The sequence below is a fragment of the Excalfactoria chinensis genome, chromosome Z (assembly GCF_039878825.1).
Source record: "Excalfactoria chinensis isolate bCotChi1 chromosome Z, bCotChi1.hap2, whole genome shotgun sequence".
Lineage (NCBI taxonomy): Eukaryota > Metazoa > Chordata > Aves > Galliformes > Phasianidae > Excalfactoria > Excalfactoria chinensis.
Window position 1 is genome coordinate 36389037 of NC_092857.1, and position 62772 is coordinate 36451808.

The following is a 62772-nucleotide window of genomic DNA, read 5'->3' on the forward strand; positions in this document are numbered from 1 at the left end:
TCTGAACCCAAAAGCAAATCAAGGAAGCTTCAAATTCACCTTTCTCCATCTCTCCAATACAAACTCTCAGCTCCCTTCTCCAGATGAGCCAATCTCATTTGGCATCTACAAGGAGACTTGCATGAGTTTCATAATCCAAGATATAAAATACTTTGCTTTTCCAACCCTCAAAATAATTTATTTAGAAGAATGAAGAAGTTTAAGAGTTATGGTAAATGTAGTGTGAATCACACCATTATTTAATACATTAGATGTTCAGTAGTCAATTACGCATTGACTTTTTACCTTTCTACTCCATTTTTTAATGAGTCTTAAGAGCATACCTTACCCTGGACAGTTGCACAGAACATGTGTAAATGCTAGTATTAGATGTATCCATTAAACTGGATGAAACAAGAAAATATCTTAAAAAATCATAGATGTTTCATTGCTTTTACTTAAATCTGATTACTTAATATAGGTTGTAGAAGAAAAATATTGGGATGTATCTATATTGTCTGTAAAAAAGTTCCTTAATTGACATTTTGTACGTCATTTTGAAGGCCTGCTCACTATATTCAGTAAGAGACAATCGCATCTTTGAAAGGCCTCTTTACCTATTCACACCCAACAGTCAGTCATTTCTTGTATTTCACAGAATCACAGAACTGTAGGGGTTGGAAGGGACCTCTAGAGATCATCGAGTCCAACCCCCCTGCCAAAGCAGGCTCCCTACACCACGTCACACAGGTAGGCGTCCAGGCGGGTCTTGAACATCTCCAGAGAAGGAGACTCCACCACCTCCCTGGGCAGCCTGTTCCAGTGCTCTATCACCATCACCGTAAAGAAGTTCTTGCGCACATTCGTGCAGAACTTCCTATGCTCCAGCTTATGTCCATTTCCCTTTGTCCTGTCTCCATGTACCACTGAAAAGAGACTGGCCTTGCCACTATGGCCCCCACACCTCAGATATTTATAAACCTGGATCAAATCCCCTCTCAGTCGTCTTTTCTTAAGGCTAAACAGACCCAGTTCACTTAGCCTTTCTTCATAGTTGAGATGCTCCAGTCCCTTCACCACCTTTGTGGCCCTCCACTGGACTCTTTCCAAGAGGTCCCTGTCTTTTTTGTACTGGGGAGACCAGAACTGGATACAGTATTCCAGATGAGGCCTTACCAGGGTGGAGTAAAGGGGAAGGATCACCTCCCTCGACCTGCTGGACACGCTCTTTTTAATGCACCCCATTGAATTTGCACCCCATGCATTTGAACGCATACTAAATATTAGAATACTTCCAGTCTAACCTTTCATCTCCACCCACAGGACATCTGGGAATCCAGCCCAGATTAACCCTCCCACCACCAGCTTTTTTCTATTTAAAGCTGGCTGAGAGTGTGAAGATAAGGAAATAGATAAGGAATCTATTTTTTTACTGAAGATTACAATAGACCTTTACGTTACAACCACTCTGTCATGACTGTAGACTGCCACCGTTCTTCTTTCCCATTTTGAGTATATTCTGTCATTTCCATTGTTTTAAATATAGTTTTCTTTCACAAATCTGATGCCCTTTCCCCCCTTTTTGATTAACAGACCAGCTGACAGTATGTTATGGCTCTATGACATCCAGTGATAGTACATAGAAAGAAAAGTAGGTTTTTCATCAGATTAGGTAAAACAAGATGGTATCATAAACCATCACTAGGAGTCAAGCAGAGCTGCACTATATTGAGCATATTTTACTGATATTCACAAACATCCTTCCAAACCATGCTTTGCTCTTCAGCAGCTTTGGTGAACAGCCATCATATACAGTGCTTTACCAAATAACACTCTTGTGTTTGGTGTCCTGCTTCTGGCTCAGTGGTGCTGCTGAGCTTTCAGAATCACAGAGGTGATGTTCCCATTCACCTGCCCTCCATTAGCATTGCTGTCTTAATACTGAGAATAGCTAAGTAATGCTTAGTAGTAAGATCACTGATTCATTAAATAACTCCATATATTCCTTAGAATAACAAGTTTGTTCCAGAAGACATCAGGGTGTCCTCTTCTGTCTTGCAACTAACACTATTAAAAATAATAATAATAATAATAAAATAAAAAATAAAAAAGTCTATATTATTTTTATGTTAGTATTACTTTATGTAGCTTAAATCTTCTTATGCAGATTAATGTGAAATCAGTTTTCTGTTTTTACAAAAGAAAAAGAAGAAGAGGAAGGGGAATGGCAAGGGGGGGGGGGAAGGGGAAGAGGAGAGAAGGGAAGGGAAGGGAAGGGAAGGGAAGGGAAGGGAAGGGAAGGGAAGGGAAGGGAAGGGAAGGGAAGGGGAGGGGAGGGGAGGGGAGGGGAGGGGAGGGGACGGGAGGGGAGGGGAGGGGAGGGGAGGGGAGGGGAGGGAGGAAAGGGAGGAAAGGGAAGATGAGGTGAGGGGAAGAAAGGGTAGGGGAAGGGAAGAAAAAAGAGGAGAGGGGAGGAGGAGGGAAAGGGAAAGGGAAAAGGAAGGAAGGGGAAGGGAAAGGGGAAAGGAAAGGGAAAGGGAAAGGGAAAGGGAAAGGAAAAGGGAAAGGGAAAGGAAAAGGAAAAGGAAAAGGGAAAGGGAAAGGGAAAAAGGAAAGGGAAAAAGAAAAGGGAAAAAGGAAAGGGAAAAAGAAAAGGGAAAGGGATAATACTGAATCAAGGAAAGGTCTGTTAGCCATGGCATAAAATCAAAGTCATGACACTGAGATTTTATTGGCCAGTAAATTTTGTACCAACTTGAGTAATGGTCACCACAGAAGGTCTTACGCAAAGAAAGCTTTACTGTTGTTTGAGGTTTTGTCCAAATAAGGAAGATTTAACCAGCAAAGCTCAAACAGAATGATGAAGACACTAAGACTGATCAGGGAAAAATGAAACAGAAGAAACAACGTGTGGCTAATTTCCACTGGGATCCTCATTCTACCTGCCCCAGGGTAGCAAAGGAAGGGAAAGGAGTTGTAAAAAAAAAAAAAAAAAAAAAAAAGTGTCTGTGAGGAGGATAAAGGGAAGAAACCAGGACAAGTTCAACAGCAACATAATTATCTGTCTTGGGATGGGCTGTCAACTGAAGTGATAATACTCAGCTTTCTGAAAATCATAAGCTACCTTAATTCACTAAGCATCTACTAAGATGTTTTGCAGATGCTAAATAGACTACTCTGGTTGCTCTGGTTTCAATTATCGTCTAAATGCTACAAGCTGCATGAGATGGTGCATGGTTTCCTTTGTCCTACATATAGCGGGGTGATTGCATTAGACTTGTCTTTATGTCTCTCAAGGATATTTGTCATCCCCAAATCTGAGATTCTTCGTTGCCTTACTTCAGTCAGCAACTCTATGAGCTGTAATTAACCTGGGCAACACTACTGTGCAAGCTGTGCCTAATTTGTACTCTAATGACACAGTATGAGCTACTGCTTAAGTAAGCCAAAACTGCTGACTTTGGGGTATCACAAACAAAAGTATCATTAAATTACAACCACTAAAATCTTACATATTTCTTTAAATATGTATGTGTGTATACATACATTATGGTCTCTGCATCTATCTACCAAGTCTTGTTTGTATGCAGTGTTACTCCTCATGTGAGTCTCTTGGAGTCTGCACATTCAAGATTTATCCAGGTCATTCGGTCAAATATGTATCTTAGGTTTCCATATACAAAGCCATTAATCAGTATCAGTCAACATGTGATAATGTGATAATAACAACAACTTTGTATTCTCACTTTAGTAGCAACCCTTGGCTAGACATTCTGAAGCTCTTATGCAGAATGACTTATAGGGCAGCATACATAATCCATGCACAGCTAAACCTTCATGAGTAACCTTCAACAAATATTTTCAGATCCTGTATACTTTGCAATACTACTGTTTCCAGAATACAAGAAAGTACAGTAAAAGAAGTGTGTGAATTTAAGGAATATTTTATGTTCTCTTTAACTAGAAAATTCTCATGATGATTATTTGGTTTCTTATTCTTTTTTGCTTTTCTGAAGCAGCTGCAGGAAAGCCAACATTGTGTGGACCATATCTGTAAAATTAGCTATTTGCTTTTAGAATTTTTGTTTGGATATCCTTTAGACAAGAATCTAAAAGCCAAAAGCTTTTGGGCGTTTGATTCCAGTATTCGGATGAAATATATTTCTGGAGAAACAACAGGATACTATTCACAAACAAGTAATTAAATCTAATTATCAAAAAGAAACTACAAGATGTTTTTAGCTATCTCTATTCACAAGTCTGACCCCAAAATAGTTCTGAAAATGTTGACCAGATATGTCTTCATCTGCCTTCAATTATATGAGTCAGCCACTGAAGACAAAAAGAGTCAACACTCTGTAACCAGCTTTCTGCTTTCCATTATAGTGTTCTGAATTTTAAAATTAAAAAGGTCATTAATCATTTTTCAGAATCATGAGATGGAATATTTCAAAAAACAGAATCAGAGTACTCTAATTCATATTTTCAATATTTTTTTCTAGGTTACCACAAGAATAGAAAAACACATTTTTAAAATATAAGCCCAGATTCTAGTAAGGACACATCTTAAAATATGAGACTTTTAAGGAACACAAGACATCACAATGATTATGATAACATCACAAGAATTCACAGCGCTATTAAGAGCAAATTCTGTCCAGTATAACTATGGGACTAAATTCCTACCCTAAGATTGAAATTTATAGTTTTAAAAAGTCTGGAATTATGGTTTTGCTACAGCAGAAGAAAAGCAATAAGCCACCTGCAGAGAAACTGAGGCCAGCAGGAAAATATAGTGCTTCTAGAATGAATGCTGGGATTCCCTGGATTGACTGGAAAATGGTACACAGTACTAAAAATTCAGTGGAAATGTAAAGGAAAAAAAAAAAAAAAGACAATTCCATTCTTTCCTGATTTAAGAGGCCAAAATAAAACAGTAATTTCTAGTGCAGAGATGACAAAAGGGAAAGCCCAAATTAAATTATTGTTTTTTTGGAAGATTACTTATATTGTTCTTCAAATAACTGTGTCTCAGTCTGTAGGACATCTGCTTTCTTTCTCTGTCTGCTCAGACTGACTTCTGGAATAATACGAAGATATCACAAACACTTAATTCACTTGTTTGTAGCAAAAGGCCTTTAAGGAAAACAGCTCTTGGCTATGGTTGTGGTTTTTTTGTGTTGTTTTTTTTTTTCTCCCCAGCTCAGGTTTGAACGTCTAGCTTTCTAATCCAGAAAGCAGATGTTTTAGCAGTGCCTGGGAAATGATTTTTAGCATGTTTCATATGGCCTAAACATAATCCAACCAATAGAAATCGCTATTCAATGTTTAATCTATTCTGAGAGATTCTTTTCTTTAGTAGATTTAGTCTTAACACAGAACAGCTGGAAACTGTAAAATTTTTGGCACAAAAAGACAAAAACGGAAAGTTTTTTCCAGTACAGAATTGTTTGCACTCTTTGTCCTAACAGTGCCACCTGATTCCCTCTGGAAGGATTAGATTTCTCCACATCCATCATATCCAAATAGGGCAGTGTCAAGAGACCGGCAATACCCTTAGTTTGCCCATCCATGACTGACATTCAGTACATTTTTGTCTGAGTAGACCAGGAGGCTGACATATAGGTAAATTCCAGGCTAACATTTTAAGACACAAGCCTCTTTGTGTATTGACTTCTGCTCTCACTTCTAGACTCTATATAACCTCATTTGGCATTTAAAGCAGTTTCAAGTACAAGCTTGCATACTGTCACTTCAAAAAAAAATCCTGGCCCGTAACCTATATGTATTCATCTCTTGATGATGATAATAATAATAATAATAATGAAAAAATCCTGCAAGATTGCCAGATATAACAATAAACATGCCAGGATCTAAAAGTTCACAATATTGGATCATGTTGCAGTTGATGTCAAAGCTAATGCATTTTTAATCTAATAGAAGTATACTGTAATTTATCATGTCTGTCTTGCTGGTCCTAATATTTTGCTTAATCTTTTTGAATTATAAAACTAAGGTATGGATTTTAACGCTATGTAGTCTGAATTAGCCAGTAGTAAGCAAAATCCAAGACTTAGGGTGCATCGATAAGCGCAGCTGCAGGTCTTTTGAGTCTTCCAGAGTAAAAAAGTTTATGGAATGTTCTGTTGTCTAATGCCTGTGACTGTTTGTTTTCACCTGGATGTTTCATGCTGACCGTTGAATCAATCCTGATTTTATTTTGGTCAAGTTTTAAAATTTCCTACAGTGTTGTTGCTTACTTGTTACTCCTGGAAATGACACAGGATTTCAGAAGAATGTGGGTGTTCTCTGATTCTCTAAACACGTTCTTCTAATTTCAGAAGAATGTGGGCACACTCTCTCTGAGTATTCAAAAACGTAAGGCCACAAGTGTTTGCTGCACTGTTTCAGATGAAAAATGACGGCATACCAACTACACTTTTCTAAGAGAAACATCTATCAAGCAAAGCTCCTCTTTTAAACTGCAAACTGCAGTTCATTAAAAATGTAAGATTGGACTTAATTGTAGACGGACTGTACTTCCATCTTGTGCTGAGAAATGAACTACTGGCTCTGTCTAGCAGGGCAAAATAACTACTGTTCTGTCTGCAGGACCTATACAAAGAAAGGTCACTGACATGTTTTGCTGTAGTGCTGTTTGTAGCCCCACCTCAGAAGCACCATGCAGCTCATGCTTCTCAGGCTTGTTGCAGTTTGGGTTACCTGCTTTGCTGTCAGAGGCAACATCAGTCCCTGCACTGCTAGAGCACATCCTCAGCAGCATGAGCAGCTAGCACTGCTTGTAGAAAGTCAAGTCAGGTAAGCAGCAGACAATGAAATGTGGATATTCTCTAAATGTTGTGCTAGAAGCAAAAGAAATCTTTATACCTAAAGGTTTTTTTTCTTGGCCTTGTTGAAACTACTGTTTGGACACCAACTGTGAAGATACACATCAAAGCTCTTGGGCCTGTTCATCCCAGAGCAGGGCAGTTTGAGGGGCCTTATGGCAGCTGCAGCTCCTCACAGGGAGCGGAGAGGCAGCACTGAGCTCTGCTCTCTGTCAGCGCCAGGGCCGGAGGGAACGGCATGGAACTGTGTCAGGGGAGGGGCAGTGGATATTAGGGACAGGGTCTGCACCAGAGGGCAGTGGGCATGCAACGGGCTGCCCGGGGGTGTGGACATAGCACCAAGTGCTGGAGTTCAAGGAGCCTCTGGATAATGCTCTCTGACACAGGGCATGAATTTTGGGTGGTTTTGTGTGGGCTCCTTCCAATTCAGCATCTTTTATATTTCTGTGACTAAATCAGGTCTGGAAATGCGATTCTGCCTAAGAATTGACATACATAGCTTAAAAAATGAATGCAAAGGCACTGCTTCTAAATGTATTGAGTATGTACTCTCATGTGCAAGCACAGTAGCAAGCAAAACTGCAGCTTTTATTGCCCAGCTCATTTTGACTCTTTCATTCAAGTTCTCTGCAAATGTCTATCCTCAAACGGTGTTTCAACTGTTTTTCTCTAACTGTAAGGTAGGCAGTCTCTTCCAGAAAACAAACACAAAAAACAATTGTGTAATGTTTCAAAAATATTTTAAAGTAAAATATAAACATTCTTAGATGTATTGAGCTTGTTTCTATATGTAACAACCTATATTTATTTCCAAAGTAAGGAATGGCCTCTTTATTTTGTACAGTAAAATTTAGTAAAAATACTAAGTATTTCATTCCTCTAAACATTTTTTTCCCTTCACATTTTAAATCTAAATTTTCAACTCAAATATTCCTTCACCTTCTGGGGGCTCAGGCTGCTTTTGCTCAGTACAGATGTCATTTAGAATTCCCCCAATGTTGCATTTCTTAGAAGTATCAATTGCATGCTTATCCTTCTTTTAGTGGTTAATTTAGGAGTGAAGCAGTTGTTAGGTTTCATGAGAAGAAAAAAAAAAAAAAAAAAAAAAAAAGTATAAGAAACTTCATGCAGCACTTTAAAATGTTCATTTGTTTTTTCCTTACTGAGCAACTGCAGTTTTCTTTAGGACTGTGCAAATGAAGTCATTCATTTTTATTGGACATTCTGGTATAACACACAATGGAATAGGTTCACCACTACAGAACAGGCTGTGGGCTTAGGAACTTGCCATGTTGAAAAGGAAACCAAATTGTGATGATGATTGCACTTGACTGGTTGAAATATTTCATTCTCAGCACCATGTACAACAATACAAGCAGGACAGCTTCTCTGTTTCATAAAGATTCATTGTATATGTGATCATGCATTAACCAGAAAAAAAAATCCTAGCTCAGATTTGTAGTCAGTGTATATATATATATTTATTAAAAACTATATGTGGTAACTAGTAGAATAATAAGTGCATACAGTCCTCTCTAATGACCAGCATAACCTGCCTTCCTCCAGACAGGAAGGAAAAAAATGGATATATGTGCTGTTGGTATAAAGAGCTTTAAGGAGTACTTTAAACCATGCCACACATACCATGCTATGTTTCCAGGGACATACATTATTTGCTCATCAGGTATGATACACATGTGCATGTGACTTTAATGATAATGAAACCCATGCCAAGTTCAGTGAAGGGCTGTGAGCTACGCATTCAATTCAAACAGCTTCAAACAATGACATTTTAAGATACTGACTAATTTCAGCAGAGGAACCATCGAGCCATATGCATATTAATTATCTCCCTCCAACGATGTAAGGGTAACACAAGCCTCATCTTCAAAAAAGGGAACTGGGCTTTTCTATAGTTTAGTATTTGAAAATAGCAAATCATAGAATCAAAGAATCACAAGGTTGGAGAGGACCTACAAGATCATCTAGTCCAGCCATCCTCCCATCACCATTGCTACCACAAGCACTAAACCATATCTCATAGCAACTCATCCAGACGCCTCTTGAACACCACCAGGGATGGTGACTGCACCACCTCCCTGGGCAGCCATTCCAGTGCCTGACCAATCTCTGAGAGAAAAAGTTTTTCCTTATGTCTAATCTAAACCTCCTCTGGTACAACTTGTGGCCATTTCCTTGGGTCCTGTTCATTGCTTGGGAGAAGAGGCCAAATCCCTCCTTACCACAGCTTCCCTTCAGGAAGTTGTAGAGTGCAATAAGGTCTCCCCTGAGCCTCCTCTTCTCCAGACTAAAGAATCCCAGCTCCCTCAGCAGCTCCCCATAAGACTTGTGCTCCAGACCCCTCACCAGTTTCATTGCCCTTCTCTGGACACGTTCCAGGGCCTCGGTGTCTTTCTTGTAGTGAGGAGCCCAAAACTGAACACAGTACTTGAGATCCAGCTACACCAGTGCTGAAAACAGGGGAATGATTATCTCTCTGCTCCTGCTGGCCACACTATTTCTTATACAGGCCTGGATGCCATTGGCCTTCTTGGCCACCTGGGCACTCTGTTGGCTCATGTTCAGCCAACCATCAATCAACATTCCCAGCTCCCTTTCCTCTTCACAGTCATCCAGCCACTCAGCCCAAACCCTATAGCACTGTATGGGGTTATTGTGGCCAAAGTGCAGGATCTGGCACTTGGCCTTGTTGAACCTCATCCCATTCACCTCAGCCCAGCTATCCAGCTTATCTAGATCCCTCTGAAGGGCCTCCCTACCCTCAGGTAGATTGACACTACCTCCCAACTTGGTGTCATCTGCAAACTTACTGAGGAGTAGCTCTCTAGCTGTCTCTACCCGAATCACCGGAGGTATATTCTGTGTTCCAACCCAAACTTCCAGTTCAGGGTGTAAAATGCCCTGAGGATAGCTGATCTGCCTTTTAAAGAAGGTGCTGAGGATCTCAGCCTTCTCCTTATCCTCCGTGGTCACATTCCCCACTGAAATGTTGCTGTCTGACAAAAAATACCAGCATGGTGGAGTGTTCTACCTAATTAATTTTCAATTTTAACTTCATCTTTTATTGCTCTGTCCTCCCTCTATTTTCTTACTGAACTATTCACACACTAAATAAAATAACAAGAAACAGACATTAAATATTCCTAGATGATAATAATTAGAGGGTAAAAGTGACTCAATATGTCTAACATTATTCTCTGGTTGATATGAGTTATTGGTGCATTAGTCTGAAAAAGTGATGAGTCGGCAGAACATAATGCATATTTATGAAGTCATAAGTGGATTGATAAAGGTAAGCCAAGAATGACTATCCATTACTTCCCAAAATACCAGGTTTGTGAAAATATGAAGTTGTGCATATAAAACATACCTCTTGCCTACTTCTTTATACAGCATATAATTAACACATGGACCTTTCAGTCACTGTATGTGGCAAAGGCTCAAAGAATACAAACCCTTTCAAAAAGAAATTGAATGACAGTTATGGGCCACTGCAGCAGAACCACTATCCATGAAGGCTGGAGGACTGGTTCAGAATAGCATCACCCTGCACAAGCTGTGCCTCTGGCACTGCTCTCCCGAGCATTGTAGAGCTAAATGTTTCCAATACCTGGCATTATGATCTCTGTAAGAATCACCTGACAACCTGTGAAGTCCTCTTATCACAGAGCTAATGTAGTAAGTGATACTGAGTTCTCTGAAACACATTCTGGTAGTCTGATTGAGCCTGAAGAGGTTATGGTAAACAGATGTAAACTTGAGACATGCTCACTGATTGATTACATTGTGTTTCATAGCAATGGTGAGAAATCTTTGCATTCCACTGCCTGGCTCTTGATGTAGCTTAGAGCAATTTTTTATGATACTATCTAAATGGAGTGAGATTTCCAGAGTGAGCTTTGATTATGAAATGCCAGTGCAGCTGTTCCAGTTGTTCCTTCCCATGCACAGGTTGGAAGCTGGCAGTGTGGAGGTGTAAGGATCCATTGCAGTAAGTTGTATAAAAAAAGAACTTGATAAATATGTCTCAGGAGAAAAGTCTGCCTACTTAGTCCTAGAAGCTCTTACAGAAGTGAGACTGCCAAGAACACAGCTACTAAGTAGTCAGCCTTCAAAGAACTATTACAGTGCCTGGACAATATTTGTATATTTAGCCTTTTAAAATGCTCCACTACTTCTGTTTTCTTTTCCTTCTTTCACACAACCTCAGCACGCAGTTTGCAGGTAATATTTGAGACAAATTGTGAAAGTTAATAAAAGTATAGAGAATGAGAGAGCACTAAACAGCACAGAAATGAAAAATAAAGTAAAGCAGCAGCTCAAGGGGCTAACTCAAATTGATCAAACCAGAAGGATCTCATATGAAAAATTATTTAATGACTGAGCAGATGATAAATCTCTGACTTTCCTTGTGGGCTGTTCTAAGAATGTGCCATCTTTGCAAAATGTATTGTGATCTGCTTTACAGTACTGTGGCTATTCTCTGGCCTGCTAAAAATATTTCTGATCATTTCTTTCATAAGGGAATTAGACACAGGAAAATAGCAGAGAAAGCTATAAAACATAATCAGAAGTTGGTGTGTGTACTGAGGCCCTTAGGATATTATGATCAAAGTACTGAAATAGTTGCATTTGCTATTTCCCTGGGGCCTAGTATCTATATAATAGTCTCTACCATTTTTACTAGGCAATAACTCATTGTCAACTGAACACCAAAACTTCACTGACAATAGTTGAGACTCATGTTATACTTTTGAAGGTGTGAATCCTTTGAGTGGTGACTCCTCCGCAACATGGACAGCAAGACAAATTCTGTGCTGCTAGCTTCCATGACATGGCTGCTCTTAAGGCTCTGGGGATCTGGACATGAGTCCTCCTCAAGTCAGTTGTGACATTTCTTTAAATGCTATGCTGATCGGGATTAACTAGATATCTTCTCATCCTCATTTTGCTCATTATGTAGGAGAACATGCTGCTCAAATTAGTTACTTCCTGAAATACAATAAAGGGGAAGGATGTGGAGAGAAATAGCCTCTTATTTGTAGACAGATGCAGGGGAAGAACATTGTGCTTATAATTTAGAAATGAATGATTTTCACTAAGTTAGGTGAGTGCTACAGAAGACACAGTTCAGCCTCTGTTCATTAGGAAAAGGTAGAGGTTCAAAAGACATAGGCTGAGCAGGCAGACATCAGGCTACTTCATGTTAAGTGCTAATAGCAAGTGGCTGCATAAATACACACTCACATCTTAATGTCCTACTTCAGCATGCGCATTATTGTTCTATACTAAAAGCACAGAGTCTATACATGGAGGCCCAAAATGCTCTGAGGATGCAGCAGATGTTAGAGCAGTTTGGTTTATACAGATCCATAAATAGGATCAAAGTATTAGGAATACATTTCTATCCCAGGAAGACAGATACTTCATAGAACCAAGGAGCCCTGCCACACAGACTCCAGTGGGATGTATAGGCCTAGTTCTGCTGAGGTCTTAGCACAGGCACTGAAATAAATGGTGTAGGTCTACCTGGCTGTCATGTAGATAAGGTAGCCTCGGTGCCTTCCACACATTCTCAGGTTTCCTGAAAGTCAAGTCCTCCAAAAGGACAGATGGTTATTAAATGTCCACAGTTAGGGAGAAAGAGGGCTCCTTCTCACAAAAGCATTGATAGTTTTCTATCCTTTTCAAGAGTGTATGGACCGGGCCCTCAAGAAAAAAAATAGTTGTAATTTGTCCAAACAACAACATTGTAAGCATTCTCTTTGCCAAAAGTAACATTTGGCTAGGAGTATAACAAGCTCATAAATTAAACTTGCCTTGGCAATGCAAAATTATGCATTAATTTTGCCTCTACTTGATGCGACTTCCTACTGAATATGTCAAGCACTAATTAAGTACAAAGGGAGGCCCCAGTCTGGTAAATGCCTGTTCCTGGATGACTCCCTTCATTTTAGGTGAGCAAAATATTTGGTTGGAGTGAGAAGAAGAAAGGGAGTCATGCATACCTGTGTAGAAGTGCTTTGAGAATTAAGGGCCTTACATACAAAACGAAGGCCAAGCTATGCTGTCTGAAATGAACTTATCTCACAGTCTTTCATGTTGTAAGTACAATGCTTTTTCCCTTTCAGCTTCATTAATGAGATTTCACTTGAGCAAATGTTTTTTGAGCATACCTTACTTTTGGATCCTGGCCAGCCCTGAAAGGAGTTGTGGTTTCTTCACAGAAATTCAGATCTTCACAAAAAATAAAACTTTTCAGCTTGTAATTCCCCAGTGGTCGCCTTTCTGGCCAAATCACCCTTGGAAACATATTTTAAACCATTTGAGCTGGGAAAAATATTTGGAACTTTGCCTGTTTTGCTAAGGCTCAGCATCAAATTACACAGTCAGAGCTTCTGTTTTTTTTAAATATTTTGTGTCTATACTATTTTAAAGTACATGGAAAGTAGTTTTTTTTTTGTTTTTTTTTTGTTTTTTTTTTTTTTTTTTTTTTTTAAATAAAATAAAGCTTACTGGCGCCAGTATTACATCAGCGACTGTAACCACTGTGTGCATTGTATCCCTGGTAGGGATTTCTCAATCCTAATGCAACTGACTCAGGACATCAGGTTAGATTCAGTAGGAGATGTGAATGCAATTAAGTCCTTCCCTGACTTCTTTAGGAAAACAACAGCACTATTACTATTTGATTTATGCTTCTCAGGTGATGTATGTCACATCCTTCATTTTTTAATGGAAAGTATGACTGAAAACTGGGATCTAAGCCGAGTTTCGTGTTAGAAGAATTTTATTTTTTTTTCATTAGCAAATATGAACCAGAAACTTGCAACACTTACTTAGACAAATAATCATCAGTTTGGTCTGCAGCTTAGTGAACATAGATGGAAAGAAAGAAGCCAAGTCCTTAACTGACATAAAATGGAAAGGCTCCAGGACTGAAAGGGACTTAGATGGGCTCAGTCAACTTATTCTTGCTGAGGATCTGCTCCAAGACATCTGCTTATGTATTTGTAAGGCTATATGTATGGTGTGATAATTGTGTGACATACTGTACCGCAGGGCATTTGATAAAGAAATATCCATGCAATTTATCACATAACTACAATTGCATCACCTGCTCATTAATCCATTTCTACAATTCAGTCTGGTATTCCTGGCTATTGAGCAGCTTCAAACAGCTCCTTTTATATTTCATAGTCAACCTGCCATGGAAGTATTTCCTCCCTCCCCCACCAAAGATGTGGAATTTCCTCAGAAACTATACCTGCCTGCGGTCCAGGACAGAAGTGATTCATTCTGAAAAATATGAAATTGTCTCAGTTTTATAACTAAGTGTGTGTTGTCCTACTAATCAATGAAATGGGAAGAACGTGGCAGCTTCCCAGCAGACCAACTCAAAGAAATGTGGAGGTTCTGAGAATTGGGGCTTTAGACCAGTAATTTTTTATTAATAGAAATGGTCTAAAATGATTTTAGGTATGTTCTATAGTTGGTAAGGTTTTTTAATCTTCCTCTTGGTAGTCAAAGCACTTGGTTCAATAGGCCAAGAGACATAAGAAACACACTCCTACAAGTATTTTTCAAAGCTCCAAAATATTTTAGAAGAGTTCTCATATAACATATACGGAATGAAAATACAAAACTTACATTACTGAAACTGAGCTGCCAAAGACCATCCATGTCTCCTTACATATTCTTAAATGCATATGTCAAGAGATTCTTCAGGTCGGAAATGCAAGCTGTCATGAATTAGGAATTAAAATTTGTTATCAATCAAAGCCATTTTTCAACTCTGTGTTACCTATGTTCTCCTGTAGCCACACAACCTCCTCCTGACCCATCCCATGCTTCTTTTAGAAGGCAGATGGTGAATCTGTATTTCTTTTTGGTCTTGCAAGAAATGGGAAGACCAAAAAAAAAAAAAAAATACAGATGTGCCACCTGCTTACTGAAGGAAGCACAGCTCCAATTTGACACTTGAGCTCCACACTGCATGCACAAGTATTTACACCCTCCTTGTTGTTGCAGGGATGTTCTCACCATGCCATCACTAGGCCTCTTGTAAGTTCAGTGCTCTCTGTTCCAATATTCAAGCTTAGAGGTGTGAGGTACTGAAAAAAAAAAAAACAACAGGAAAAAAATAAAACTTCTAGATCTGTCAAAAACTGGCATTTGGCTTTTGGTGTTCTTGGAAACTGATTGTACACTGAACACGTAGGACAGCTGCAAACACCCTCACTTGTTCCTGTGAACATTCAGCTGTTCTGCAAATGCATTTGCAGAGGTATTCCCTGGATGGGCAGTTGGACAGAACACAGAAAGTCAGGAGAAGAAGTAGAGAGACAACCCAGTTGCTGAAGAAGCCCTCAATTGCTTTAGCTTTCTTGTATGGCCACTTCCTACCTTAATCTTCTAATATCTGCAACCAAGAGAGGAGGAGTGTGCTCTTTCATTGTTCTGACATTATGATTGTGTGAAGAATGTTCCTGACTATGCAGAAAATAAAGTGAGTATTTTGAAGGAACTATGCATGTGACTGTACAATGAAAAGCCAACAGAAAGCACATACTGAAGGTGTGTGACTAAGGGGAATGGGGCAAAGTTTAGAATGTTCTTTTATTTTGAGTGTTTCATTTTGCAACTTAATTTTTTATCTATTTTTATGGAATTTCCAAATTGAAAAAATCTGAAAATATCCATGAATTCTGTTTGATATAAAAAAAAGAGTCCACTAGCAGAAGTAGGACCACTAGATCCCTAGATTCAGTACAAAACCCGATGGAAATGGGAAACAGAATGGAAAACAGGAGAGCCCCTTACCAGAGGGGATGTCACCCAGGTGACATCAGGTGATAAGAGATTTTAGCTTCAAGTCTAGAAAAGTGATATTTTGAACAAAATTTTGCAAGCTCAGACTATATGCTTGTGGCCTGCTTCCAGTACCTTTGCTTCCATCTGTTTGCCCATTCCAGGGCTCCTACTTCTCTTTTTTATTTTCACGTGCCCTTGCTGTTGTACCTTTCTGGTTCCTCTGTAAAATATATGGCTTTTGCTACGGAATTTTATTCAGCTTTTGTTCCATAATGCTGCTTTCTTGTCCTGTGCTTCTCTTTACTTTCTTGAAATGCACGAGTTCCTCATTACTCTGCATCTTACTAGGCTTATTTATTTCTTTTTTTGTATCACCTTGGTCAAGACTTTTTAAAAAGCATTTTCCTTGCTATGTCCTGTCCCACAGGAGCCACAGAAATGTCCAAAAGAGGAATTTTAGAAAAATATTGTACCCAATTCTTGCTAGTCTGTAGAAAAGGATGCTGTGGAGAACTTGTCTGCTTTATTCTTTCATTTCTTCTGATTTTTTATTTTTATTTTTTCCAATACCAGTAAGCAAAGTGCATATCCTGACATGATGGTGTACCATGCTCCCCTCTTTATTTGCCACCAAATTTACAGGCTTCCTTCAAGTTATGGGTCTTAAGAGTGAATCAAATGTGAATTAATTTTAACATGAATAAAATACTCTATTTCCTCAAAAGTCCCCCTAAATTCAACCTGAATTAGATACCCAGAATGGAAAACTTTTAGGAAAGCTTTTTAACTTTGTGCAGTTAAAACAATTTGGCAAGCTTAGCGGCAAATGTAAGCAGAGGACTTATAATGGGAAACATACAGAAACTGTAGGTGTACTTAACACATCTGTCCATGTAATGTGGAACAGGAGATAGACATTAAGTAGAACTCCAGCTTCCAACTCTGTCCAGATCTGTATCTGTTTAATCAAAGCATATTACTACATCCAATCGTTCTTTTCTTTCATTTTTTTTCACATCCCAGGCTGACACTTTGCTACAAATCATGTGGAGAGAAATAAAAAACAATAAAAAAGAAAAAGAAAAAGAAAAAGAAAAAGAAAAAGAAAAAGAAAAAGAAAAAGAAAGGGAAGGGAAGGGAAGGGAAGGGAAGGGAAGGGAAGGGAAGGGAAGGGAAGGGAAGGGAAGGGAAGGGAAGGGAAGGGAAGGGAAGGGAAGGGAAGGGAAGGGAAGGGAAGGGAAGGGAAGGGAAGGGAAGGGAAGGGAAGGGAAGGGAAGGGAAGGGAAGGGAAGGGAAGGGAAGGGAAGGGAAGGGAAGGGAAGGGAAGGGAAGGGAAGGGAAGGGAAGAAAAGAAAAGAAAAGAAAAGAAAAGAAAAGAAAAGAAAAGAAAAGAAAAGAAAAGAAAAGAAAAGAAAAGAAAAGAAAAGAAAAGAAAAGAAAAGAAAAGAAAAGAAAAGAAAAGAAAAGAAAAGAAAAGAAAAGAAAAGAAAAGAAAAGAAAAAAGATGCAACAGAACACTTTTTCTGAGGAATCTTTCATCTAAATAAATGATAATAGAAGTGGGAAAATGAACCGTAAAAGAAACAGAGAAAGGACTGTGAAGGAAGACACTGACATGGCAACTATAGCTCAGTCATTCTTTAGTGAGTAGAAAAGAAATTAAGTGATACAGCGTGAGTAGAAACAGAATACGAAGGGCATGATAGATCTTGGAGTGATAAGAGAGAAATGAAAAGTGAAGTGGCTGAGGAGGTCTGAAGCCAGGGGAAATAAGGACTGTCAAGTGGGACAGAACACGGGTACCAAAAAAATGACACTATGTGTAAAAAACCCCTCAGTTTGCAGTCTTTTTAAATTTTTTTTTATTATTTAATTTTGAGTGTGTGTGAAAATGCAATAATAAAGCAAAACTTACCTTTTTGAAAGTGCAGCCTTATCACTGCCACATGTTCCTTAGTCTTGTCTAGTTCCAGACTGAAACACAGAACAAAGCGTCCATAACCTTCTAGTGATTGATTCCAGGGCAAAAATATCATTCCTGTCCTAATGTCCCTCTGTTGCCCCCCTTTCTGTTTCTGGATTCTGTCCAAAATATATTACCTGCACAAGTGCACACACAACCTGGAGGCCAGTAGGACTCCACTAACCTGTTCACAGAATCACCCGGGTTGGAAGGGACCTCAAGGATCATGTAGTTCCAACCCCCCTGCCTAGCAGGGCCACCAAACATACACACCCACTAGATCAGGTTGCCCAGGGCCCTGTCCAACCTGGCCCTGAACACCTCCAAGGACGGGGCATCCACAACCTCCCTGGGCAGCCTGTTCCAGGGCCTAACCACTCTCCTAGGAAAGAACTTCTCCCTAACATCCAACCTAAATCTTCCCTCCTTCAACTTGGATCCATTTCCCCTAGTCCTGCTATTATCAGCCCTTTCAAAGAGTTTACTCCCCTCCTGGGTGTAGGTTCCCTTCAGGTATTGAAAGGCTGCAATGAGGTCACCCCACAACCTTCTCTTCTCCAGGCTGAACAAGCCTAACTCCTTCAGCCTGTCCTCATAGGGGAGGTGCTCCAGCCCCCTTGATCTTCTTTGTGGCCCTCCTCTGGACCCTTTCCAAAATCTCTATGTCTTTCTTGTACTGAGGGCTCCACACCTGGACACAGTACTCCAGATGGGGCCTCACAAGAGCCGAGTAGAGAGGAACAATCACCTGCTGACCACCCCTCTCCTGATGGAGCCCAGGATCCCATTTGCCTTCCGAGCCGCCAGAGCGCACTGCTGGCTCATGTTGAGTCTCTCGTCCATCAGGACCCCCAGGTCCTTCTCTGCCGAGCTGCTCTCAAGGACAACTCCTCCCAGCCTGTACAAGTGCCTGGGGTTCTTCCGGCCCAAGTGCAAAACCTTGCACTTTGCCGTGTTGAACCTCATTAGGTTCACCTGGGCCCAGCTTTCCAGCCTGTCAAGGTCCCTCTGGATGGCATCTCTTCCTTCCACCGTATCAACCGCACCACTCAGCTTAGTGTCGTCAGCAAACTTGCTGAGGGTGCACTCCATTCCCTCATCGATGTCATTAATAAAGATGTTAAAGAGCACCGGTCCCAAGACAGACCCTTGAGGGACACCACTTGTTACCAGCCTCCACCCGGACATAGAGCCATTGACCACCACCCTCTGTCTGCGGCCTTTCAACCAATTGCTTATCCATTGAGTTGTCCACCCATCAAATCCACTTCCCTCCAATTTGGAGATGAGGATGTGGTGGGGGACCATGTCAAAGGCCTTGCTCAGGTCCATATTCTGTTCTCCTTGGGGACTGCACAGATTGCTTTATGCCCAAAAAGGAGCTTACATGTCCAGTGCTTACAGCTGATATTCTCTCCCTTCTCTTACTGTGCTATTGTTTCATGAAGCCACATGATCTCTCTTTTGCTGGGGCACTGGTGCATGCACATGTGATTCTTGTGGTGCTTGTCTAGGTCACATTTAGCAGCTTTTTTTTTTTTTTTTTTTTGTTACTATGAGTGTTCTGTATCAAATGGTAAGATATTTTTGTATCCATAGGTAGAAGTCAGCCATCAACTCTTCTGTCTTTTTACTCAGTCCTTAGCAATCAGACCTGGTATTTGGTATTCCTATGTCTTGCAATGGACACCCTGGTGTCTTGCCTGGCCAGCTGTTAAGGCCTACATGGAAAACAGACAACAACTGACAAACTAGGAAAGGGGAAAAACTCATAAAACCTGTATGATTTCTGACATCCTACAATTTATTTCTTTTTTGAGTCGTAATATCCAGCCCACGTGGATGAAATGGCTCATCTCATACAATAGCAATTGTCCCTACTTGGGACATCTACCATTCACAACTGGCTGTGTAACTATTTCCTGTGCCAGCTGTCAAGCATCTGTGTATGGTTCACCCAGGTAAGAACAGAAGTAGAGTTCCTGTAGCCATGCAGCAGTATTACATGGCTGCTACTGTGCACAAATGCAATATCCCATCCTGGTCAGAAGAGGACCTATTTTATGTGGGAGGACAGGATGTGAAGTTGTTTCTATGAAATGTTCAATATTGTTTTGTTGCTCTCTTGTCACGCAATGTACCTCAAATTGCTTGCCAATGGAAAGTTGCCGAAGGCAAATAATAGGTTATGCATACATATCTCTATATTGGATGTTACTCATGGACATCACATCTTTTGCTTCTCCACCTTCTATTGTGAATTTATACTCTACATGCAAAAAGATGTTCTTTCTCGCTATACTCCACAGACTGTCTGATGACTGTCAGTTTCCTTTAATTATGTTAGTGGAAATATTTCACTTCAAGTATTTCCTGATCCCTTAGTTCTCCTCAGCTGGCAAGCAGAGACAGTTCCTCTTTATGTCTCAGGACAGGTGCAGAAAACATGGGAGAGATATCTAGTGCACAGATCTGTCTACAAGTACTGATCCTAAGCAGGCCTAGCATTTAAACAGATAGACAGTATCTCATCACCACAAAAAGAACACTTGCTGTTGCAACCTGATCAAGGATGAAAAGTTGTGGACTGCCAGAAGAGCACTCAGTTCATGCGCACAAATGCAAGCATCTGTGCACAGACTTAATACTCAGTAAACCAATTGCATTTTTAAAAGAGCAGTACAGAACATGCACTGTCTCACTAGCAAATACATACTGAAATAGTCATGTAAATGGAGGTCCTTTCAAATGAATTGTCCATTCCCTCCTACCACCTTGCAGGCAAGTCTTTAGAGTATGTTTTCCCAAACAGTCCTTGGCAATTCCATCTCCCAGGCCATAGCACTTTTACGAAGGACAGAAAATTGTATTGGAAAAGGACCAAACATTAACTGTTAAAAGTCAAACAAAGACATATGAGTCAGGAAACTAAATTTTTATATATATACATATCTGAAATGAGAAATAAAATTCAATTTGGAAAACATTTTTATTAAAAACTGTAGCTGTTTGTACTCTGGAAAACCCTGGAGGTCTAAAGATGATATCAGTATATAAATATTCAGGGCTTCCTGACTATTATTTTTTCAGTAATGACTTTTTTTCTCTCCTTTACAATTTCTTTGACCTTTAGAAAACAGTCACTATTTGTAGCTTGATTTTTTCAAGATGTTCCTTAGTACATAAAGATGGTAGGGAATTCAATTTAAAAGTCAACTCGTGAAACACAATAATAACAGTCAGAAGATAGCATTGCTTTAGGCAATATTTTATTAAGTGCACAGCCATTCAAAGCATTTTATCTTGGAGTATATTATATTCTATTCAAAGGAATTCACTTCCTTCAACTCTACAGCAAAAGCGTTTTTTAAGGGAGATGATATTTGAAGTATCCACAGGCATATGGATAAAATGCTCAGCATTCAGCTGCAACAGAGATGAGTTCTCTGTCTCTCTTACTTTACAGAGAACTGTCAAAATAACTAATGTATAAAAAGGCCTTTCCTTCCTTCCTTCCTTCCTTCCTTCCTTCCTTCCTTCCTTCCTTCCTTCCTTCCTTCCTTCCTTCCTTCCTTCCTTCCTTCCTTCCTTCCTTCCTTCCTTCCTTCCTTCCTTCCTTCCTTCCTTCCTTCCTTCCTTCCTTCCTTCCTTCCTTCCTTCCTTCCTTCCTTCCTTCCTTCCTTCCTTCCTTCCTTCCTTCCTTCCTTCCTTCCTTCCTTCCTTCCTTCCTTCCTTCCTTCCCTTTTTCTTCTTCTTCTTTTTAATTTATTTTTATTTCCTTCAAAGAGAACAACACTTTCATGAGCTCCCATACAACAGCTGCAAAAATACCCTCAGTCTGGCATCTGGAATTCCTGAAGGTGACTTGTGGATTTGTGGCCAATGAAACACTGCACAAGAGCACTCATCATGTTGTAAAATACCTCTGATGGTTTATTAGACTCTCACAGGACAAAAAATGAAAGGCGCCCCCAAGCATGTTATTCTGTTATAATTACATAAAGCACAAAGTTGGAAAGAAACAATGTAAAAGCTAGATATTCCCTAACAGAACCAAACACAAATACTTCTCTGTGACCTTAGTAATAGATTACGAATAACTTGTGACATTACAAAGTGATCAGTGGAGACTTGGTGTCCAAGTAAGATTCTCGATGATGAAAGTCAGCATGCTTTCTCATGATTTACAACAAAGCAAGATTAAACTCGGTCATCAAAAACTTATCTCACTCAACCTTATCTAGCACAAGAATTTGTTCCTGAAACAGAACCAGCCCACTACACAGGAAAGACATCTGATAAGAGTAACAGTGGGTAATAGATTACTTTGCGTTGGGAGCAAGGAGAGGGCACTGAAAGAACTGTTCTTTTCAAAGTTCAGCAAAGACAGTATGCATTATATAATATATGGTCTTTTTGATATTTCTGTTTTTCTACCTTTTCAAGACAAGATTTAGTAAAGTACAAGAAATTACCCTATTTCGAAACTAATGATCATGTATGCTACGTTCATTTATTCTTAGAATAAAGAATCTGTTTCCTCATAAACAACACCACAGTTCTATTATTTGACTTGTGAAAAACTATTTCCTATACTTGTATTTTTATCATGTATAAAGCAGTTTTAATAACTTGCATTTACCAAATTTAGCTTTTCAAATATGTTCCAACAAAAGGTTCTGTGGCAGACAGAAAAAAAGGCCAGTGCAGCACATGGGGAGAATAACCAAGAAAGGTTGCAGGGATGTGACAGATGGCTTTACATTCCTGGGGAAATGTTGACTCGCATTGCTGATGCAATAGCCACTACACAGCTGCAACTGGGTTTTTGCCTTGTTTCCAGTGCAGTCTCTCCTTTCTTACTGTTTCCAGGGCCATTCCATGAACAAAGCACATTTGCATCAGCATCTCCAAGGGACAAAGACCTATTTGCAGCATCAAAACCTTTCCTGTCATGAGTAGAACATAAAGACAAGCACTCCTCTTCGGCCTTAATCTGCGCAACTTTAAACATTTAGTTTGGAGTTCTGGGAACAGAATACTCTGGGCTTTTTTGTTTAATTTTTTGGACAGGGGTGATTTTCACCCATGATCATAAATGCCTTCTTGTCTCAAAATACACTGAATATTTTCTGTGCCTTTTCAGGTGTGCTGTCTGAGAACATTAACTTAATTGTAATGTGGCTGTAAGTACTCAGTGGAAATTCTCACATCCAGAGATATCCTCCAGATTTGAACATTACTAGGACTGTAGTGAAATTAGAAGGCTACACGTGGAGAAAAAACTGTTGACACTTTTCACCTGTGATTAGGACATTTTCTTTATAGCATTCATGATCTACAAACAAGCAAGAAAAGTTTATTTTTTGTTAACTTGACAAAGCAAAAAAGGCACAGAAGTATTTTATTCCTTGTTAGACTTTCCAGCACAGCAAATACTAAAATGATAATGTTGATAGTGATCGTTCTATATATGCTAACTTCTTACTGAAAAACAACAGAAGAGACTCTAGAAAGGAGCAAGTTTTCTTCTCTTTGGTATCTACTATTTCTCCTCCATTTTCTTTCATTCCTTCATCTTTTTTTTTCTTTCCCTCTCTCTTTCTCCTTGAAAAGGAACAGACCTCTTGACCTCTTGCCCCACTCAGACTCAAAAAGCATTCTCCTACACCCAGTCCTCATGGTTTGGAGACTGCTTGCAAACCAGACCTGGTTTAAGTGAAAGGGAGAGTTCGCAGCGGTCACTTACACACTACTGTCTCAGGCTGGATGAACTCTGTCTGCCTAATTCCAAATCCCCTTGAACATCAAAGGTCTAACTCACACTTCAGGGTTAGCAGGGTCACATTCCACCTAAAAGAAGACTAATACTGCCTGAACTGTTCACAACAAGCTCCTTGTTTGACTGCTTTTGCCCCATTTTCTGTTCTCAAATGACGTGCAAACAAACATAAATTTTGTCATATTCTCTAATAATTCACTGAACACATTATGCGAATGCATTCAATAGTGGCTTGCTCTTGGTTATCTGCTATGAGCTGAGATTTAAGCTTTCAACACTTGTACTGTGACATTCAGGCTGCAGTATTCCACCTGGTGGTATGTGTAGATTCTGGAAGGTTACCAAATTCACAGGAATATTTCAACATGGCCACTCAGCTGTTCCTGATGCACATCCTCTTAGGAATATGCTTAGTTCATGCAGTGCTTTGCCTTTGACAAATGACATCAGTGACGTTCAATTAAGGAAGCTGGCAAGAGAAAACAGAAGGGGTCATAAGAGTATCAATAATTATGCTTAACAGAAGGCCACTTCTATGGAGGCAATGGGAATAATAACTGTAAAGATGTTATCGTAAAGGGACAGCCATTCTTCAGTAGAACAAAGGATGATGAAAAAAAACGTAAAAGATACTGGCATTCCTTACATGCATGTATGATTCTTGGAGCTCATCTTGAAGAATTTCACTATCTTTTCAGGAAGCATAAGGTTATTCACATCAGAACACACTGCTTAGCTCCGCAGAACATGAAAGCTCAACTACCCAAGAAGAAATAACATGCTGGAAGCCATAAGACCGAGCTAACCCAAAGCAAGCACTCAGTTAACAGTCCAATTTTTATTTTTATTTTTACTTTTATTTGTTTATTTATTTGGTCAAAAATTATCTCTACACCAGCCATATATCTGAGGTCAAATTCAGGTTAAAAACTAACAAAATAGACATACCCTTTAAAAATGGAGTATTAAAAAAGACTTTCAAGTAGAACTAGTATAGTATAGCAGTCCCAAAAGATGTATACTACGAGTGTACTGCAAAACCTCATTTCAATACCATTTTCACACTAGTATGAAAAAAATATGAAAAGAAGTGTTCTGTGACCTTAACTTGGAAGAAGAAACAAATCCAATTTGGATGGTAAGAACGAGGCAGGCAAAAGGGAACTTTCTTTTGCAGCTAAATTAAAGAAGTAAATAATATCCATGAAAGAGAGTCAGGATATACACCTGTAATGCTATTCTCCTCCTAAGACATAAACTTAATATAGGAAGTATCCTTTCTATTATTTTTTAGATGTTGTTTTACAGCTTAGAGACCACAAACTTGAGTAAATTATAAAACTGATAGGAGAACAATCTGCAACAATTATGAACACTAATAACTGGATTTTACCATAATATTTGCAATAGCATTATGCTAAATTTTTGCCCTGCTCTGCCTTAGTGTTGCTAGTGTTTGAATGCTAATACATCAGATAAAAACAACTATACAAGAATCATAGAATCACAGAATCACAAGGTTGGAAAGGACCTACAAGATCATCTAGTCCAGCTGTCCTCCGGTGCTACTACTAAACTGTATCTTGTAGCTCCTCATCCAGACACCTCTTGAACACTGACAGGGATGGTGACTCAACCACCTCCCTGGGCAGCCATTCCAGTGCCTGACCACTCTTTGAGAGAAGAAGTCCCTTCTTATGTCTGGTCTAAACCCCATCTGATACAACTTGTGGCCATTTCCTCGGGTCCTGTTTGTTGCCTGTGAAATGAGGCCAAGCCCCTCCTCATCACAGCCTCCCTTCAGGAAGTTGTAGAGTGTGATGAGGTCTTCCCTGAACCTCCTCCAGACTAAGCAATCCCAGCTACCTCATCCTCTCCTCCTATGTCTTGTGCTCCAGACCCCTCACCAGTTTCGTTGCCCTTCTCTGGACACGTTCCAGGGCCTCGATGTCTTTCTTGTAGTGAGGAGCCCAAAACTGGACACAGTACTCTAGATGTGGCCTCACCAGTGCTGAGTACAGGGGGATGATTACCTCTCTACTCCTGCTGGCCACGCTATTTCTAATACAGGCCAGGATGCTGTTGGTCCTCTTGGTCACCTGGGTAAGGCTACACAAACAGCAGTTTCACCTGCGGTATAACAAACTAAATTGGCATGGGAATTCTAAATAAGTAAATACCTAATAATCACTTTAATAATTAATCTTATGAATACCACAGGAATCAACATTGATAGAAAATTACTTGGGTGGGAAAAATGAAAAATAGCTATGCACAATGGAATGGTATTAAAGGAGGTAAAAATCTGCACCAGTTATAAAAGACGTTTCCAAACACATCTATTAAAAGAACATGGTAGAAGCCCCTTAAGTTATCACTTAAGACATTAACAAATAGGCCAAAATAAACCACTGGAAAATTTAATAGAATGAATGACTAATCTCACACTGATGCAATAATCTCACAATAAGGATGGAGAATGTTCCAAAACCTCTTTTCCATCTGAAATTTCTACTATCTGTAAGCTTGTGGACATGTTTGGGTTATCCAACCATGGATATTATGTCTGGCTCCAGAAAGCAGCGTGATGCCAGCATATAACTCAGTTCCCAGAGACTGGGAAACCTCCAGAGCACTGCTGTTGCTAACCGCATTCCCCAAAGTACAGCCTTCAGTGTTGTCTTTACAGCCTCCTGAAACTGATTCATCCCTTTTGGGGAACTTTAAAAAGTGCAGTTGCCTCACGCAAACAAAAAGAGGACAGCTTAGCTCACCTCTACTATTCATCCAGAGAATGATTACTGTTTGTTTGGAAGAAGCAAACATTCACAAGGTGCCTGACAATGGCTGGTAGCTTATTTTCATGTAACAATGCTCTGAATGCTACCCTTCACCTGAAAATAAAACCACAGCTTTTATGTGATGCTGTTACTGAGAACTCCCAGTTAAGCATTTTAATATTTAGCACTGGCACAGAGACAAATTTATGCTGGTTATGTTTCTCTTTATTTTCAGAAGCCCTTAATTTTTGCTAGGTGCAGAAAGGATATATGTTTTCAAAATGTAGCTGTAACTGCAGATGATTCCTTTTTGAATGTCATACTAGAATATCTGATTTTCAAATGTTAGGTACTCATCAGTCTCTGAAAATCAGGCTATATGAAAGTACCTAAATCATTCATCACTTGAGCAAATTAAACTTTTAAGATACAAAGACATTTTTCTTTCATCCTAGAATTCAGATAATACTGCTAAGGGCATAGTAGAGGAACTGAACGGAACTCTACTAACTGCTTTGACATCTTTTAATTTAAGGTGAAGTGTGGGAAGAAAGGTGCGTGTACCTGCATGAATATAGCTGCCGCTCTTGTCATAAAACCTGCTAATCATCCCAACTATCTACCTCCAGATGAGAATTCATTTAAATTCATTCTTCTTCCTTAGTATTTCAAGCAAATGAACAAATAAACCAAAGGGAATTGTTCTTTCTGTCCCTACTAGGCTGTTAACCATATAAAAAGTTGTACTGATTAATTAAAACTGCTTTTTAAAAGAACTAGTTAAATCAGAGGAAATCCTTGCCCACTTAAATTAGTTTGTTTACAGAGCAATTCTGATTTATTTGAATTTGGTAATCTGGGTCAGGACTCTGAAATATTTGCATGCTTCATGTTTATCATACTATTTAGTCTATACACATTTTGTTTTAGTACACTGAAGGAATGAAACTTTTGAGAAGGTGTAATAAACAACTCTGACACTCTTTTATAGCAGGTCAACTCAATAAAGGCATCACTACTGCCTGACGATATGAAGCCAGCTGTGCTTAAAGAGGCACAATGAAACACACAATCAGTTTGCTAACTCCAAATTTATGCTGAATTATATTCATTGCGTTAATAAAATTGTTTTAAAATAAGCATTTATTTTAACTACTTCTGTGTGTAAACTAGGCCTTTGGCAAATATCACCACAGGATACCTAATGAACAGATTGGGAATATGTTTTTGAACTGCATGTTTCATTGCAGACATCTTCAAATTCTAACATAAAAATTGAATCTGGGAGTATAAATAGGAAAACAAATTAGGTACAAGCCTTCTACAGCACAGGCAAAACCTGTTGTTCCTTTTTGCTGGTGTAGCCTGAAACCATTAGGATTAAACTGCTACTTTTGTCTCTCAGATAATACAAAAATCTGCTTATCCATGGAGATTGATTTCTTCATGCTCCTTGTACAGAAAAACGTGGAATTTTACTGTTTCTTGCAATCTTGTACTATACATGTTTCAAAGATGCACATCCAGTAAATAAAACAAACCTATTAGCCATTTCAGGGAATACAGGGTTATAAGCAATTGAAAAATCTGCAAATATATATATATGTACATACATATATTCAACTTATTTTGTGTGTGTGTGTATAATCTGCATATGTGTATGCACTGACTTGTCTAACAAAGAATTACCATAATACTATAAATATCTATAGCTTGCTAGCTAGCTACCTATGTAGTTCATAAATACCTGAGATGCAGGAGGCAAGGGGGCAAGGTCAGGCTCTTTTCAGCAGTGCGTGGCAATAGGACAAGGGGAAACAGTCACAAACTGGAGCATAGGAAGTTCTGCACAAACACGAGCAAGGACTTCTTCATAGTGAGGGTGACAGAGCACTGGATCAGACTGCCCAGGAGGGTTGTGGAGTCTCCTTCTCCGGAGATATTCAAGACCCACCTGGACACCTACCTGTGCAACCTGCTCTAGGGAGCCTGCTTTGGCAGAGTGGTTGGACTCAATGGTATCTAGAGGTCTCTTCCAGCCCTACAACTCTGTGATTCTGTAATACTGTGAATACTGTGGTAGTTAAAATTGGTTTGACATAGAGTCAGCATTTGTGGTTTACATTCATCTTTGTAATGCATAGTTATTTAAAACCTTTATCTAACTTGCTTAACAGGTGACCAGAAATGTGTTGCCTTCACAAGTACTTTTGCCCTTTTTAGGACCAAAAAAGGGCCTCGATTCATACTCTGCTTTTAGATTTGTCTTAACAGCATGTGTGGTCCAGTTTGTAGTTTAGATTGGAACAGAGTTCAAAACAGCAGAGGTCCAGTAAAACATTGTGCAATATTTCCATGTTTACTGTACTGGTTGCACTGGATAAATACCCTTGGTGATACTTACCATTTCATAAATAAATAACAATGTCCAGTGTTACAAGGATGCTACTTGATTTCCAAGTAAATATTATACATGGAAAAGGCAAATTAAAAAAGAAAAAGGAAAAAAAAAAAAAAGGAAAAGAAAAAAAGAAAAAGAAAAAGGAAAAGAAAAAGAAAAAGAAAAAGAAAAAGAAAAAGAAAAAGAAAAAGAAAAAGAAAAAGAAAAAGAAAAAGAAAAAGAAAAAGAAAAAGAAAAAGAAAAAGGAAAAGGAAAACGAGAAAGAGAAAAAGAAAAGGGAAAAGAAAAAGAAAGAGGAAAAAAGAAGAGCCACGGAATAAAAATATATATTTAAGACAAGTGTATGTATGCAGTTAACCCTTACAGCACTGCATTTGCAGGACCCAGGTCATTAATATCCCAGAATTACTAATTATATCTTGGCTCCAGCTTCTTCTAAACGACCCACACCACTTTCTGTTTCAGTGTCCTACAGTTCTATAATAAGAGAAGACAGTTGTCACTCCTTTTTATACTTTGCTCCCACAGCACAGATAGAAGTACAGTTTGTTTTTAATAGATCAGTTCACTCCAGTTCCACCTGTCCAGGTCTCCTTCCACTTCCCCTTATCTGCTGATTCTTCAGTACTTCTTCTATGACCAAGAAGATACGGTAGACCCATATGTGGTAGATCATATGTGGTAGACCCTCAGCATTTTTGGAAGAGCTGAGGCAGAGACTATACCTGTGCAAAACTTCAGTCCACGTGTGAGTTACATACTTAACTCATTGCAGTGTTTCACATCAAACTAGCTGTACACAATAGGTCAGAGAAGAAACTTTGCCCTTTCAGGAGTCAGAGGCAGTAACAGCTAGTTTAGGCATTCTAGCTAGTAAAAGCTAAAATGCCTAAAAGAACTGCCCAACAGCTGATTTTCTTTGTATTAAGTCTTCTCCATCACTATGGTCAGCACCAAGAAGCAGCAAAGATTAACATGCTGAGAATGGATATGACTGCAGAGCCAACCTAATAACTCTGCTTTTCCCCGGAGTAGCAGTATCCAGATATGCAGATATCCATCCTGCATACCTGACAGCTCATCTGGTGCAGTCTGCTGGCAGGCAACCTGGGATCACCTTCACACATGGTACACACCAGAGTGACCTTATAGTTGACCTTACACTACCCCCTCACAATCCTCTAATGATAATTCAGTAAAGTTTGCTCTCCCATTTGCTTCCAAACCATGCCTCATGACTTGCAGCACATAGAATCAAGCACCTTGCTTTGAACAAATCACACAGTCAATCTGCAGCAGATTGTGTGGAAAAAGAGTATGAAGTATACTACATCAAGGGCAGCCCCAAACTGAATGGTGAGTAAATGGATGTGACCAGCCTGTTCCAGAAAAGTGATCCTACAGCATTAATTACCAGCTACCAGCTACAGGCCTCATCAAATTGGGTGACTGTCAATAAGTACAACTATCTACTGTTGCCCTACATTGTTTTTTTTTCCTTTCTTTCTCTCCCCCTCCCTCTTCTTTCCTCCCTTTCTCTCCCTCTACCTCCCTATCCCCTCCCCTCCCTCTTTTCCTCTTTTAATTTCCTTTTTCTTTCACTTTCTTCATTTCTCTTTCGTGCTTTCTCCCCTCCTTCCTTCATTCTCTCCTTTCTTTTGTCCTTTAATAACTAAAGGGAGAGAAGGGATGATCACACTGGAAATACCTGCACATGATACTTCATGTTTTGGATAGAATTCACATCTAGTTCAGGCAACTAATTTTGGATGCTGACCTCTGCAACAACCCTGTATAGTCAATAACAAGCTACAATCTGTGAAATGTGGAGCAAAATCCTCATCCTGATGGCTTCATTTGCACTTTCTTCTCCACTGCAACAAAAACTTACCACAGCTGGGAATCTCTGTCTCAAGATTTTCCTTTTGTAACATTATGGAGTGTAGAAGTTACACTTCATGGGTCTCTGAGAGTACATAAACTACAGGAAATCAGCAGTATGCGCATGTCCATAGCCACTCATCTGCACAAGCTACTGTGAGTGACAACCTAGAGGGCCATTTCTAATGAATGAATGCAAGTGTATGACCAAGAATTCCACCTCCTGACATGATTCCCAAAGTAAAGCCGAGGGAATAACTGGCAGAGTTGAATAAGAGGCTACCTTTCACCAACAGGTAAAGAAGTCCCCTGACAGAACTGATAGAACCTAATTATTCAAGAGAAAAAGGTGCTCCCTCAATACAGATCTCCATCAGGCACATACTGAGACATTACCAGACGCACAAACAGAAATCTTCATCAGCTAATCAATTCACAAGATTCCTGAAAACATTTTTAATAGCTGTTGTAAATCTCTTCATGTGTAGAAAAGGCAACAAAATCCAAAATAAAAATGTCTCTAAAAATCTTTTAGAATCATGAAATCATAGAATTCTCAGAGCTGAAAAGGACTTTTAAAGGTCACATATTCCAAGTTCCGTGCAATGAACAGGGACATGCACAGCATCAGCATGTTGCCCAGGGTCTGATCCAGCCAGGTGCAGGACCTTGCACTTGGCCTTGCTGAACTTCATGAGGCTGGTACACGCTCACCTCTCAGGCCTGTCCGGGTCCATCTGAGTGATACCCCTTCTTTCTAGTGTGTCAACTGCCCACTCAGCTTGGCATCACCAGCAACTTGCTGAGGGTGCACTCAATCCCACTGTCCATGTCATCTCACAAAGACATTAAATGGCACCAGTTCCAGCACTGATCCCTGAGAAACACCACTCATCAGCAGTCCCCACTTGGACATCGAGCCACTGACCGCAACTCTCTGAGTGTGACCATCCAGCCAATTCCTTATCCAACGAGTCATCCATCCATCAAATCCAGTTTGGTGACCAAGATGCTACATGGGACAGTATCAAACTCTTTGAAGAAGTCCAGGTGGATAACATCAGTTTCTTTTCCTCTGTCCAGTGATGCTGCAACTCCATCCCTGTGTTTGTACAGCCATGGGAGAAACAAACCATGAAATCTGTCTTGCCAGGCCCTGCTTCCCTGCTAAAAATTCTCCTCATTGCTGTGATGTTGCAAAGGCTTCTTGGTCACCCAGCAAGTGGTGCTGGTGCCACCACTCAGCTGCTGCACCAACGCTGGTGCTGCTGGTGGCTTGACTGAGCTCCGGTCAGAGTGACAGAGAACAAGTTGCAGAAGGTGCAATGCTCAATACTCCTCCTCTTCTGCTTGCCCCTCCTGTTTGAGGGAAGCTTTGGCCATTCCGGATGCCCCTCCTGCTGTGGGATATGGATCCCCAGGGCATGGAGAAGCCAGACACAGGCATGGCAAGCCAGAACTACTACCACTCTATCCCCTGGACCAGCTTTGGTCTTCATTTGAGCACTTGGATCCTCTGGGATTCATGAAAGTGCTCCACAAGAACAGCACAGAGCTGGGTGGTGACTTACCTGTAGAGGAGTCAGGAGGTGCCACAGAGAGGAAAGCAATGGAGGTCAGGCAATCCAGATGGTGCCTGAGTTTCTCAGGAAGAGGCCCAGTCCAGCTGCAGAGATCTCAGGCCCCCAGGGCCCTTTTCATCACAGTCCCTGCCCTGTCATTTCCAGAAGAGGAGCCAGATACTCTCAGCTGTCCCAGGGACATGCTGCCAGAACTGCTCCTGCAAACGCTGCCAACTGAAGGCAAACCCTGCCTTCAGTTCGGACTCTGCTACCAGCAGGAGGATGTTTCCAGGAGGCAAGAGATGCCCAAACCATGTGAAGATGTGGAAGAAAACAGAGCCTCCTCTCTGCATACCAGTACAAGCCTAGCTCCAGAGCAGCTGTAAACTGAAGGGGATCTGGCCAGAAACACCATCACTGTGCATAGGGAGGGCACTGCTAGAAGACAGGAAAGGAGCTGGTAGCTATCCAACTCCAGAAAAAACAAGGCCAGAAGGAAACAGACCTCTAGGAATGCTCAATATTGCTGTATAGCAATATTCTATATTCTTCTAGAATAAATATGTTTGATTTTATTAGAACAAAAATATGCATTTGCTTTCTCTCATTCTCTTGTAGTATGAAAGAGGGTGATTCTAAAGTAATGACTTCTTTCCACCTAATTTTCTGGGAAAGAGTTCTCTTCTTTACATTATGGTGTCTGAGACAGTGAACTGTAGTCCAAAGGAGAGACATGCTCAGTAGTATTTCAAAATGTAGATAGTAAGTATGTAGCATTTCCACTGCAACTCACAATGCAAAATAGGTCAGATGAAGAATTTTTAACACTGCAAGAATGAAAAACTACAAGATGAGAAGATCCATTGGAAAGGGCTTGAGATAAAACAGGGGAAAAGACACCAGGCTTGAACAAAAATGAGCCACAACCAATAGGAGATTCCTTTTCTATCTGCCATAATGACCCTTACTGGTAGAAGACTTATTCTTTAATAGCTTGGACAATTACTATTAAGGAACAACACTGACTGTTTTACAGGAAAGAATGGCAAACTAAAACATATCCTATTCTAGAACTCAGAAAACAAACTGATCTTATTTTACTGTCCAGTCATGACATATTTTCCAAATGATGCTTTGTTAAAAAGAACGCCTTCCTGCAGACTCTTAAGGCTAATCTGAAAACCAAAAAGCTGAATTTGGCAGATCTGTTTCTATGGCCAGAAAACCTGCAGCCAAGAAGAGAGGCCAGGGATTTTTTTCCATTGGTTTAGATCCACAGAAGACAAGAATTCATTCCTCCAACAGAACACCATGCACCCCAAAGCCCCCAGGTACCAAACAGCACAAATGGGGACAGAATCCAAATGCTTATTGCATAAACAGCCAGACTTGTATTTCTTTAAACACTTTATGTTAACTTCTTTACAAAGGATATATATAAATGTATATAAACTAGACGTACAAGATAATACTCTAGATGGCTAAAGGTGTGACAAGTGGAGTGCCAGCTATTTTGCCGTAAAACTTTTTTCAGTTGTTTGAAAGGAAATATACATTCCAAGCTTCCAAGTCAGCATTTCCATTATTAATACCATTATGACTGTAGGAAATACGCCTTCCTTAGCTAAGGGGCATCTCAGCGTCGCTACCCGCACACAGATAGCTAAGCTCCGTACCGGGCCCACCCGACCGCCCGCGCAAGGTCCGCACTCCTGCAGCGGCGGCTGCACTCGGATGCGCCCCCTGCGGTCATCTTGTCCTCACCGGGACGCAGTGCTGCAGCGAAGGCTCCTCTGCTCCCCCTCCTGGAGCTCTGAAGTTCCGCTCCTGCGCTCCTCGCGAAGTTACGGCCCCGTGTGCTCCAAGAGGAGTAGGCGCTGCACGATGGATTTTGCAGATGGAGGCAGGAACTGCGGGGAGGCAGAGCACATCGCCTGGCTGTCCGGAGGGCAGCCCCACTGCGACAGACACAGCCGTTCCAACTCCTCCCTCCCCCGCCCCCACCCCGCTGGGGAAGATCGGAAGGCCCCCTGGTCCACACCAAAGGATCTTGCCCCGCAGTCTCGCCCCCGTACGCATGGAAGAAGCCTGCCCCCTATCTCCATGGGGCACAGCCCAGGCTGCTCTCTCCAGTCATCATGCTGCACTTGCTTAGCACTAGGAATCAAGGAATGCCTCCACCTTATCCACCTAGTCCTGCCTGGCAAAACAATGAGAGAGCAAACCCTGATAGCTGGCAACACGGACTTACTGCACTCTGCCTAAATTGCATCTGACATTATTAATCACGCAATTAAACAAGGATTAAAATTGAGGAAAAAAAAAAAAAAAAAAAAAAAAAAAGTTGGATGGCTGCTCTGAAGGCAGTTTTCACGGATTTGGGAGCAAGTCCATCGTTTGCACCAGAAAGGAAAAAGCCGTGTTGAGGAAGGAACGCTAGCAGCATAAAAGCGACCACAATGGAGTGGGCGCGTGTGCTTGCCGCTCAGCACATCCATCACACCGGCCACGGCCGCACCACGCCGTCTCCCACCTTCCATGCGCCTTCAGATATCGGTCCGTAGCGCTCGGATCCCCGAGTTTCTGGGAAACACATTTAGCCCTAATTTTTGTGACAGATGGAGTTGATAGTCTCAGGATGAAAAAAAAGCGCCAGTTTTGACAGGCAGCAGATTCCGCTGCCCCTGGCGGTCGGAGACGATCGTGCTCTGAAATTAAGGTAGCACAAACTTGAAAGGCAGAGGGTAAACGCGGCACTGTTTATTTTGTTTTGCTCTTCTCGTTGCACCTGGATGTGTGCACTGCCATGTCTAGTTCCTTAGAAGCAAATTAAAAGCATGGAGAGTACAACAGGTGGGCAGGGTGTTATTCTTTCAGTGAAAACTTCCTCATCCTCTTAGCTAACAGGTTTCAAACCAGCTTTTATTGGTGGGCAGACCTTCACAAAGTACCATAGAGCTACAGTGATCCTCGCAGCACTTCCGCTGGTCAGCATCCTAAGTCCACGCACAACCACCGCAGGCAATAAGCTGAGCTGGGTGCGTGTACCCTCGGTAGGGTGTATTAAGCGGCAGAGCTGAGGACGCAGCAAGCCGCAGTACTTACATGTTGCAGCACCCCGCTACCAGCACGTCGGCACGGAGCACGGACAAAGCCACTCTCCGGAGCCCCGAGCCCCCGCCTTGCCCCCACGTGAGCTGGAGGGAGAGGGGCCTCCGCTCCGTCCGGGGATGTGCCTTCACCCCGTGGCTGAACGGGGCCGCGCCGCCTTAACAGGAGGAGGGGCTCCTCGGGGGGGCTGTCATTCTCCTTAAGCCTTTCCTTTCAAGCTTTGAATGTGAGCTGCCCTCCAGCCCCCCTTTTCGCTTCCCTCACTCCAGCAGATCGTAAAGAGAGGAGGGAGGGGAAAAAAAAAAAAAAAAAAGGAAAAAAAAAAAAGTTTCAACAACAGGCTGGGCCAATGGCAAGTCGCAGAGCTGGAAAAGGGGGCCGAGCGAAGGGAGAAAAAAGTGGAGAAAAGGAGAAAGAGAGCGAGAAAGCGCAGGCTGGGGGATGTGTAAAAGAAGAAGAGTTGCTAATTTTTTTTTGTTTGTTTGCTTTTCCATGCATGCATAATGAGGCCTAATCAGAGCACGTTGCCGCTGCTCGGAAGGCACTTTTGTATTTAAAGCCTTGCAAAGAAAAAAAGATCCACAGACGGATCCGCAGAACAACTTGCAGGGCTTGTTGACAAGAGCAGCAGCATCAGTCTCCCAGAAAGAAAGAGACCTCGAAGCCTGCCTTCCTGCCTTCCCCGCGCTGCCTTCGCGCTAACTTGGAGAGACGTTTCTCCTCTCTGCTGCCCGAAGTGCGACCCGAGCCCAGGGGACCGAGCGGAGCCGGCACCGCCTGCGGGATCGGAACGGCTGGCATGTGCAGAGATGCTGCGAGCGGAGAGTTAAGAGCTCTCGAGAAGGCAGGGGCAGCAGCCGGGCATTTATTTTGTGCAAAAAAAAGAAAAAAAGAAAAGCGAAAGAGGCACGGAACCGCATGAGGACCGGGTCAGCACCATGAGTACTCCCGACGCCGCCTTCAGGTCCCCAAGCGCACTCCGAAGCCGCGCTCCTCCGCGTCCCGCTCTGCGCTGAGCTCCACGCCGCCGCGGAGCCGCCGAGCCGTACCAGACCGAGCCGGGAGCAGCGCCGGGGGGGAGCTCGGGGCGGCCCCGGGGCGACGCTTCGCACCGCGGCTCCGTCGCTTCCAGCAACAGGGGGGCCGCAGCCCGCGCGGATGGATTGATGCGAGGAGACCTCATGCGCACGGCCGGCGGGAGTTCTGCAAACTTTCCCAGCGGCGGCAGCTCCTTCTCTTCCTCCTCCTCCTCGCGCGGCTGCACCTCTCCCCCGCGAGCCCGCGGCAGCAGCAACCTCCGCCGCACGCGATGCCGGCCCGCCCGCCCGCCTGGCTGTGGCTGGCGGCGGCGCTGGGCGCCTTGTGGCCGCCCCGGAGCTCTCCGGTGCAGGGCCGGCGGCTGATCTGCTGGCAGGCGGTGCTGCAGTGTCAGGGGGAGCCCGAGTGCAGCTACGCTTACAACCAGTACGCCGAGGCGTGCGCCCCGGTGCTCCTGCAGCAGCAGCCGGCGGCGAGCGGCGGGGACGGGCCGGCGGCAGCCGCGGCCTCGGCCGCCTCCCGGCGGCGGTGCCCCAGCCACTGCATCGCGGCCCTCATCCAGCTCAACCACACCCGGCGCGGCCCGGCGCTGGAGGACTGCGACTGCGCTCAGGACGAGAACTGCCGCGCTACCAAGCGCGCCATCGAGCCCTGCCTGCCCCGCACCAGCAGCCCCGCGGCCGGCGGCGCGGGGGGCGGCGGGCCCGGCGGCGGCGCGGGGGGCGGCCCCGGCGTGATGGGCTGCACGGAGGCGCGACGGCGCTGCGACTGGGACAGCCGCTGCAGCCAGGCGCTCAACCGCTACATGGCCTACTGCGGAAAGCTGTTCAACGGGCTGCGCTGCACGCCCGAGTGCCGCGCCGTCATTGAGGACATGCTGGCCGTGCCCAAGGCCGTGCTGCTCAACGACTGCGTCTGCGACGGGCTGGAGCGGCCCATCTGCGAGTCGGTCAAGGAGAACATGGCCCGCCTCTGCTTCGGGGCCGACATGGGCAGCAACGGCGCAGGCAGCAGCGGAGGCTCGGACGGCGGCCTGGAGGAGTATTACGACGAGGACTACGAGGAGGAGCCGAGCCAGAAGGGGAGGGACGAGGCGGAGGACAATGCGGGCCCGGAGCCCGGCTTCCCCATGCAGACGGATGGTGCCGGCCGGGCCGCCAGCGCGGCCTGGGCGCTGCTGGCCTCCATCTTGCTGCTGCTGCTACCGCCGCTCTAGCCCCCCCCCCGGCCCCGGCCCCGGCTCGGCGGAGCTCCCTCGCTTCCAGACGAGCGGACAATTACTCCCGCCGTTATCCGGGCTTCTCCCCTGTGTGTCTGTCCCCGTGTGCACTATGCAATGCGTCCCGGCCGCCCGGCGCTGCGGCCCGCGGTGAGGTGAGGGGGAAGGACTGCGAGCCGGCTCCCCGCCGCCTCGGAGGGAGGGAGAGGAAGCGAGGGCACGGCCGTGTGTCTGTAGCGATTTGACATGAAGGTTTGGAAGAGGTGAGCTGCCCAAATTGCTGCCAAAGCTATTGCCCAGCAACTTGACTGTCACTCGGTACCGCTGTGCCCGGTACCGCGCTGCATCTGCCGCTCACTGAGCTTCGCCGGCCGGGTGAGGTTAGGTGGTTGGCAGCACTGCCTCTTGCACACGTCTCCCCCTAACGCAGCTGGCCGGCAGCCGCCTCTCCTAACCTAGCGGCACACAAAAATGATTCTTTTCAAAGAGAGTTGTTGGCTGTCGCAAACAATGCAACTTGTCTTCCAAAAGAGCTCTGCACTGCCATCTTCGAAAGACACTTTTTAAACTCAGAACGTGTATGTTCACATATCCTGAAACGCTATATTGCCTCTTGTCGTATCAGGGTGCTGACCTCTGGTAAATCTTTTATATAGAGATGTATTTAAAACTGGGATTTGTTACCAGTCGCTCTTCTTTGTTTATACAATTTTATAAATTGTATGCTTTTGGGGATAATTTATTTAAGAAAAAAAAAAATAATAAAAGTTTTAAATCCACATCCTATTTGCCAGGTAATCACATGCGCTATTCTTTTCTGGAAAGGTAAAGGCTTTGTTTTACATGTAAAGGGATACCAGCAGCGACGATTCACTGATGTATTCTCTAGAACACCGAATGTACAGTGTATTTTATAGATTTGGAGTTAACTTTCTTATTTGGAGAGACTTTATGAACATTGTAGAATTGTATGAACGCATTTCCAAGCTGCCTTAAACCTTAGTATTTTTTATAGAAGGCGTAACAAAGGCCTGTGTTTCAAATATGTATGGCTTTTTGTATTTTCTAAATGTTTAAATTAGTAAAGAAAGAGCTTTAAATAATGGATGTGGTGAAATTGTTTTCCAGGGACACTTGAACTCTCAGCACCCGAGGTTGGAAGGGGGGTTGGGGGGGGTGGGAGTCAACCGCAGAACAACAAACCAAAAACAACCAACAAGCAAAAATCTCTGCCTGCCTGTAATACTTTACATAGATGTAAATTACTGCTATTCTTACGTTAATGAATAATTACATGCAAGAAGTAAATACGGCTTTGAAAATACTACTTTAGAAGAGTGGTTGATTTTTATAATGCGTTGGCATGGCAACGTGCCGGTGCCAGAAGATAGTGAAGCGATTCAGGGACGCTGCCCCTGTATGTGTGTAGAATTGCTTGTGCACTGTGCTTTCTTCTTGAAGTGGAGGCATGTTGTTCCACTGACGCCCTTAGAAATACTCCTTGCCACGCGAACAAGGAAACGGTGAGAAAAGCAGAGGCTTCGTGCAGGCTGTGGTGTGTTCATCCAGGAGGTTGCTGCAAAATGCACAGGAGTTATCATTCAGCCTGTCCTGTCCCACAATGGATAACACAAAAGTAAACAAACTGAGGGGATCAGCAATTACCAGATCTTGTAATACCATTCTGAGGAATTGCTTTGCGCTGTGCTGAAGCCTGGTTTGCTGCCAGAGCTACTGATCTCCACTCAAAACGCCCTTAGATAAATAATTACACTCTTAAGCTGTGTTGAGTGCTGATACACTTGACCTTGTAAATAGAAATGTTTGCAGTAGGAATAAACTCCAGCATTGGAAAATCTTTTAAACATTAACACAAAAGACAAAGCTCAGTCCTCTAGGGATTTGAGTTTGGACTGTGTCAAGCCAGGCACACACACACACACACACACACACACACAAGTGGGAAAAAAAAAAAAAAAAAAAAAAAAAAAAGGTTTATTTATCTTTTATTCATGGTGTTTATTTAAAGCTTTTCGTTTTAAATGCAGTGATATGAGGGCAAGTCAGAAGTTTAAAAGCTACCACAAATAAACTTTGACTGAGGGGGCAACAGATTAGCGAGATAGTGTCTTTTTCATCTTACCAGATCTTGACAGAGGGCAAATCCACATCTGTCTGTTGTATAAATCAACAAAATTAGAAATCCTCGCTCCTGGATTAGTTGTTTCAGTGACAGATTATTTCATTATTTCTTTGGGATGTGAATTTGGTTAAGGTTGCCCAGAGATAAACACATACACACACAGGCACACGTGCACATACAAACCAACCCACAAAGAGTCATGATTCCAAACAAGCATGTGAGTATGCTGTGTGGCTGTGATCTGAAGTTTGTTGAATGGTTGAGTAAACTTGTTGTTAAAACAAAGCTGGAAATGTTGTTTCCTCAAGAGAACGGAGCATCTGGGTAAGACTTGTGAATAGCATCAGCTTTCGTTGCAAAACACTGACTGGGTCTGCAGTTCTGCAGAGATGATCCTAAGTATTTTCTCCAGTTCTTCAGGACATGCTCAGAAAGACATTTTCACTTTGCCAACATTTTGTGTCAACAAGGACTATTTAAGTCGCTGCTGATGAAAAATTAAGTCCCACCTAAAAAGCCTCTATTTGTCTTCAGCAAGGAGTGAAGACATTTGTGCTAGAAAAGAACCAATAATTGAAGTCTACAATAAATTCAAGCCTGAGCTCCTGTCAAAATCATCTGCCTGGAATAAATCAACGCTGAGCAGCACCAGGGAGGGAGGACTCATCTATATCCTTCCTTCCCCACAGAAAGGGAATTGCTTTAATTTAAATAATTGCACAATAAATGCTATTGAACTAATTTTGTCCCACAAGTGCCTTCTCACAAGGAGATAGATAACTGTCTGGGATTTGTCATGTTGTCAGAGTAAGCACAGTTTCCAGGAAGAATGGCTGAACGTGTTGGTATGTGTCCCAGCCTGCAAAGCCTGTGCAGATGTTGATGTCCATCAAATTAGTATTTCTTCTGCTTGATTTTGAGACAAATGGAAATTCTTGAAATGTCAAGGGATGTAGTAAGGACAGTTTTAAATGAAGAAAAGACCTCACATTCCCTGATAGAGGGAGATTTTCCACAGGAAAAGAAGTTCTGGTTTACATGGATGTTTGAAAGTGCTCTTTGCCAACGTCCTGTCCAGCCAGTCTCTTCTGAGGGTAGAAGGAACTCTCTACCATTCCATGTAAAATAATCCAGTAGGTTCTGCTCCCTTTTCATTCCCACTTACCAGATTTGAATTCTTGGTGACAGTTTATTTGTCTTTGGAGGCACTTCAGTGACAAATGTTTAAGGGAGTGTGGGACAATGGTGGAGAACAAGGAGGCAGTTCATTGAACTGACAGTGACCATACAGTAAATAGAGGGAGATTCAAGCTTCACTGATCACCCAAGCACACAGCAAAGCTTTTGTATGCAATCACAATGGACATAACATAAGGTCTCTGTTTATTTTTAACGATATACATTGATATATATACAGACAGACATTCGTAACTTTGAAAATTGTTATGAAACAAATCCTTACAACGAGGGAAAGGAAGGACCTGATTTGGCCATTCTTTTACTGTCTAATTGGAAAGACTGATGGATTTTAGTTGCAGTCTCCTCTCCATTCCTTGTAAGACTGGTCAGTGTACCAGATCTTTCACTGCCAGCATGCATCTATAATAAATATCATGGCAAGGATGCAAAAGTGACCGCAGACAACTTTGTAGTTCCATTTCGGTGTGTTAGAAAACCATTCAGAATTTAATGAATACTTGCTTTTTGTTTTGTTTTTCTTTTTTTGTTTGTTTGTTTTTCTTTTTTCTTTTTCTTTTTCTTTTTTTTTTTTTTTTTTGTATTGTTTTTTAATTGTTGTTTCAAGTTTACTAGGAGAGATGAGAGCAACACCAGAATACACGTGGTGCAAGTAGAGACAGTAGTGGGACGCGAAATTGTCTCCAGCTGAGTCATGGAAAACACAGCTTGAGGGGCTGAGTTGCATTGTATTTTCAGTGTCACTAAAACAAATTCAGACTTTCAATTGATTTTGTTCCTGTCCTCAGTAATAATGCAACACACTGCTACGCTGCCTGTGATAACTCACTGCAAGTCTTCAGGAGAGGTAGGCAGTCTTGCAGAATAAAACATTTTCAGCTGGGAAGAGCAGTGTTTCTATGTGAGATTTCGAGTTTGTGATACAGATTGGTAAACAGTAAAGTCGAAAGTTACTGTATTTTACTTGGGGCACTGGCTGTGGTAGACAGTTGAAAAGGCTCACACTGACTGTCTGAATGACATAAGTAATGTGCTATTAGCATAAATACTTTCTAAGACATCCATTTAATCAATTTCTTAAATAACAGAATGATCTACTACAAAATAGTGGACTGTATACACTATATTTTGGCACAAAGATGGTCATTCTCCCACTAGTAACCAGGGGCTCTAAATAAATGATTTCAACAATGTTTTATTAAAGGAGGACAAGAGCCCTCGAGCTGCATTAATCGCGGAGAAGTCGAGTGGCACTTTTGTTATGGAAATGTTAAACACATAATAGTTCAGGCAAACAATGTGGAGCCACTTCATTCTCTCAGCCATGCTGACACCTCTTAAAGAGGAACTGCAGGGAAGGATGTGGGAAAGATTTGCTTTCTGAGGAAGCTTTCAGCTAATATTTTGGATATTTACCTCCAAAACGCAGGCAGTGCAAATGTAACTGAAGGGCATAAAAATATAACAATAAAGGGGGATGATTTATGCAGCTACCACCAGTAATCACCATTTGGTACCCAAATTCAACACAGCCATTGACAGAAAAACCTTTTTTAAAAATTCTTTTCATGAATTTATTATAAGCTAAGTGGATATTAATGTGAAGGGTCTATGTTCATGAAGAGAAATTCTTTTGAACACAAGGTAGCATAGTTCTAATATTATTCCTTGGACAGGAAAGGGAAAGGTGAACAACTTGGATTTATCCTGGGAGAAAAGATGAACTGAGGTTTAGCAGGGTGGGGCAGAAGGTGATTTGTGGGATGTAGGCAATCCAGAAATGCATTAATAAAATGGTGTGCAGTGAAAACATTGCTGTGTAAAGGGAGGTTAATTTTTAAAAGTGGTTATTTCAAACATGTTGGAGGAAGAAAGGCATAAGCATTGTGTAGAGGTTTGTAGAAGAAAGAAATAGCGTCCTTAGTAGCAAAGAAAATAAACTACAAAAAATTACCAAGAAGTTAGCTGAGACAGACTGAAAATATCAGAAAAGATTAGAAGTGATAATTATTTAAAACTTAAGCTGATCAGCTTAAACAATTTTGGCAGAGCCTTCAAGGAAGATGAATGTGGTAGGAAGGTAAGTATTCAGCTTTGGAGAGAATATTTTTTCTTTCTTCAAAAGTCAGAGAGGTAATTTACCATCCTATCCTTGGTGCTTCACCTGGAACAAGTTTTCAGACAATGCCTCCCTCAAGTTCAAGAACATGGAGAAACTGATAAGGAGTGAGACTAGCAGGATGTCTAGAATTTGTGATCAGTGAGGAAAGTATGAGACAAGAAGAGGTTACTGCTAATCAATAGCTATTAAAACTGGGGTTACATAGGCTACAGGACCAGACTTCAATTTGACAGTGTTAGATGGTATGACAAAGTGCATGCATAAATTGTGGCTGGTTGGTTTGGAGTGAGCATCAGCAAGAACTATGCCAGGTGAGGTAGTACACCATTTTGATAGGATTCCCAAAGAAGCTCTGAAACCCTTTAGAGGTTTTCAAGACTTGACTAGATAGCCCCAGCTTATTTTCATTTAGTGTTGGCTGTAATACAGCTTCTAGCAGAAGGTGGGATTGGAGGGTATCCAGAGGTCCCACCAATATAATTTCCTGTAATTCTGATTTTAATGTTTGCATGACAGTAAGAAACCAATACTTTTTGTTGTTGTCGTTGTTGTTGTTGTTGTTTTTTAATCAGGTCTACATCAGGAATACATATGGCACACTTCAGTGGAGATGGTGATGCAGGAAGGTTGCAGAGAAGAGGCAGTGGTTATTCATGTCTGCTAGCCCAGACTGGGTAGAAAACAGTTGGCAAGGAATCAAAGGAACTTTAGGAGAGTAGAGAGCAAAGCATACCATATAGTCCATAACCTGAAGACAAGACATATAAGAAATAGAGAAATGTAAGGGAATATAATGAGGAAGAGGGAAGGTGTCTGTCTGTTGATAGCTTTTATGAACTGAAAAATGAATAGACTGACTGAAAATGTAAGGGAGTGGGGTAAGAAGATAGTTTGGAAGAACATGAAAGTACAGGAAGGACTTTCTGTGAGAAGTACTTGTATATAAACCTATCTTTGGTAAAGCAACTGATGCAGTAACTTGATGCCTCAACACCATAGAAACACTAAATAATCATAGAATCACAGATCTCAGAGATCATCTAGTTCCAGTCTCCCCGGCCTTAAACACCTCCAGGGATGAAACATCCACAGCTTCTCTGGGCATCCTGTCTAAGCCCATTATTATCCTCACAGTGAAAAATTTCTCCCTGACATCCAACCTAAATCTCCCCTCTTTTAGTTTAAAACTATTTATCTTTGTTCTATCACCATCAGACTATGTAAAAAGTCGCTTTCCCTCCTGTTAATAAAGCTACCTGAAAGTACTGGAAGGCTAAAATGAACCTTCTCTTCTCCATGCTGAAGGTATCCAGCACACTCAGCCTGTCTTCATAGGAGAGGTATTTTGATCATTGTTGGGCCCACTCCAAAGGCTCCACAATTAGATCTTCGCACTTGCATGAATGCCGATATATAAATACCAACAGTGCTGACACTGTACTTTTAACGTAGGGCTGTCTGAGCTATTACAGTGCTCTGCACAGTCACAGAACACATGTTCACATGGAAATAAAGCTTGTTAGATATTCCTTCTAAACAAAAATCGAATCCCACGAGTTTATAGATATAGATATAGTATATCACAAATTCAATTACCTACTATTTCAGTCACCTTCTACTACTCCCTCCAGGGAGAGCGGCCTTTCGGTATGTAAAGGGGGCTAATAAGAAGGAAGAGGACAGAATATTAAGCAAGGTCTGAGATGATAAGACAAGGGGAAATGGTTTCAAACTAAAGGAGAAAAGATTTAGACTGGATATAAGGAAGAGGTTTTTTACAGTAAATAAAGATGAGGCACTGAAACAGGTTACCTCTAGGCAAGTTGGTGGATGCCCCATCCTTGGACACATTTGAGCTGAGGCTGGACCAGGCTCTGAGCAACATGATCCAGCTGTGGGTGTCCCTGTTCACTGCAAGGGAGTTGGACTAGATGACGCTTATGAGTACTTTCCAACTCAAACAGTTCTATAATTCTATGATTCATGGCCTGAATATATTTGGCTTACAATATTTTTCATTTTTAAAAAGTTGAGAGGTTGGATAGTTTAAATAAAACAAATATAAATGCCAGAATTTACAATTTCTCATTAGCAATGGCAATATGACTTCTTTTAATTCGACCAGTGGTGACAGTTGATAATTTGAAATTGATATTTCAGATATGTTCTTTACAGAATCTTAGAATCACAGAATTTCTCAGAGTGAAAAAGACCTTAGAGATCATTAAGTCCAACTGTAACCCAACTATACTACCCTAACTCTAACAACCCCCTAGTTGTAGCATGATGGCATTAAACATGAAGACTTCTATGCTAGCATACCTACCTTCTGAAATCTTATTGCATTTCAACACAAATCAGCAAATCACAAATGGTTGCTGGAGTGCTAATGGAAAAGAGTACAAAGAGAATAATTAACTTGGTAGTGGGAATCTCCTTGTTATCTCTTTCAAAATGTAATTCTAAACTTGCTGAAACATTTTAATATCATGTAAATGTGAATTATAGCAGGAAGTGAAACAGGAGTCCATAGAAACTCTTATTCTATTGTATTTTTGTTCATACTAGTGTATTCAGGACAATAACATATGTTTGCAAATTAGTTTTAAGATAAAGGATATTGGGAAGACATACATAATAGAAAAAATGATAGAATCAAAGAATCATAGAGACATAGAATGTCTTGAGCTGCAAGTGACAGTGAAGTCCATGTAGTTCCAACCTCTCTGCCATAGGCAGGTTTGCCACCCAGGCAACCCATGGCCCCACCCAACCAGGCCTTGAACACCTCCAGAGATGGAACATCCACAAACTCTCGGGGCAGCCTGGTGCCTCACCACTCTCTAAGTATCATAGAATAAATCATAAAATAGTAGAATGTCCTGGGTTGAAAAGGACCATAATGACCATCTAGTTTCAACCCCCCCTGCTATGTGCAGGGTTGCCAACCACTAGACCAGGCTGCCCAGAGCCACATCCAGCCTGGCCTTGAATGAATCCAGGGATGGGGCATCCACGACCTCTCTGGGTTCCCTCAACCCATCAAATGAGAGATGAGAGATGCTCCAGCCCTCTTTGTGTCCCTCCAAGTTTCATGGTCCCCCTCTGGACCTGCTCCAACAGCTCCACATCCTGGGACCCCTCAGGCCTGGATGCAGTACTCCAGGTAAGGCCTCATGAGAGGCAGAGAAGAGGGAGACAATTGCCTCCCTCTGCCTACTGACCAGCCCTCTTTTGATTCAGCCCAGGATACAGATGTCCTTCCAGGTTGCAGGCAGTCACTGCTGGCTTGTGTCAAGATTTTCATCCATAGGAACCCCTAAAATAGAATACAATAGAATAGAACAGAATAGATTGAATTACACCACTGCATGGCACCTACAAAGATCATTAACTCCAGCTGCCTGACCATTCAGGGCCAACAAAAAGTTAAAGAATACTATTGAGGACATTGTCCAAATGCCTCTTGAACACTGACAGATACAGGGCACCAACATTCTCTCTAGGAAGCCAGTTCTAGTGTCTGACCACTACTATTGTGCAGAAATTTTTCCTAGCCTCCAGCCTGATCCTCCCTCAGCACAACTTTGTGTTGTTCTCATGAATCCTCTCATTGGTGAACAGGGAACAGAGCCTGGCATCTTCCTTTTCTTCACCTTCTTAGGGGTATGCAGAGAGCAGTGAGGTTGCCTCTTAGTCTCTTATCTTCCAGACTGGACAATGTGCTCAGCCTCACAGGGCATGTCTCCCAGACCTGCTACCAATTGTGTTGCCTAACTCTGGATGCTTGTAAGATTTTATATTGTGGAGCCAAATACTGCAAGCGATATGTCTTGGTTAAGTCCATTTCAGAATTTGAGGCCATGGAAGAGTATGAAACAGGAATGTACAAAGAGACAGCAGGATGCTTGTGATAAAAGCTTGTGCAGAACATCTCTCTTTTTTATGACACAGTGTTTTACTTGAATAGTTCTAAATGCTTGGCTTCTATTACGGGTAGTCTGAGTTTGTGTTCTATAATTGATATCAGTATTTAGCCTATGGGGTATTTTTTCTACACTTAGAAGCACTTGATATGTATCATTGAAGATGACCCTATCTTTTGTGAATCAACAATCTCAATGGTGATCAATAGAACTAATGCTTGGGCTTGGGCCACTGTAGCTTAATCTGTTGAACATGAACTGATTGAAATAAGTAAATTTCAGTGTCCGAATGTGTTGAAGAACTTGTTACTACTAGGCAAAAGCAATTGTTCTAATAGATAGAACATGTTTGGAAAAGGAGCAAATAAGAAAGATACGGAAATCTGAGAGACTGTGAAACCTTTTCCAATTGGGTCTGTACAAACTTTATGTGGTTTCATTTTTCAGCAATTTTAGGCTAAAGTTTAGATTACATGCATGGATTGAATGCAGTCCCTCTCACTATGTTCAGAAATAGTTATGACTTTTTTTAGAACTTACTGGGAAAACTTTGGTCATAATATTGTTTGGTTTGCCCAGATTTATGGAGTAAGGGAACAAAAGATCTGTGACTACCAAGTATGTCTTCTGTATGAAGAAGTATTCTGTCTTGCAAACTGTATGCACAAACTAGCTATCTCTCTCTGGTCTTCATGGGAGCAAAGCTGATTTTCCCAAATGCTTTCATAGAGAATATTTGCTAAATTCATCAGAATAAATGAAAGCATGGAGCAGTGATGCTCTTTCAGCACAGCTTTGAAGATGGTCTCGTGTCATGGTCCCATGGTCTCAGTGCTATGATGTGAAAATCAAGGCAGACAGCTGTATTTCTCTAGCCCTGACTCATCATATATCCTTCCTTTGCCCTGGGGAGAGCTGTGGCAGAAACTAGAAAATCTCCAGCTGATCCTAACTGTGGCCTTGACTCTGCCCAAATCATGCCCTCACGCCACAGTGGAAAAACTGATTTACACTGCAGCTGCTTCCACTTGTCTCCTGGGAAGCTACATCCGTTGGGCACTGCTGTTTGGAAATGTGTTCCAGCCCTTATCCCACTTGTCCTGTTGCTCTTCTACACAAGGAATTGAAGGCAAGGTATAGAAGGCTGGCTAAACTATCTAAGCTAAGTCTGGACAATCTTCTGCATTGGGGCAGTTGTAAATCTTGTCTGTTGCCAAAATGGGCTGGGACTCACACTCTCTTTACCATAAGGACTTCCAGAAAAACCTGAGAATAGCTACTGTATGTCAGATACAGCCTTTAGCTTCTGAAATGAAATAAATACTACCTTGGCTGATGGTTGTCTACAGGAATCCTTTCTTTCTTTAGCTTCTGTCCATATGGAATAATTTTGTGATCATTCAGGGGGCAAGCTTTACAGCAAAACAGTTCTGTGAATAATTAGTGCTGCTTTATATTTTTCATTCTTCTTTTTTTGGAGGAATAATGTGAGGAAGAAATAAAAAGATATTCAGAATTATAACTAAAATTTTGAGAAAATAACATTAAATCTTTTTCCTGATTCCTTGGTTCCCAATGATCATAACAAATTAAATGAAAACATAAGTTCATTTGGGAAATGTATCCCTGTTCATAACTTTCACAAGTTTCAACATTTAGGTTATCAGGAGTGCATAAATGTAGACAAAATTGCAATGAGTTTATCAAGAATTTTGGTTAGAATGAAAAGGAGGAGCATGAAGAATCTTGGCCAGAATAAAAGTGAAGCGCATGAAAACAGTGTTTACTGCAATATTATGATATAAAGCATTTATATTGGGAGATAGCAGATATCTGGGCAACAAAGACAATTTAATATACACTGGAGAGGGAAAAAAGCAGCAACATAATTTCAGATGTGTTATACTAAAAATGCCATGAGTTGAATATGTGATTTCAAAACTTATTTATTCTTTAACACAGCAGAGGTTTTATTATAAAATATATTTCCTTTTTCTGAAGTTCCTTGAGTAATTCTGAGAATATACATACCTTCAAAGAAAAGCATTTAATATCACACCAGAGCTGAGGCTTTAAACATAAGAACCTTCAGGAAATTTTTATCTAGGTGAGTGATTTTTTAGAAAAATAGTTTTCTTTAAGTAACTATTTATGTTCAACTGTAGCTAAATACTGTGGAGAACAGGGGACAAAAAGTGATGAACAGTATAATATGCTGACCAGGCTTGCTTTTCTCCTAAGACCTCTATTCTTTCATTTGTTTCAGATTTGCTTAAGAAAAAGAATGTGAAAGACACGGTTTCAGAAACACACTGCCACTTTAAGAGGATACAACATGCCTATTAATAATTGTATTACTCCTCTATTATTGTTAAGAATAATGAAGGAATGGGAGCTTTGGCCCCCAAGCTGAATTTATCCTGAAATGTTTTCAATTAACTCTTGGCACCGGCAGGAAAGCATCAAACCTTTCCCATGCTGAAATATGGAAAATCTGCAGGGAACATCCCAGCAGGAGTGGAATTTCATTAAAACAAGCACATCATAATTCAACAACTTCTGCACCCTCTTTAAACCTTACTATTGATAAGGAGTTTGAGATGATTTTTATGGATTTGCAAGAAAAAATAATTTCATAAGATGTTCTCAAAGAGTTTGTTTTGGCTGAGACTTTTGAGTTATTATCTGTTCCCCAATGAAAAAATACTAAGACATTTAGCAAAACTTTGACTAGTAGTTAAGAGGCAGAACCTTGAGAAGTTTCTTTAAGAAGAGATTTTAAGAAAAAATTTGTCTTCTAGACTGCCACTTTCTGTTATCTCATTAAGGAAATGATGCCTCAACTATTTTCCCAGATCTTTAAATAAATGTGTTATAATGCTATTAAAACCTCCACTTTTGAAGAGCTAAATGTGGAGGATAAAATACACTGGGGAGCTAACTATGCATCCAGATACGTAATATGATACAAAGGATGTATTAGAAATATAATAAAAATATCCAATGTGTAAAATATACCAGAAGATTTAATAATAGAATATTACACTGACATGTGCATTGATTTAATAAAGTGCATATTGCTTTGCTCAGACACAGGTAGTCTTGAACAGTCTGGCTGTGCTCCATGTAATTAAAATTTACATATGGGATGCAAGAAGTAGATATTTTTAAATGAGATGGATTCTTAGAGCTTGTTTGTTGTAAAGTGCTTATTATTTTATCTTGACTGAACTCTCCATTCCCTGAAAGATCATTTTTCAATTCAGAATATAAATAGGATAAAGAGACACCACTTGCTATTGTTCACAAAACACTTCATATTTATTAACCTTTATTATAATAAAGCATTTATGTCTAATCCCCACAAAAGTCTCAGGCTGCACTTAAATTGCAAGGCCAAGTATCTATACTGGTATTGGCCTCCCTGTTTTGAAGTAGTTTTGAGAATTTACAGCAATCTGTCGTCACTAACTATTCTATGTTCAAAAGCTCAACTTCTCTGGGATTATCCCAAGCTCATCACGAGATGGAAAGTCATACAGATCTAGGAGTGCAAGCTTCTGAGGCTATTACCTCACAGAGAAGCAGAAAAAGGAGATGGCTGACACAGGGGAGGCTGATGATGACAGAGGCAACTTTTTCCTATCCCTATTCTAGTGCTTGAATAAAGCCCCACACTAAGCATCTGCAGTGCTAGTGTGGTTACCCAGACAGCTTGATTACCCAGCCTTTTCCTCCATTAGTCTGGAGAGGTGCACATAACATCACACTAACATTTCCCAGAATAACAACAGATTTATGGAATTAGATGGTACCCCTTAGCCAACTTGTACTGTGGCAGCCCTCTCCAGTTATGCAGGGACAGGAAAAGTCATATAGCTGAATCAACTCAACTGATTAAATCCACACTGTCACAATTTTACAGTGTCTTTCATTCAACAGGAACAGGAGGACTTCATTTCACGAACACATTTATTTACTTTCAGAATACCAGCAAAGATTTTCTCTGAAATGTTTCTGAGAACTTTGTAAATTACAGATTTCTATAATTTTAAATAATAGGATTAACGAAGAAACAGAGTAATCTTCACAGGAATACTGACAGTTGTTTTCTGCCTTCAGTTTATGAAGTTACATCTATAAAGGTGATCCTTTTCCTTGGTGGGATTTTTTCTCAAGACCCCACTTTTGTAATGGAATAGTTAGTGAAACTGTGAGTAACTGAATAGTTAGTCACCAGTGAGAAGAGACCAACCCCACTCTCACTGCAATCACCGTTCAGGTATTTGAAGAGATCAATAAGGTCTCCCCTCAGCCTCCTCTTCCCCAGACTAAACAGCCCCAGGTTCTTCAGTCGCTTCTCATAGGGCATATACTCCAAGCCCTTCACCGGCCTTGTTCCCCATTTTTGGACCTGCTCCAGCACCTCAATGTCCTTTCTGTATTGAGGTGCCCAAAACTGAGCACAGTACCCTAGGTGGGGCCTCAACAGCGCCAAGTACGGGGGCAGGATGACTTCCCTAGTCCTGCTCACCACACCATTCCTGATACAAGCCAGGATGCCATTGGCCCTCTTGGCCACCTGGGCACACTGCTGGCTCATGTTCAGCCAACTGTCCATCAGCACACCAAGGTCCCTTTGCAACAGGCAGCTTTCCAGCCACACCTCCCCAAGCCTGTAGGGTTGCCTGGGGTTGTTGTGACCAAATTGCAGGACCCGACACTTGGCCCTACTGAAACTTGTACAGTTTACCTTGGCCCATCAATCCAGCCTATCCAGGTCCTTCTGTAGTGCCTTTCTCCCCACTGGGAGATCAACACTCCTTCCCAACTTGGTGTCATCTGCAAACCTAGTGAGGGTGCACTCAATCTCCTCATCAACATAATTAATAAAGATGTTAAATAAGAGTGACCACAGTACCATGCCCTAGGGGACACCACTGGTGACTGGCTGCCAACTGGATTTAACTTCACTGACCACAACACTTTGGTCCTGGTCATCCAACCAGTGTTTCACCCAGTGAAGCATATGCCCATCCAAACTGTGGGCAACAGCTTCTCCATGAGGGTGTTTGTGGGAGACAGTGTCAAAGGCTTTACTGAAGTCCAGGCAGACACACTGACAGCCTTACCTTCATCCAGTAAGCTGGTCACCTTGTCATGGAACTAAATCAGGTTTATCAAACAGGATCCACCATTAAAAAACCCAACCTGCAGCCAGTTCTATGCTATTTGGTCCCATCCACCTCCTCTTTATCTTTCACAGGTCTCTTGTTTTCCCTCTGTACAACATAAACCTATGTATGGACTATATATGAGCCTGATCCCCTGGTTGACCTTTAACTGGTCCATGATGGCTCCTGAGATTATCCATTCCATAACCTTCCCTAGCTCTGAGGAGAGACTGATAGGTCTGTAGCTATCAGGATCATCTTTCTGGCCCCTGGTGAAGATGGGTGTCACGTCTGCCAGTATCCAGTCCACTGGGACATCCCCAGTTAGCCAGGACTGTCTAAGGATGATAGAGAGTGGATTGGCAGCCACATCTGCCAGTGCCCTCAGTACTCTAGGGTGCAATCCGTCCAGCAACATGGACTTGTGAGTGTCCAGCTTTTGGAACAGGTCCAAAACCATCTCATCATAGATCATATGGGGCTCATTCTGTTCCCCATCCCTATCTGCCAGCACAAGGGGCTGTGTGCCCAGTCTTACTATTAAAGACTGAGGTAAAGAAGGCATTAAGTACCACAGCTTTATCCTGATCCTTGGTCACTGTTTTGCCCTCTGCATCCAACAAGGGGCGGAGATTCTCCCTAGCCCTCTTTTTACTGTTGTTGTATTTATAGAAATATTTATTGTTGTCTTTCACCTTAGTGGCCAAGTTCCATTCTAGCTGGACTTTGGCTTTTCTAACTTTCTCTCTGCACAGCTTCACTACTTACTTGCAGTCACCTTAAGTTTCTTGCTCACTCTTCCAAAGACCATAAACTTCCAGAGCATGATTATCATGCTCTGACCGATATGGAGACAGAAAATAATTTTTCCTGCACTTTTGCCAGTCAGTAGCTGCGAAGATTTACTAGAGAAAGAATAATGCTGCATATTCTACAGTTAATTCACATGTCCATCATTATTTTCTATTTTACCTCAGGCCTTCTTCGGCTTACTGCTAATACTGTTCTTACAACCTTAGTGTAGTTCATTCGATGAGTGTGATGCAGAGTAGTAGAGAAGGAAATGCTGAGCAATACCAGTCATTAAGGACAAATTCCACTTTGATTTATTCTTAAAAGCATGTGAGTTGGTATTTTGTTGTTTTTGTTTGTTTGTTTGTTTTTTACTAATCATTAGAATTCTCACTAGGCACTGCTTCATCTTAGACTCCTATCCAGATCTTCCCACATTAATACAAAAACTTGCATTTTGTCTTTTCTGCTCTGTCTGGCTTTCTGCTTTGGCATTCAGCCAAAAGGTCTTAGCGTGATCTGCTTCCCTTCCTTGACATTTCCCACCATAAGGAGAATTTATAACAGTTATGTATCTTTCAGGATATCCACAGAACTCAATCACTCATCCAATATTCTTTCCAACTTCGTTAAGACAGTGCTTTATAACACTTAGTGATCTGGGTCCTGTTTGGTGAGACATTTCAAAATGGTGAGGTGTTCAAAAGACATTTATTTGGCCTTTTAACCAAATTCCTCAGGTCTATAATGCCTACTCTAGCTCACTGGTGGCATACAAATGATCGCATGAGGATGAGTGAATTTAAAATATTTATTTTTACCTGTTGTTGTCTTGTCAAAAAGTTTTCAAAATGGTGATTAGTGAAACACAGTTAACATTGTCAGCACTGACAATGGTGTTTAAAAAGACTTAGATAATCATTAACTGAAGTTTAGTTCTTCAGAAAAGTTAGTTATTCACAGCTTTTATTAATACCAGTTGTGCAGTACAAATGCAACCAGGGACCTCAGGTTGGCTTATGAATCGCAGTCATATACAGAATCCCTATCTATCTTATCTGCCTTCTCCACAGTCAAAAGAAACATAAAAGGAAAATACTCCTTTTTTTTGTTGTTGCTTTTGTTTTTGTTTGTTGATGTTGTCATTTATTTATTTTGCTTTTATTTGTTTGAAGCATGTAAAGTATTTGTAAATCGATAGGTTTTGCATTTCTTACATACAGGGTTATCTCAGATTGTACTGGTATATAAAAGGCAAGAATTCAAGCTAGAACAGGGAAATACAACTTGCTACAGTAGTTTAATGAGTTAGATATTTGCTGAACTACAAGATATTACTCCTACAGTACTTAAAAAGTACTTTTCTGGTTGGCCCTCTAGCAATTAACTTTCTGATGCAGGTGGTCGAGGAACTGACACGGGGTGGGGTGCTGCTGGACCTTATTCTCACCAACAAGGAAGGACTCATTAAGGAAGTAAAAGTCAGGGGCAGCTTGGGTTGTAGTGACCATGAGATGGTGGAGTTCGAGATCCTGAGTGGAGGAAGCAAAGCAAGAAGTATGATTGCTACCCTGGACTTTAGGAGAGCCAACTTTGATCTCCTCCAGGACCTGCTTGGGGCTATCCCGTGGGCCAGGGTGCTAGAAGGCAAGAAAGCCTGTGAGAGCAGGTGTCATGGTTTTGCAATTTTGTATTTTGCTATCAGTATTCCACATCATAACATCATGTTAAGCATAGATAATTTTGACAAATCTGCTGCTCACAAAAGAAGACTGAATGTCCCAGGGAACACCACGGTCAGTCATATGACAAGGACTCTATATAATTTCACTTCAGTGCTGGACTCGCTCTCTTGGATCCTGCCAGCCAGGGGGGAGCCATGTGGGAGCGTTCCAGCCGTTTCACCTAGAGTTACAGTAGGCCTCTCGGTTTCGGGACTCACTCTCTCTTATTTTACTTGATTTGTTAGCCTTAATTCCAATTATATTGTATTATATTGTGTTATTCTGTATTCCGATATAGTATTTGGTAAATAAGTGTGCCTCCTTAGATTGTTGCCGCTGTATTTATTTCCTTTTTCCCTGTTTTCTTTTCCTTCTGGGCCAGTGGCCTGCAGGCCGACTGCCCCCTTGTCATGGGTGCAGGTAGATTTTAGGGTAACCTATGACAGCTGGTTAGCTTTTAAACGGCTCTTCTTCCAAGCTCAGGATCGGTGTGTCCCTGTGACTAAGAAATTGGGAAAAGGTGCCAGGAAACCTGCGTGGATGAGCAAGGAGCTCATGTGCAAGCTCCGTGGAAAGAAGAAAGTACACAACATGTGGAAAAAGGGTCTGACCACTTGGGAACAATATAAGAATGTAGTTAGGGACTGCAGAGATGCGACCAGGAAGGCTAAAGCCCACCTGGAGTTGAATCTAGCCAAGGAGATAAAGGATAATAAAAAAGGCTTTTTTAAGTATGCTAACAGCAAAAGGAAGGCTAGGGAAAATGTGGGCCCCATACTAAGTGAGGGGGGCGTTCTGGTAACAAGGGATGCTGAGAAGGCGGAAATACTGAATGCCTTCTTTGCTTCTGTCTTTAGTGAAAGGGCTCTCCCTCAGGAATCCCAGACCCTGGAGGTTGATGAGAGAGTCTGGGGAATGGGAGATTTCCCTTTAGTCACAGAAGAGGTGGTCTGTAGGTGGTCTGTGAGTGCTTAGGAAACATTAAGGTCCATAAATCCATGGGACCTGATGGGGTGCATCCATGGGTGTTGAGAGAGCTGGCGGAGGACATTGCTGAGCCGCTCTCTGTAATCTTTCAGAAGTCTTGGAGAACTGGGGAGGTGCCTGAAGACTGGAGGATGGCCAATGTCACTCCGGTCTTCAAAAAGGGCAAGATGGAAGACCCAGGTAATTACAGGCCAGTCAGCCTCACCTCTGTCCCAGGGAAAGTGATGGAACAGCTTGTGCTGGATGCAATCTCCAGACAACTGGGAGAAAAGGAGGTTATCAGGAGTACTCAGCATGGGTTCACCAAGGGGAGGTCATGCTCAACCAACCTGGTGGCCTTTTATGAAGATGTCACTAGCTGGGTGGACGGGGGAGAGCAGTAGATGTAGTCAACCTTGATTTCAGTAAGGCTTTTGATACTGTCCCCCATGACATCCTTATAACAAAGCTGAGGAAGTATGGGATAGATGAGTGGACGGTGAAGTGGATCGAGAATTGGCTGACTGGCAGAGTGCAGAGGGTTGTCGTAGGCGGTGCAGTGTCCGGCTGGAGGCCTGTAACTAGCAGTGTCCCCCAGGGGTCTGTGCTGGGTCCCGTCTTGTTCAACATTTTCATCAACGACCCTGATGAGGGGACAATGACCACCCTCAGCAACTTTGCTGATGATATGAAGTTGGGAGGATTGGCTGACACACCTGAAGGCTGTGCGGCCATTCAGCAAGACCTGGACAGGCTGGAGAGCTGGGCAGTAAGAAACCGGATGAGGTTTAACAAAAGCAAGTGTAGAGTCTTGCACCTAGGAAGAAATAATTGCATGCACCAGTACAGGCTGGGGGAAGATCTGCTGGAGAGGAGCTCTTCTGAGAGGGACCTGGGCGTCCTGGTGGACAACAGGTTGGCCATGAGCCAGCAGTGTGCCCTTGTAGCCAAAAAGGCCAGTGGCATACTGGGGTGCATTAAAAAGAGCGTGGCCAGCAGGTTGAGGGAGGTGATCCTCCCCCTCTACTCTGCCCTGGTGAGGCCTCATCTGGAATACTGTGTCCAGTTCTGGGCTCCCCAGTACAGAAAAGACAGGGATCTCTTGGGAAGAGTCCAGTGGAGGGCCACAAAGATGGTGAAGGGCCTGGAGCATCTCCCCTACGAGGAGAGACTTAGGGAACTGGGTCTGTTTAGCCTTGAGAAAAGAAGGCAGAGAGGGGACTTGATCCAGGTTTATAAATACCTGAAGAGTGGGAGCCATAGTGGCGAGGCTGGTCTGTTTTCAGTAGTGCGTGGGGACAGGACTAGGGGAAATGGGCTGAAACTTCAGCATAGGAAGTTCCGCACGAATGTGCACAAGAACTTCTTTACAGTGAGGGTGACGGAGCACTGGAACAGGCTGCCCAGGGATGTGGTGGATTCTCCTTCTCTGGAGATATTCAAGACCTGCCTGGACGCCTACCTGTGTGACCTGGTGCATAGCTTGTATGTGCTATGCTTCATACTCACTTCCATGTCAAATGCCATTTGTCAGACTGCTCCTCTGTTGCCACCTGCCACGCAGCTACAAAATGTAACAGTATATTGGTGGGAAGGTGCACAGCTAGCTCCTTGTTGACTAGACAGCGCCAGAAACAGAGGAAACCTTATTAGCAATAGGCAGGACACTGGTGTTTTACCAGTAGGTTTGGCTGTGAATCGAAAACATAGCACATACAAGCTACTAAGAGAAAAATGAGTTCTATTCCAGCCAGAACCTATACACAAAGGCACCAATAACAAAACTAGGCATAAGCATATATGTAAAGAAGAACAACATTATGTTTCCTGATCTTTTTGCATATTACTTTGCCTGGGTTCTCTTGTGCTGAATTGTTTTTCACAGTTGTATGTAAATCAATACTGCATTCTGTATGTATTACTTCCTTTCTCTTTTAAAGTAGAATTTCTCATTGGGCATATCTGAAACCGAGGAATATCAGTCATCTTAAGAAATATCCCTAAATCATTCAAGATTTTTCCAAAAATACAGGCTACCTGACATTCCTTGTGTGCAATTTTTCATCTTTATCTTGCAGATAATTTTTTCAGAAGACTTCCTTTTTACATTCTCACTTCTGTATAAGTACAGACATTCATATTAATATGATGTTTATCAAAATGAAAGTCAAAATGTATCCACAGTTATATTGGAAGGTGCAGGAGTTTCAAATGGCGCAATATGTGCAGTACATAGCTCTGCAGTTTAGCACTAGTCTTTGAGAAAGTTTTTTCACTTGGAAAAGTGAGTTTCACTCTTTTGGTGGATAACCTTTTAAGCCCTCTTGCAACCCAAGTCATTCTATGACTTTATTACTCTGACATGTCATCAATAAAGAGCTGTTGATGACTTTAATTTCTATATATAGTTTTCAATGTACCGTTGGCAGGTTTTAGTAGCTTGTCATTACAGACCTACACAAAATGTATTTTGTGCCTCAGAAAGAAATACACTGAAATAAATTAATTATGCCATATATTAGCATATGTATCTACACCGTATTATACTAACTAAGCTGTAAGTTATACAGAAAATACTTCCTAAATAGGAAAATCTCTGAGAATTTTTCACTATCCAGTGTACCAAAAAATGGCAGTTGTCATCTGGTGTGATTTGAAAACAGTGATTACTTTCAGCAGGTGTGGAATAGGACCCATGGCTAACCTATCTCACTTAGACCACATATGAAAGTTACAGAAGAATTAACATTAATTGACTTGTTTGTCTTTGTTGTAACTATTCAGTGTTGATGTATTTTTGGGCCTTTGCACTTATGTTTTTATTCTGGGTACCTATCTTTCAAGGGATATTGCGCATAGTTTTCATGTATACTTTTTTACAAATGTGTAACAATTTATTAACACTCATTCTCATTTTGTGACACTCATTCTCATTTTGTGTTTCTAAATGCACATAACATTACACCTCGAACTGCAGACTCTTTGCTGTTACGAAGCAATCAACAAGGGCTTAATTTAGAATATGTGTGAACCTGTTGCAAGGCTTCACTGAAAGACTGTGCATGAATCAAAACACTGCAGCCTGCTAGGCTCAGAATGACTTTGTGACACAGGTGTGCTATTTTCCACATTTTGCAGATTAGGAAGCGAAGGAGACAAAGAAGGAAGATGACTTGTTCAAGATCACGTGAGATGTGACCTTCCCTGGGTAGATCACTGAGTTGCTTCAAGTCTTTGGGGTCCTCCAGCACTAGCTAGTGACAAAAGCTACAAAATAAAAGCACTAGTTACAATACAATACCCATGTTTATAGATGTTATTATTATTTTAGTTTCACCTGCTGAGGACGTCCTCTACTGATGTTGCAGAGGGGCTGTGTTAAAATCAGATAGCTCAAAAGCAACTTATTGAATAACTAGAGGGAAATTGTTGCTGTGTTCAGAATTATTTTAGAAATGGGATATTTTTGTATTTCCACAAATACAACCTTCTTCTTTATACAGGCGCTAATGTAGTAACCACATGCATATCCACCCCAGCCATTCCCTCAGATCTAGCCTTCAGGAAGTTCAAATCCAAATAGTTTTCAAGTCCAAGCTGCCACTTTGATTTCATCACATCAAACCCTTGTTGAGATCAAACCTTTGAAATGAGAAAAGATTTTTAATCCAGTTACCCCAGATGGGGTACAACTCTACAGGTCCTGAGAGCTGCAGGATTAGGAATTCTCAACCTCCCCTCACCCACTCACCCACCCATCCACACACACACACGCATGCAGGCACAAACACACTGCTTAGTTTTGCACGCTTTGCTCACAGAAAGTACTCCAAACAAGGCAGTATGTAAGAGCAGATAAGTAGTGCCTTTATGCCTTCCTTTTGCTGATCTAACAGATAATCCACACCTACCACACAGCTAAGTCTGACCTTATTTTATTATTCAGCTAAAAGATTTTGAGAAATGAGTGAAAATCAATGTAACTGTAAATGGTGCAATTTACTTCTTAGCTGTATGTCACGGAGTTATCTAGATCTGTAGAATTATCTGGAATGGAAGGTGAACTTTCTATTTCAAAATATCTTTGCTTTACTTTTGTAATGCCATGCCTATTCTTAGAATCAGTTGTCAGAAAATTCTCTTTCTAGGATAAATGCTAAAAGACCATGGATAATTCTGCATATGTGAAAGCTGGAATTAACAATTCCACTATCACATTTACAGTTTGCAGCAATTTTCATCTTGTATGCTTTCTGATTCAGATTACTTAGTTGGGGGATTTGTAGCAACAAACTCTGTTTTACAACAATCAAGCTGGATAATCCTGTCTTAAAATGGCAATAACTGCTGTGCATTATAGACGTTTAGTAATACTTTATATTCTGGTAATTTTGCTGACATCATACTCAAACTATATCCAAAAAGTATGTATGTACTGCTACTAAGTGGGGCGGTATGTTGCTCTGTGACCCATGAAATGGGATCAAGAAATTAGTCATGAGAAGAAAGGCAGAATATGATGGGTAAAAGCATTAGTGAGAAAACATAAAGCCATGTTTAGTTTGTGACAATTACAGCTGGCATTTTTCTAAGGTATCAATGTGTGTGTGTCTATGTTTGAGTGACTGTGGATGTGCAGGTATGCAGGAAGGACTTGGTTTGTGCATATTCACTTTCTTTTTTCTTTCTTATTCTTTTTTTCCCTCTTTATTTTGCTGGTTTCTGTCTTGGTATTTTGAAGATGAGTGGTCAAAGGAAGTAACTGTTCAGATCCTCACAAATTCTGTGTGATTTAATATAATTTCCATTTCATAAACAGTGGCACAAAGACGGAGGAATAAAGAAAACTTCACAATAAACAAAGTTGAAAAGAAATGCCTTATTTTTCCAATGGAATAACAATGAAGGAAACAAATGCCTTTAAATATGAAGATGAAATAAAGAAGTATCTACAAACCTCAGGTCCATTAGAGGACTTTTTCCCTCCTTTTTGTTGTTGTTGTTGGTGGTGGTGGTGGTGTGTGTGTGTGTGTGTGTGTGTGTGTGTGTGAATGAAAGTAAAGCAGTTAAGCTTTCATCACAATGAGCAGCAGCCCAGAAGTAGACAGACAGCCTCCTCTGTGTGGGGAAGATTTATAGGGACCCCTCCCGGGCCCTTTGCAAGTCTAATCCATGGGCTACCCTGACCAAGGCTAGGAGTTGTTGCTCTAAAAAGGGAGTAAGGGAAGGTTTGTCTTTTTCTTCTCTTTCTTATTTTTTTATTTTTTTTTCTTTCTTTCTTTCTTCTTCTTCTTTTTTAAAAACACCGTTTGTCATTAGAATACAGGCCCCCAAATAACAAATGAGAGAAAGTATTTCTCCCATCTCCCTAGTGTGGTCCAGTGTATTTGGGGGCAGGGGCCTGCCTAATTTCACCGAGAAGAAATGATCAGATATAACATTGGTTGCAGCATCACTGAGAAACAGGGAGAGAAGCTTCCAGTCAAAGTGTGAGTTGTTTTGGTATCTGTGTGCATGGATGCACAAGCAAGGGAAGAAGCTGGTCTCTAGGCACCTTCTTTCTCAGAGCCCAAGGGCAGATAATTGATGTGACAGACAATTCCCCTTAACTTCCTGCCAACAAAACAACTCTTGGACAGCTCACAGCTCTGCTCACTCAATGAAGGCCTGAACCTATCACCAAAAAAAAAAAAAAACAAAAAAACCCAAACAAACAAACAAACAAACAAAAAACACCACCACACACACAAAAAATAAAAACAAAAACAAAACAAACAACAACAGCAACAAAACATGGGAAAGATTTCCTTGTTGTGAACAGCAACAAAAAAAGTTTTCACACAATAGCAACCAGTTTTCCCCCTACACTGAAGGATGTTAAGAAACTGAGGGTTCCAAGAAAACCTATGTCACTGTCTCTGCTATTGTCAAAGCAATATTACAATAGTGCTGTTAAAGCTCCTCTTACTTAATAGGTACATTTTACCCATGTGGGAGAAAAATTGCAATACCTTTACTCTGCCCTCGCCCTCTTCTACTTCCATCTCACTTCAAATTCTGAAGTCATTTGTGCAACTACAAATGAAAAGTTGATGAGGAAGGATACGGCTACTGGAATCTTACTTCTAGTAAGGATTTCATGAGCCACAGACCTTTAGGTAAAAGTCCTCTCTCCTCACAAGTTCATGTCATGCCAGTAGAGAGGCATGAAAAGTAATCACTCAGTAATAATGGCAAAGAAAATAGTTCTGTCCAGGGTCTGGGCCCCTCCTGGTGGTTTGGTGAAGTTTGACTCGTACCATGGTGGCAGATACCCAAAATGCTTTTTGAACTGGAGGTGCGTACCCATGGTTTTCGGAATACAATGTAACATGCAGCCAACTTCATCCCGCACAGTTTATACTGTCATTGTAATCATTTTAAAATGCTTGCTCTTAGCATAATAAATGTTACTCTGACTGCGACCTGCAAGTTGTACCAAGGAACAACTGAGGATGACAAGAAACAAATGTCAGATCTCGTTAACAAATAAAGTCCTATGTAAAGTATTAATAAACAAGAGGTAGCTGAATATGAAGGCAGTCAGACTTCATCCTGTATTATCAAAACACACTGGAACAATGCAATGAAGAAAGCTTTAAATCAAAGCATCCTGGCATTAGAAGGCTCTGGCACAAACAATCCCACTAAAGTCATTGTCTTGGCTTTGAGTAGAAGGCTAACTGCAAAGTGTAGAAGTCTAAAGCCAGGAATTTTTCTATAAGTTTCTTCATATAAAGTAATTCAATCACTTCAGGTGGGTGATATTGTCTATATTTGAAATATCTACATATGCGTTAGAGAGAGGCTCAGACTAGGAAAGAGTCACTAACCACCATAGTGACTGCACATCAGAATGGATATTTCTACACAAAGCCTTAATTAACTTAATAACTTTCCATAACAATGTTAAGCCAACATCTCTGACCTGTCTGATGGGGGACAGGGGTGATCTCCAGCCATAACTCTGCACCTCAGGCTATTAGTTTTATACAGAACTAAGCAGTCTGGGGATAACTCCCTGTGGTCTGCAGTTGCGGACAACTGCAAAGGTCACTTGGGGAAATCAGACCTGCAAGCCACAGAACAATATGTTTAAATTACTATTCAGAGATTGATATCTACTCTGGAAGTTTTTAAGGTCATAAGAAATGAAGAGGATTGGAAATGATTGGGCATGTGTACCAGCAGATTGGTCTGCAAATTCTTTTTTTTTTTTTTCACTTTCTCAACTTCACTGTAGATCCACATGTTCCCACTCTGACAGAGTAAATGCCAGCACGATCGTTT

At 41.5% G+C, this 62772-nt stretch overlaps 1 protein-coding gene across 1 annotated transcript; it reads left to right on the forward strand.

The window, feature by feature from the left end:
- Window positions 1-35524: 35524 nt before the first annotated feature.
- GAS1 (growth arrest specific 1) lies at window positions 35525-38723 on the forward strand. The gene has a single exon (XM_072359468.1). The coding sequence runs from the start codon at window positions 36452-36454 to the stop codon at window positions 37394-37396; it is 945 nt and encodes a 314-aa protein (XP_072215569.1). The 5' UTR covers window positions 35525-36451; the 3' UTR covers window positions 37397-38723.
- Window positions 38724-62772: the final 24049 nt, after the last annotated feature.

What these genes read in the sequence shown, in the direction of transcription:
- GAS1 (XM_072359468.1), top strand. Translation starts at nt 36,452, where the DNA reads ATGCCGGCCCGCCCGCCCGCCTGGCTGTGGCTGGCGGCGGCGCTGGGC.